General features: G+C 47.3%; 13 protein-coding genes across 13 annotated transcripts; 6 read left to right on the forward strand and 7 right to left on the reverse strand.

Annotated features, from left to right (window-relative positions):
- Positions 1 to 4,196: 4,196 nt before the first annotated feature.
- PtA15_5A102 (uncharacterized protein) lies at positions 4,197 to 5,148 on the forward strand (the record flags this gene model as incomplete). The annotated part of the gene is made up of 3 exons (XM_053168830.1): positions 4,197 to 4,598; positions 4,675 to 4,920; positions 5,008 to 5,148. 3 exons carry the CDS (start codon positions 4,197 to 4,199, stop codon positions 5,146 to 5,148), a joined length of 789 nt encoding a protein of 262 aa, XP_053020087.1.
- Positions 5,149 to 13,502: 8,354 nt separating this feature from the next.
- PtA15_5A103 (uncharacterized protein) lies at positions 13,503 to 14,709 on the reverse strand (the record flags this gene model as incomplete). The annotated part of the gene is made up of 3 exons (XM_053168831.1): positions 13,503 to 13,886; positions 13,956 to 14,224; positions 14,334 to 14,709. 3 exons carry the CDS (start codon positions 14,707 to 14,709, stop codon positions 13,503 to 13,505), a joined length of 1,029 nt encoding a protein of 342 aa, XP_053020088.1.
- A 406-nt stretch (positions 14,710 to 15,115) lies between these two features.
- Positions 15,116 to 15,570, reverse strand: PtA15_5A104 (uncharacterized protein; the record flags this gene model as incomplete). The annotated part of the gene is made up of 3 exons (XM_053168832.1): positions 15,116 to 15,247; positions 15,317 to 15,444; positions 15,516 to 15,570. The coding sequence occupies 3 exons, from the start codon at positions 15,568 to 15,570 to the stop codon at positions 15,116 to 15,118; spliced, it is 315 nt and encodes a 104-aa protein (XP_053020089.1).
- Positions 15,571 to 16,083: 513 nt separating this feature from the next.
- On the forward strand, positions 16,084 to 16,639 carry PtA15_5A105 (uncharacterized protein; the record flags this gene model as incomplete). Its single annotated transcript, XM_053168833.1, has 3 exons — positions 16,084 to 16,211; positions 16,287 to 16,358; positions 16,429 to 16,639. 3 exons carry the CDS (start codon positions 16,084 to 16,086, stop codon positions 16,637 to 16,639), a joined length of 411 nt encoding a protein of 136 aa, XP_053020090.1.
- A 1,481-nt stretch (positions 16,640 to 18,120) lies between these two features.
- On the reverse strand, positions 18,121 to 18,666 carry PtA15_5A106 (uncharacterized protein; the record flags this gene model as incomplete). Its single annotated transcript, XM_053168834.1, has 3 exons — positions 18,121 to 18,331; positions 18,397 to 18,468; positions 18,539 to 18,666. The coding sequence occupies 3 exons, from the start codon at positions 18,664 to 18,666 to the stop codon at positions 18,121 to 18,123; spliced, it is 411 nt and encodes a 136-aa protein (XP_053020091.1).
- A 531-nt stretch (positions 18,667 to 19,197) lies between these two features.
- Positions 19,198 to 19,662, forward strand: PtA15_5A107 (uncharacterized protein; the record flags this gene model as incomplete). The annotated part of the gene is made up of 3 exons (XM_053168835.1): positions 19,198 to 19,252; positions 19,335 to 19,462; positions 19,531 to 19,662. 3 exons carry the CDS (start codon positions 19,198 to 19,200, stop codon positions 19,660 to 19,662), a joined length of 315 nt encoding a protein of 104 aa, XP_053020092.1.
- Positions 19,663 to 20,202: 540 nt separating this feature from the next.
- PtA15_5A108 (uncharacterized protein) lies at positions 20,203 to 21,499 on the reverse strand (the record flags this gene model as incomplete). The annotated part of the gene is made up of 8 exons (XM_053168836.1): positions 20,203 to 20,368; positions 20,483 to 20,595; positions 20,661 to 20,807; positions 20,884 to 20,985; positions 21,064 to 21,187; positions 21,270 to 21,304; positions 21,359 to 21,380; positions 21,453 to 21,499. The coding sequence occupies 8 exons, from the start codon at positions 21,497 to 21,499 to the stop codon at positions 20,203 to 20,205; spliced, it is 756 nt and encodes a 251-aa protein (XP_053020093.1).
- Positions 21,500 to 21,665: 166 nt separating this feature from the next.
- Positions 21,666 to 24,746, forward strand: PtA15_5A109 (uncharacterized protein; the record flags this gene model as incomplete). Its single annotated transcript, XM_053168837.1, has 9 exons — positions 21,666 to 21,683; positions 21,777 to 21,919; positions 21,994 to 22,146; positions 22,210 to 23,174; positions 23,245 to 23,499; positions 23,570 to 23,738; positions 23,806 to 23,951; positions 24,034 to 24,374; positions 24,546 to 24,746. 9 exons carry the CDS (start codon positions 21,666 to 21,668, stop codon positions 24,744 to 24,746), a joined length of 2,391 nt encoding a protein of 796 aa, XP_053020094.1.
- A 101-nt stretch (positions 24,747 to 24,847) lies between these two features.
- Positions 24,848 to 25,484, reverse strand: PtA15_5A110 (uncharacterized protein; the record flags this gene model as incomplete). Its single annotated transcript, XM_053168839.1, has 2 exons — positions 24,848 to 25,097; positions 25,207 to 25,484. The coding sequence occupies 2 exons, from the start codon at positions 25,482 to 25,484 to the stop codon at positions 24,848 to 24,850; spliced, it is 528 nt and encodes a 175-aa protein (XP_053020095.1).
- A 4,827-nt stretch (positions 25,485 to 30,311) lies between these two features.
- PtA15_5A111 (uncharacterized protein) lies at positions 30,312 to 32,266 on the reverse strand (the record flags this gene model as incomplete). Its single annotated transcript, XM_053168840.1, has 5 exons — positions 30,312 to 31,083; positions 31,196 to 31,404; positions 31,470 to 31,732; positions 31,849 to 31,978; positions 32,066 to 32,266. The coding sequence occupies 5 exons, from the start codon at positions 32,264 to 32,266 to the stop codon at positions 30,312 to 30,314; spliced, it is 1,575 nt and encodes a 524-aa protein (XP_053020096.1).
- Positions 32,267 to 33,027: 761 nt separating this feature from the next.
- Positions 33,028 to 34,299, reverse strand: PtA15_5A112 (uncharacterized protein; the record flags this gene model as incomplete). The annotated part of the gene is made up of 9 exons (XM_053168841.1): positions 33,028 to 33,070; positions 33,153 to 33,226; positions 33,301 to 33,362; positions 33,440 to 33,495; positions 33,580 to 33,609; positions 33,673 to 33,767; positions 33,835 to 33,861; positions 33,951 to 34,058; positions 34,123 to 34,299. The coding sequence occupies 9 exons, from the start codon at positions 34,297 to 34,299 to the stop codon at positions 33,028 to 33,030; spliced, it is 672 nt and encodes a 223-aa protein (XP_053020097.1).
- A 2,792-nt stretch (positions 34,300 to 37,091) lies between these two features.
- Positions 37,092 to 37,956, forward strand: PtA15_5A113 (uncharacterized protein; the record flags this gene model as incomplete). Its single annotated transcript, XM_053168842.1, has 4 exons — positions 37,092 to 37,115; positions 37,184 to 37,199; positions 37,285 to 37,316; positions 37,858 to 37,956. 4 exons carry the CDS (start codon positions 37,092 to 37,094, stop codon positions 37,954 to 37,956), a joined length of 171 nt encoding a protein of 56 aa, XP_053020098.1.
- A 24,108-nt stretch (positions 37,957 to 62,064) lies between these two features.
- Positions 62,065 to 63,297, forward strand: PtA15_5A114 (uncharacterized protein; the record flags this gene model as incomplete). The annotated part of the gene is made up of 8 exons (XM_053168843.1): positions 62,065 to 62,291; positions 62,354 to 62,387; positions 62,556 to 62,656; positions 62,721 to 62,750; positions 62,827 to 62,882; positions 62,968 to 63,029; positions 63,100 to 63,173; positions 63,255 to 63,297. 8 exons carry the CDS (start codon positions 62,065 to 62,067, stop codon positions 63,295 to 63,297), a joined length of 627 nt encoding a protein of 208 aa, XP_053020099.1.
- Positions 63,298 to 69,456: the final 6,159 nt, after the last annotated feature.

The raw sequence follows: 69,456 nt of genomic DNA on the forward strand, positions 1-69,456 counted from the left end.
TGATGTGGACGGACGGCTGCTGTAACAAGCCAACATATTGACGGCATACGCAATGTCTGGTCGTGTTCCACACGCGAGGTACATGAGTGACCCAAGTGTTGAGCGGAACGCGGTGGCATCAATGGGATTGTTAGTGGATGTGACAAGGGGTTGTTCCAACAAAGTGGTGTTCTGATGGATAGTCCGGCGGTGGTATGTCGAGACAATTTGTCGAGCGAGCAGGTGTTGTTTGAGCAGGATGGATCCGGACTGGTGGCGAACATTCAGTCCGACAATTTGGTCGACGTTGGTCTTCCATTTCACTTCAAGATGTTCAGTGAGGCGTCGCTGGAGATCCGCAAATGCTTCGGGAGAATTGCTTGCTACCAGCCTGTCGTCTACATGCATCCAAATAAAGATCAAGACCTCATCCTTGCGGTACACGTACAAGGATGACTCTACTTGAGAAGCTTCAAAGCCAATCTTCCCAAGAATCATCTTGAAATGGACCCACCAACATCGACCTGCCTGTTTGGTACCGTACAATGCCTTTTTGAGACGGAGTACCTTCCCTTTCAGTTCTGGTCGGAGCTTGGTGGGTGGCTTAACGTATACCTCTTCATCAATGGGGCTGTAGAGGTACACCGAGCTGACGTCAAAAGAGTGAAGGGTGAATCCGTGTTGTACCGTGATTGAAACCAATAGTCGCAGGGTCGCCAGAGAAGCTGTTGGTGCGAATTTATCGCCGCAGTCGATCCCAGGTCGTTGGTTGAATCCTCTGGCCACGTATCGCGCCTTGAAAGTTACAATGATGCCTGCCGTGTCTCGCTTTAGGGCAAAGACCCAACGAGCACCAATAACCTTGATGCCCTTCCTGGGCTCGACAACTTCCCAGACCTCCAAGTTTTCCAGTTGGTTGAGTTCCTTCTCAGCCGCCGCGCGCCATTTCGAGGATTGGGGGCCAGTGAGTGCGATGTGGATTGAAGTGAGGATATCAACATCCGAACGTAAGGTGATTGAATCAACAGCCTCCTGTTGGATAGAGGCTTTGTGGTCTGTTGCTTCTTCCCCCAATACAAGGTTGTTGAGGAGGAATGCTATGTCATTCTTTGACGTCTGGATCAGGGCAACCGGGAGTTGTTGATAATCCGGGAATACCGCATTTGCCGAGTGGATGAACGCATTCAAGTGTTCATTGTAGAATATCCATCCTTTTTCAGAAGGAGGATACCCGACAAGAAAACATTCATCTGCACAAGTGTCAAATTTTCCCAATCTCTTTTCCGTGGGTTTGAAGACGAGTGCCCGAGCTCCAAACGGGTAGATATACTCAGGTACCGGGATCTTGCCATAGAGTATCTCAATAGGGGTTTTGGGATGAATTCGAGAGTGGGGGAGCCTGTTGTGGATATAGACTGCCACCTGTTGAGCGTAGCTCCAGAACTTCATAGGAAGGGGGCTTTGTTGGAGCATAACCCGGGACATATTGTTAATGGTGCGGTTTACCCTCTCAGCCTCGCCATTTTCCTTGGGATGGTACAGGGATGAGTGGGTGAGTACGACGCCACAGTCTTCCAAGATCTTCGCCAGTTTCTTTGACAGGAATTCGCCCCCATTATTGCAGCGCAGAAATTGTGGGTATCAACCGAGCCTGTTTTTGATAGCGTCGAGCCACACCTTCAGTCGATCTGTCACATCAGATTTATTCTTGAGCGGCGCGAGTAATGTGTACATTGAGGCATGGTCGCGGAGGGTTAGGGCGAATTGATTTCCGTGTAGATCCTCTTCAAAAGGGCCCATCACGTCAGACACCAGTAAGTTGAGAATGTTGTCTTTTGGAACAGATGATGGCGGCAGAAATCGTTTGCCTGTAGATTTTGACATCACACATCCTTTGCAGAAGAAGGATTGCCAGTTTTTAATTGCATCTGGTCCCAGGAACCGGTCCATGAAGGTCTTGACTTGTTTATTGCTCGCGTGTCCCAGGCGCTCGTGCCAGCAGATGTTTTCCATGCTAGGCTGGTTGGACATGGACGCAACAACAATCTCATTGTCAGGTTTTGGGGGAGACGGTGAAGACGTAATGAGATTCCAGCAAAGATTAGAGAAGGTGGTTTGGAAGACACATTTGTGGTGGATGAGCGACATGGAACAATCTTTATCAAATATGGGGCGGAAGCCGAGTGACAGGATTACATAGGGGATAGTAGGGTTGTGGTATTCTTGATCCGGATGGTTCCGCTAGGCGTTGGGATCTTCAGACTGCCGATTCCCGTTAGTGTCATGGCCGATTTGCGTGACGCCAGTAGAACAGGTACGGGGTTGGTTAGCCGCCGTTCAAAGGTAAAAAATGGGGAATTCCCGCTTACGCATGCAGAAGCTCCTGAGTCCACTAGTACCGTATTGTCATGAGTTGCCGTGGTGTCAATGGCTTGTACTCTGACCGGTGCTGGCTTGGATGGAGCTTGTGCATTGACGGGAGGATTTGGTGGGGTGGCGAGTTTTCCGATGTTTAGTTTGCCGTCTTGCAAATCCCGTGCCAAGGTGCAACAGTTGGATGCCCAGTGGCCCGATTGTCCGCAGTAATTGCACTCCGCTCCCTTGTCCGCCATTTGACTCGTTGTTGGTGCGGTGTCTTTGTAAGCAAGTGCGTTTGCCAGCGCCTTTGTTCCAAAAGTTTGGTTGCGAGTGGTAGTTGTCGGTCGATTTTGCCGAGTGGACGTCCGACTGGTCGTTCGGCCTTGTTGCATGTGATTAATGAGGATTGGATTGTCAGAGGATCCAGTGTGTAATTCCCCTTCGACCTGGGTGATTTGTGCGCAGACCGTGTCGAGGGTGGGGATAACTGTCGAGGTGTTGAGTCGATGATTTAGGTTGTTTCGGAAAGAGTTTTTGTCAACATCGATCGGTGGACAAATAATGAATTGTAGTATCAAACCAAACAGTTCTTCGGTTGCAACCTTCTTTTGTTGGAATTCCTGGAATTGGGCTAGTAATTTGTCATTCAATGGTTGGCGTTCCAATTGGTAGAAATCGCGGAGTTTGCCGATGAGGGTCAGTTTGTTCTGGTGATTGTTCCTCTTGCACTGTGTCTCGAGTTTTTCAAAGATGTTCTTGGGCTGACGCAGAGAGTTTACTACTCCTTGGAGCTTCTTTTCAACTGAACCTTGGAGTAATATGACAACCGCTGGTTCCTGTTCATCGTCGACTAACATCCAGTTGGTAGATTTTGATAGGAAGTTTTCTTGCCGGAAGACAAAATCAAGTGTTGTATTGACCTGTCGCTCCCAGGCCAAGTAGTTCTCCCTGCTGAATTGGAGGTACTCTACGTCGGAGTGAATGGAGCGATGTAGAGCCATGGGATCCTTCATGAATTGCTTCTGATGTGGTGAGTATGCCGGCGTCATGTTGGCTATCAACTGTTCCTGTTTGACGTGTGGGGGTTTGTCGCGATTTTCCTTGATGTGATCGGTGATTTTGTTGACAGCTTCAATGATGTCGTCAATCTTCCCCTCGAGTTTGATGTGTTTGAAGTTGAGTGCACCAATCAGGTCACAAGTCTCGCAATTGCTGAGTTGAAGTGCCCAAAAATTCGAGTCGGCATTGTTGAATTGCTGAATAATTTGTTCATTTGTCAGATCCCCAACGTTGGTTTGACTGATGGGTGTTATGTTGACCAACGGGGAGCTGGATCTCTCTTGTGGTGCAGCTGATTTTCCTTTTGAGGTTGAGCCCTGGCGTTTCGACATGGTTAGCAGTTGGTAAGGCTGGCTTTTAACCTATAAGGAAGCGGAACAATGATAAGGATCCGCGACTGGTTGAAGAGCAGATGAGAGATGAGGTCTTCAACCAGCCGCGAGTACAGGCCCTATATATATACAAAGTATATGGACTACTAGGTTATGGAACTTGGTGATGAGAAAAAATAAACGATAAAAATAGAAATAGACATGACTGGAAAATAGAAGATAAATAAAGTTCGACATGTTGACACTCCCTAAACTCTACACCCCCGACGTCTTGAGGGACTTTGTTAAGTTCGGGGTCGCTTTCGCGAGTTCACCCCCGAAGTCTCGAGGGACTTGGTTAAGTTCGGGCGCGAGCACGGGAGGGACAGTTCGATCCGCTGGACTCCAGGAGAAAACAAACCACAACCAAACACCAAACACCAAACACTGCCCCCACTGAGCAACAACAACCAAAACAATACACGCAAGATGATGCCTACTCCAGTGCCACCCTCACCCTCAGAACTGGCGATCCCAAAGGTACTTTTCAAGGGCAAGATGGTCTCCGGCAAAAAATCTAACTCGCCCTTCTTCGTCCATCAACGCCACAAACAGAGTCGATCGATCGAACAATTAAAAAACACGTCCTCAACAACAACAGAAACTATCACATCCTCAGAACGAAGGGACAGCAATCTCATGAAACAGAAAAATAATCCCCAAGGTTCAGCCCCTCATCCGCTGCTCAACAAATCCCTCGCTCTCCTGCTCTCCGGGTTCCGTTACTCCCTCTTCATCCTCCTCCTCAGTATCTTACTCAGCCGCATGATCACCGAACATTGGCTATGGGGATACAACGGAAAATGGGCGAAACTAAGCTACTACTTTCCGGTCAGTATCTCTCCTCTCCATCTTATGAATCCCAAGAACTGTTACAAACCTGCCTGTTTTATTTTCGGTATTACAGGGGCCACAGGAGTCGTTCACGATCGAGAGATTGGCGTTGCACGACGGCGTCAAGGACCCCTCCAAGCCCATCCTCCTCTCAATCAACGGGAACGTCTATAATGTCAACTCCAATCCTGGCATGTATGGTCCCGGTGGCTCGTATCATCATTTCGCCGGACGAGATGCCAGTCGTGCTTTCGTTACTGGCTGCTTCAAAACCGGCCTCACTTTCGACCTCAGAGGACTAGACCAACGGCAGCAGAAAGTCTGCCTCCTTCTCGCCCTTCTTCCCCTACATATACCACTTTGATCTGTGTCGGCTTTTTGCTGATTCACTGCTTCTTACTGACAGTCCTTGGATTATTGGACCAATTTCTTCGAAAACTCGCCCAAATATTTTAAAGTTGGCAACCTCATCCTGCCCGATTTAGAGCAATCCAACACTCCGATTCCGAAGGATTGCGACCCGAAAACCGAAGGCGGTGCGATCTGAGCTTTCATCACATATTTATCCATGTATGCATATGGCAAAAAGACAGAGTTTTTTTTGATAGATAGACAGGTGGATATCCTTCAAAAACAAACTCATAGACTTGCTTCTTTTGTGCGTGTTTCTTGCTGTACCCCATCATCTTTTTCATCACTTTTCTGTTATATATATCTGGTCTGGTCGTTCATGATCATTTGATCGCAAAAGTATCCCTGTGTTGTATTCATTATATTATGTATGAATTAATTCCTCCTTTGTTCCTCTCCTTATTTGATTTTCTATCTAATTCCTTCTCAGTTTTTTTTTTTTTTTTTGATTCGCCTTTCTTATCTCTGTTACATTATAAATTCATATTTGCCTTTACTTTGCTGTGCGGGAACAAATTCTTTCCACACAATTATTGGTGTTATCCCGACGTCGCAGCTCTCTCGTGCCGAGCTTGACTAGCCTCCCCGAGGAGGCGCGCAAAGCACCTCCGAAGCAGAAGTTTACCTCCAATGTCACGCCATTGCCCCTACAGACTTGCAATTTTCTTGTAAAAAAACACATATTTTCTTTTCAAAAATTTTCTACAAATGTAGTGGAGCACTGGAGGACTTCCCTTTGGTTTAAAGTACCAGCTAAATGCTATTTTCTATTTCTATTTTCTATTTTCAAAGGGGAGAAAAAGCAGTTTCTATGCTAAGAAATAGAAAATAGAAAATAGCCTGCTTTCTAAATTGGCAGGTAGTCCTCCAGTATGTTGTTAAAAAGAAAACTGAGTAGAGAAACTTGTAGACTTTTATGTCAGCTTTTTTTACCAACCTTACCCTCATTCATACTGGTTCAATCCATTTTTCATGAAGTGATGCTCAAATTTTTTTGAAGTTGCAAAATTTGAAAATTTCCAGGCTCTTGGATTCCTGAAGGTTGGATAATACAGCATCTCACAGGCCTTCTGTCTAAATGTACATTATTTATTTTAGAATATGAAGCTTTTGAATTGGATTTTATTGACACCCACAGTAAATAGCTTCAGAGGTCACTACACTCCACTGAGGAGGGATTTGTGTTTAGTTTTCCTTATGCCTGCTTCTGCTACCCATATTCAACACTGTTTTCCACATGGGAATCTCCAGTTCAATTTTTTCTGGCACTGCTTCCTGGGAATGGGAAAAGGCACCCTTGATTCTCCCCCAGAAGAATTTGATGATGTAGAATTGCAAATGGGGTGGAGAAATTTTCTTTTCTGGGTAGATAGGGTCTGTGGCACCAGGCTAAATTTATGTACAGGGGGTAGAAAATTGTATCTGCCACACCATTTTTGGGCCATAGAAACTCAACCAAACCAGTATTGGTGAGATGGTTCAAAACCTAACTTTGCTAATTTCCCTCCTCAGGGGAGCAAAACAACCTCCAAAGGAGGGGCTTACACACTATTTCTACCCTGCAGCCTGAGAGAATTTCAACTTTTGGCGGGCACTTTTTTTATAATCAACATAGCACATGGGTCTCTGGACCAAATTCATTCTAGTTTTCATTTCTGGGACCACCCAAGCTGTCCCCATCTATGTACTATTTCCATCTCCCCATCCCTTTTCTTTGATCTGCAATACCCTTTGTAATATCATTAGTGTTGGATCCTGTACAGTGCAAGATGTGTAATGAAGGATGAAGTAGACATGATGGTGGTCATAAAAAAGTAATTTGAGTGCCACTCAAGGCTTCAAAAAATTTGAAAAATATGTAGGATAGAGATTGCCACGGGTACCCATCGGCAGGTACCCAACACCCGTGGGCGGGTACCCACTTGGCGGTTGCGGGTGCGGGTGCGGGTGTTGTGTTTTGCCAGGAAAACAATTAGTGGGTACCTGCCTGTCTCAGAGATTGTGAGCTTGTGACTTGGGCCGCAAACTCCGAGACCTTGTGCCGCAGTGGTCAGACTTGTCCGCAGCTGCAGACAACCATCCAGGGTACCGGGTGTTTTTTTGGGCCAAAATGGGCACCCGGCACCGCCCAGCTGGTGCCGGCGGGACTTACCACTGGTACCAGCGGTACCAGAAGGATCTGAGGTGGTGAGTGCGATCGGATATGTATGCAAACAACAGACCTGTGACAAGTCTGAAACAGTTTCACACGACCTCTGTCCGTTTGAACGCAAACGGACAGGACAAAACATCAGCGTCCTGTCCGTTTGTACGCAAATGGACAGGACAAAACACAAAACATTGGCTCCGTCCTGTCCGTTTGCACGCAAACAGAGAGGACAAAACATCAGTGTCATGTCCGTTTGCACGCAAACGGACAGGTTGCCCCTCCCTTGTTATAAGGTAATGTATGTATGTGGTCAGTGACCACATATATACATATTCTCCTGAGCAAAAATGGGCTACACCCGCGAGTACCCGCCTTCTGCACCCGGGTACCCGCCTGGCAGGTGCGGGGCTGGGTGCGCGTGGCCATCTCTAATGTAGGAAGATTCTCCATGGTCTTCTGCATCTTTTGTTCCCCTAACACCTAATCACCCAATGAGAATTGGTGCTGCTACAAGACATCAAAAAACTGCATTTTTGAAATTCTATCAGGCCACGAGGTCAACATAGCCCATAAGTCTCTCCTTTGGAGGGTCCCTGCGGGACAGCATCCCCCCTCCACATAGAGAAGGACGTAGTTAAGTTAGGTTCCAAACAGTCTTCAAAGCACAAATATGAAAAAATAAAAGCAAAAACAAAAATTATGTATTTTACAAGAATTAAACAACAGACTTAGGCCCCATTTGGAGCCAATATAAATGTGCAATATAATCTGGAAACTTGTGACATCTGATCAAGTTTTGGCGGACCTGATCAGATGTCACATAGGATGTCATGCAAAAAAGCTCATATATTGCCTGGATTATATCAGCTCCAAACGGGGCCTTACTTTGCCTAACAAAAAAAATGCTTTTCAACCCATGACATTTCATCAACCCAATGTCGCAACCCACTGTGCACGGTTCACAAAAAATACTTTGTGCACTGTGAATTATTTTTATTTAGGAAGGCAACTTTTCACAGTTTTTTTAGGATCCCTCATGACCCCTCCATAAATTTTTCAGCACCCTCTGAAATTATCTTCCAATGCAAAAAAAAGATCAATTTAAAACAAATAAAATGCCCTGGCAGGGGCAAAAGAAACTGTGTAAGCTATCTGCTTGGACAAAGTGTATTTAATTGATCTGCTTCAAGCAGAATGTCCAAGCTGTTTTTGAAAGACTCTTTTGCAAGATTTCTGAGACACCACCCTTGTCAGACAGAGCTGACCTCTTCAACCAATGTTGAAAAGTGAAGCCCGTCCAAGCAGATCATTCATCTCTGAAGGACGTTCCAGTTTCTCTGAGGCTCTGTTAAACTTGGGGTTACAGCTCACAATTTGACAATGAGCTTTTTGAATCTTATGTTATGAAAAAACAGCCAGGCTTTAGGCACGCTAAAAAAGGCATGAACCTCCAACCACTTCAATATTTTTGGAGTGGAATGTGTTTAACTCCAAAACCAGGTCTTTTTTGGAGGACACATCCCTGCACTCCATGCTGGTTTGGGGTGAACACCCGGACACTCCTGTATGTACCCTTTTCTAGGGCCGGCGGAGGCCGGTGTGGTAGACGTAAAAGTGAAAAATCAAAAGTTTTTTTCTTGTCTACAGATTTACTCATACTAGGACTCAAGATACCACCAAATAGACATCAGGAATGGATTATACGGCCAATTTTACCAGTAGTTACCACTGGAAGCGTCACTGGAACCACTTGATTGGAAGTTACACCCTCTTGGACCCTCATGGACAGGGCCAGCCACAGTCATCAACCTGTCACACCCTCTCAAGTCACCTTTCCCAGGTATACACATACTCAGCCCAAGCCAAACACATACTCTTTTCTATCCCTCTTATCTCCACTGCATATGCAGGGGACCAACCCCATTTCTTCTGCATTTGACATTTCCCTGCTTTGTTTATGCACTCCTTGCATTAGTATGACATCATCTTTCATTTCTCACCCTACTTCTTGCCTGTATTTATTATCTTCTGACAACACTTGTACACAGCCCACCAGCTAAAATCCCTCCTCCAGGGTCCCCCTTGTAGCTAAAATCCCTCACATTTGTCTATATAAGGAGCTCTCTCCCCCCAGTTGTTTTTCCCTCAGTTCAATACCCACCAGTTATACAGATATCACCCATTAGCCTTTAAAATCACCCTTACATTTTATAACATACCATATCATCCCTCTTATCTGCAAATAACCGCTGAGCTCACTCTCATATTCTCATACTCTCATATCTCCTGGCTGCATATCACGCCCCTGTCATGAGCTACCTGGTTCCTGGTTTAACTCCCGACTGAGAAATATACCCTTCTCAGTCCAGACACTCTTCTCAACTTTTTATATTACCCTCTCAAGGATCTGTGTTCAACCCCCACCGGAAACATCAAGTCAACTTTCACCCTTTCCATCATCATAAACCCTCTCAACTCTCACATACCTGTCATCAAACAACTTTATCTGGAACTAGACCAGACCTATCACTTGATTAAAACTTTCCAAGCTTAGCTTGGTGGGTCTTGTTATCTGATAGTATAGAAGGGCAGAGTTTGCACCTCCATCATCCCCTTCTCCATTCAGCAAAAGGGTTTTACAACCACTTTTGAGTCTTACACCGGCCATCAAGCAATAGCACTCCCCTCAATGGCTGGTCTGCGCCTGCCATTGAGGAGAGTACATACACATACAAGTACCTCAATGACAGGTCAGACTGGTCAGCGAGAGGACTGAACCCTCTCAATGACCGGAACCAACTGGTCATCAAGAGGACACTGCCCTCTTGATCACTGGGTTCAACCAATCATTGAGAAGACTCAAACCTAGGCCTCCAACCTCTGGATGACCAGGACCAACCGGTCATCAAGAGGACAAAGCCCTCTTGATGACTGGGGACCTTACAACAGGAAGCTACCTGCTGGACAAAACGGTGTGGGGTGCCAAATCTGTTTCAAGTATCAAATTGCATAAAGTCTTGGTTCAATTTATGCAAAGGATGCATATTCTTGGATGAATTATTGGATAATTAGATTCTACAGGTCATTTAACCCCTAGTCACTCACTTTAACCACCAGGCTAGCTCCACTCAGTCAAAAGTTATTTGGGATTAAACTGTTTTTGATAGAACATAATCAACTACTATAGAATTATATTTTGTAGTACATAGTATAGAATCAGGTACAAGTACATATTTAGGTTGTAGTTTATACAGGCTTACATATGTACCCCTGTATGGTCACATGACATCTTCAGTCACATGTTTATCACATGGCTCACTAGCTAAAATCCCTCAGTAGAAGCAGTGGTGGGCAGATACGTTATCAATTTGGATACCTAAATATTCATTCATACCTTGTCCCTTCCTGTCTTTTTTTTTCCTTTCTTGGTCCTAACACAATCTAATTGTGGGTTTTGTTTTGTTTTTTCTTGTTCTGATTTGCTGTTTCTGTTTTTATTGGGCTCTTCCTTTCTTATTTGGTTTGCTTCCTGTTTGAGTGGTGTGGTGTTTTCTGTTTTTTCCTCCGTTTATGTTTGATGTGTGTAGTTAGGGATGTGATGACATTTCCTGTGACATGTCACTCCCCAGAGTCCAAGTTCAAGTTTGAACTTGGAGGATGGGAAGGCATCACTGCAAAAAAAACTTGGTCAACTGCTTGCAGTTGACACGCAGGATACTCAAGTCAAGCTGCCATTGTAACTCCACCTGGATGCACAAGTGCCTTTGTTGGCAAAGTCACTGTGCAAGGTGCCCAATGACTGTGCATTGAAGCTTGGGTTGAGTCAAACCTTGAGTAAGGCTGGTGTAACACCACAAGCTTCCTCAGAGTTACCAAATGTCAACTGCTCACAGTTGTCACAGTTTTTTTTGCAGTGCATGGGACTGTCTCTGATCCAAGAGAAATTCCATCACCTTTCTGATCCGCTGGCAGTATCCCCAGCATTATCCTGATCCTTTATCCCTGATCCTGATCCCTTATCATCATCTGATCCTCAACAAACCAACCACTGCCAACAGTATTCCATCCCCATTGTCTCTCAAAAATCCCCCCCCCCCCCCCCAACGCTGTCACTTTCCAATCCTCATCTCATTTGCCGTAGAGATGGCCATTTTGCACCTGCTGGCGGGTACCCGCCACCTTTCAGAAGGCAACTGTGTGCACTTGCAGGTACCCATGGCGGTGTGGGATGTTCAATCCTAGTAAAAATTCAAGGAATTCACTCCACAGCAGCCCTGGGTACCTGCCAGGGCACACAGTTGCATCCTGAAAGGTGGCGGGTACCCGCCACCGGGTGCAAGATGGCCATCTCCAATTTGCCGGACCACCACGAGGGCAGCCTCAACAGCACACATCCCCTTGACGCTCTTCCTACCGCCTGGCACGGTAGAAGTTCTACAACAACATGTACATTGATAACAGGGGTGCCATTGACTTGGCAAAAAGCTAAACCTCTCAGAATAGCTTCTGCACCTAGCGGATGTCCATTGGGCTAAATTTTGTGCGCAAGCTAATTGGTGCGGGACTAATCAAAGTACTCTGTGTCAAGAAAACCAACAACTCAGCTGGTTTTCTCACCAAACCCACGGGAAGAACCAGTATTCAGAAATCTCTAGCGAAGCTATCAGTCATCCCAATTTCAAAGTCTGCTTTGTATCTGGCAACTCAAAGCATGGGAGGCTGTGAGATTACATGTCCGGTGAACAGAACCGATCTCATAAAATGAGAAAGGTTCTGGGATCCAAATCAGCTGCGGAAACAGGTAAGCAAAGCAAACCTTTTCCGCAGTCCTAGCTGTGCAAGCGGGAATGAAAAACTGGTCACATCACTTGATGCATGCAGGAACATTTCCAGCAACCCACAAGCACAGAACAGAAACCAACCCAGGTCCCCAGTCACTCAGAGAAAGGATCACCGCAAGTGCCAAAGGTGAGCAGCTGTGGTCTCTTATTGTGTGGACCAGATGTTTGCTAACCACATGAATTAATTTCTTAGACACATTTGTGCAGGAAAAAAACTTATCCCAATTCTGCAAGAAGTGCAGGCCGAGAGACAATTGGTAGGGGGATTCAAAGTTGGCCATGCACGGCTTGCATGCACTTTTGCAAGTTGGTGTTCAAGGCTTTTATTGAACACCAAATTTCATAAATACATTCAAGCAGGCTTAGGCGGTGTAGTACAGTGTGGCTTGCATGCACTTTTGCAACTCGGTGTTCAAGAATGAACTTGAACACCGACTTGCAAAAGTGCATGCAAGTCGCATCTGGCCAACTTTGAAACCCCCTGGTAAGTGGAAATTTCCACAGCTTGGCAGCAATGAAACAAAGAGCTAATGGAGAGCGGAACATTAAAAACATTGTGCTACTACTCAGCCGTTTCACCAACACAAAGAAAGACGGATCAAACTAGCTGTACGCTAACAACCATGTAAGAAACATTATGTTTTCTAGAGCAAGCTAGAGAGCTGCTGCTAATGAAGTTTGCTAATACAGAGACCATCAAGCACTATCAATCTAAAAAATAAGGAGCAAGCTAGCTCCTTGGTTTTTCTGTTTCTCTACATTAGTAGTTATCCCAGTAGAGAGTTGGCCAATCACCTGCTCTTAGGTGAATATCTAAGATATTTTTTTCATTCAACTGCTCAATTGTCTCTTTAGGAGAGTTATCTAACTAGGAATAAACATCTCTCAGTCATTGTAATTCTTTCAAGATGGTGGATAGATGGTGGGTAGCCTGCTGGAGCTGGCAAGATGTCACTTGTCATCAAGTGACTATTTTTTTTCCTGGTGATTAGAACTGTGAAACTTTTGGGAAAAACTTTTCAACCCCAAAAACCTTTCCTAGAACCAAACTCAAACCAGAAAACTTTTTAAACACCACTTGAAACCTTGAAACTTTTGACATTGGTAACAAGAAACTTTTCTTGCAGCTGTGGTGCAGTCATAACCAGGTTCATCCAATGTCCCAAATACAAACTACAATGATCAATAATAAAACTTGATGAATGTGAATGCTTTGAGTGGAAAAGAATGTATCTACATCAATTTTCGACAGTGCTTCACAGGTTGTGCAGATCCGATCCCCCAGCTATGTCGGTATGGCAAGGATTGATTATGAAGGGTGAGTAGAGGGAGCATGATTATATGGGGCAGGGGGAAAAACAAACAAGGTAAAGGTTACAGAGGCACAGAGTGGAAAGGAAAGGGGATACCAGAGTTGACGAAGCATGACTAAAACACCGCCCCTCCACCAAGAAACGGCCACGTCAGGGAGAAAGGGAGGGAAACATACAAGAGAGATGACTAGAGGATATGCATGATCTGGAGGAATTTCGAGGAGATAAAGAAGCCATGATGGTCGAGAGGCTTGGGGAATCTAGCGGCAGAATCTTTGGCGTAGCGGAACGAGTTGCGGTCGACGATAGCCCAATCGGATCCGTTTTTAGTGCGAGCATTGAGGGAGTCGATGAGGATCTCGAGGGTGAATTCGGGGTGCCCCTGGAGGGTGAGAAGGCGGACATGCTCCTCCAGCTTCGCAGGCTCTTTCCCCGGCGAGTCGAGCTGTGTGGGGTCGAAGGTCGGGCCGAGTTTGACGAAGCCATGGACGGCACAGTTTGGCGTCGTGCCGAGGTTGTGGGTGCCTTCAGGGAGACTGGCCACAATGTCTCGATGGACCTGGTGCAGCCGCTGATCGATTACACCTCTCCGGTCAGCATGGGACTTACAGAGAGAGAGAGAGGGGGGGGATGAACTGACGAGAAGCGATGGGGATGGCAGGTCGGGTTGAGGATGGTGGGCGTGGGTGTAGTCGAAGAGGGACTGGCCGAGCAGGCTGAGCGCGACCTCGAAGATCCCGAACTCCCATCCCAGCGGGTTGCGGACGACGTGAGAGCCGAGCGCTCGGGCGAAGATTTGGTGGCCGAAGCAGATCCCGAAGAGCTTCAGATGGCCGTATTCGGCGACCAACTTCCCCGAAAAATCGACCAGGTCGTCGATCCATTTGAGGTCATCATAGGCGTTCGATGCTGTGTTTCGGGCGACATTGATCGAAGGGGTTTGGTGTTTTTTTTTTTTTTTTTTAGATTATGTAGACCCCGGAAATGGTTCTCGTAAACTCCGCTGAGAGAGACTGACCACTTCCTGAAATGAGTAGTCCGACCGACTCGTTCAACAGTTCGTGGGAGGGATACTCGACGGGCTCCAAGCCTGGGAGCTCAATGACGTTGAAGCTAACGAGCTGCAGCTTGGGAGGAAGCTGAGACGAGGCCGGGTTGAGGACGAGATGTTCGTGGGGTTCGAGCACGAGATCCTGGCCGTCCTTGTCTGCGAGCTTCTTGTAGTTCAGCCCGTTCTGGAAGAAAGAGGCGAACACCTCGTGGTAGCTTCCTAGCTTCGCCGCCGCTACCGGTACTAGCACGCCCGCTCGTAGGAGGATGACTATCGGAATCGCCGGCTCGATCTTGGCACCGTTGTCGATGATCTCGTGCGGAGTGATCAGTGAGCAGCGCATGTCCGGGTATTCTGCGTTTCAATGATTACGGTAGTCCGGATGGATGACTTGAGGGTATGTGTGTACAAACCTCAATATCTTTGTGGAAGATTGTGGTGGACCCATTGTGGTCGACCTGGAGACCTATCTTTTGCGGAGAGCCGCGGGAAATTCTGCCAGTTTCCATAGCGACATCCGCCGTAAATATGGCCGGGTCACAATGCGAGGCACCCGCTCGAGTAATTGTGGCGGGGAGGGTCCCGAAAGACTCAAAAAGCACTCATGAATAGGTTGTTTGAAGTAGTACTGGCACAGATTACTTGTTTTCTAGGCATGCAAAACGATCACTGGGAATACAAGATGACGGAAGGACAAGAAAGCGGATTGAGAGAGAGTTGGAGACAGAGACAGAGCGAAGTGGTTTTGGTTATGCTCCGAAGCCGTAGAGTGTCCGGCCCTGTCGCTTGAGGGCATAGACGACATCGAGCGAGGTGACCGTTTTCCGCTTGGCGTGCTCGGTGTAGGTGACGGAGTCCCGGATGACATTCTCGAGAAAGATCTGGGGTCGGTGAGAAGCAATCGTCAGACGCTGCAGCGGAGGGGATGTGCGTAGACGGCGAGGGCTTACTTTCAGCACCCCGCGGGTCTCTTCGTAGATCAGCCCGGAGATTCGCTTGACTCCTCCTCGACGGGCAAGTCTTCGGATGGCCGGCTTGGTGATACCTTGGATGTTGTCCCGCAAGATCTTGCGGTGACCTGTGGATGGGGGAGGAGCAGACGTTAGAAGAGGGATGCCGAGTGGGGAAGTGCGATGGTGGCGGACTGACGTTTGGCACCGCCCTTGCCGAGGCCCTTTCCGCCGCTCTTTCCGCGTCCAGACATGTTGGGTTGATGTGTTGGTGAGAGGTGGTAGTGGGGGGTAGGGGTTCTGGGTGTGTGCTGGATGGGTGGAGGTGTGGATGAGGAGGGTGAAGGTGGCGAGAGAGCGGTGTTTTATAGGGCTGATGTTGCCCCCAGCGATCCCACCAAGCCCCTGTCGCCCCTGTCGCCCCAGCCGCGGGCCGATTGGCAACCCCGCCGGGTCTGTGCCCTGCCCCAGCCGGCGCGAGCTAGCTCGGGAGCCCCCAATGCTGGCTTCCTATTGGTCAGGACTTCGCGCCCGACCCCGCGCCGGACAGCTGGCCTCTGCCTCCCAACTCCGCCCGATCTCGTGCACCCGTCTTGCAGATCGCCCCTGGAGTTGGCTTCTCCCGGAGACACACTCCCCGGCTATAAAACGAGCAGCCTGTCGCCCCTTCGACGGCTCACCCCACCAAGCAAGCCTCACCCCCACCAGCACCACCCCCACTTACCACCACTCCTCACCCCCACCACACCCACAACCCACGCATCTCAATGGCCCGCACTAAACAAACCGCCCGCAAGTCCACCGGTGGAAAAGCCCCCCGCAAACAGCTCGCAGCCAAGTCGGCCCGCAAGTCCGCCCCGACAGCCGGCGGCGTCAAGAAGCCCCACCGATACCGGTACGCATCCTTCCTTCCTCCGCCTTTCCAGAGTCCCTCATCCTGACATGCTTGCTGTCTGGTGTCGTCTTTCAGCCCCGGAACAGTCGCCCTCCGCGAAATCCGTCGGTACCAAAAATCCACCGAGCTGCTTATCCGCAAACTCCCGTCAGTGCTACACCCCCCTCCACTATACAGCTTCATGAATGGCCTCCTGACCATGATTTGGCGCGCACAGATTCCAGCGCCTTGTCCGTGAGATTGCGCAAGACTTCAAGACCGACCTGCGCTTCCAGTCCTCGGCCGTCATGGCCCTCCAGGAATCTGCCGAGGCGTACCTTGTCGGCCTCTTCGAGGACACCAACTTGGCCGCCATCCATGCGAAGCGTGTCACCATTCAGCCCAAGGACATCCAGCTCGCCCGGCGACTAAGAGGGGAACGATCGTAGACCCTCTCTGAAAACTCCATCATTCTGTCTCTTCGTCTCTTCTTTGTCCATCCAGCCTGTATTACTTATCCTTGCGTCATCTCACTTGAAACTTGAAATGTCCCCCCGCTACATATTTACACACCACACCCTTGCTTGTTCAGCATTTGTTGTGGCTGCTGTCTGGTCATCCAGCATGTCCCCGTGCGTCTTCTGTTCCTGTTGGAGCATCCAAGGAGCCGCTACTCCATAATCTATATTCAACACTAAATGCTAGGGTGCATGTTTGGCCTCGGGAAGCGCCGTGAAATCCGCAGTCACAGGCACCGCCCGACGCGGGTAATCATACCCGCACTTCTTGGTCCCGGGTGCAAACCATTCATCCATACAGTCCCACTGTTTATCCCGCTTGATAGCGCGTGCCGCGGCAGTTGAGCCCGGGGAGCCCCGAAATGAGCACTCGGCGCCTCCTTGGATGTGTTTCCACTACTTGCAGCGCCCGGTCCCCAGGACATCCGACGTGCGGGCTTCAAGCAGCTTTGGACCCTCCCTCTCTCTCGGAGAGCTTTTTCTGCGGACCCTTTTGGTGTACAGGCGATCGAAAATCCCGACACTTTAACGACCCACTTATTGCACGTCTTCAGACTCTGCAGAGCCAGAATCGTCGGCTCAGCCATTTTGCCAATATTATTCGGTTTTTTTTGAGGTGCGTAATCATGGCGTTGTTAGGCTAGCGGTAAACTGGGGCCTTGCCATGGCCTCGTCAGGGGTTCGACTCCCCTACAACGCAAGACAAACACACGGTGGATCGTGGGCGCGGTCAGCGCAACCACTGTAATCTACATATTTTTTCTTGGGCTTGCAGCGCTTGTCTGATTACTTTTCGGCCGCAAGTTATGGCCAGGGTTTGGCTTTTGTTCCAGTCGTACGACTCTGGCCTCGGATGAGCCCCAGCTCTCAAGTGGCAAAAAAGAAAGAGAGCCTCCTGAGAGGGCAGCGCAATGAAGGCAAGGTGAGATGGGGCAGGGATAAATCCTGCTTTCTCGGTTTGCCTTCGCGGCATTTTTAGCAAGTATGCCCGCTTTCACAGGAGCTACATGCCGTGCTTCCGGCAGTTGACTCGGCCTCTCTGACTGGGAGTGCGATCCTGCGACGTCATACGCCATGTTCGTTGCGGGACACTGCTAGCTTGGCTGACTACATAGTCTTTAGGACAATTGAACACCGGGGGGCCTCCGAGCTACACTCTCTGGCCAGCTTTGTTCCATTAAGTGTATTCCACAAGAAGGGGGGCGATTGAAGTTATTGACTATGCTCAAAGTAAAGGGGACATTCAAGAATCATGTGATTGGGGTCTATTACAAAACTCGGCTCCATAACAAAAGGCGGTGACAGAGAGAAGAAAACAAGCAGGAAGAGAGCAAATACATGGACTTCGAAAGGGCAGAGGACAAGTGAACAAAATCAACAGAAAAGAGAGGGAACCGTGAGACCAAGATTGTTCATGATCGTTCGCCTCTCAGTCTTCGGGCGAGTTGGATGTCTTTGGGCTGGATAGTGACACGTTTGGCGTGGATGGCAGCCAAGTTGGTGTCCTCGAAGAGGCCGACGAGGTAGGCCTCGGCGGATTCCTGGAGGGCCATGACGGCTGAGGATTGGAAGCGCAGATCGGTCTTGAAGTCCTGGGCGATTTCTCGGACCAGACGTTGGAAACTAACAGCACATAAGGTCAGTCACCAGGCTGGCACAGGTTGGCATGGCTGGGGTGGAGGGCTTACGGGAGTTTGCGGATGAGCAGTTCGGTGGATTTCTGGTACCGACGGATCTCACGAAGCGCGACTGTTCCGGGACTGCCGGGGCAAGGCGAGAAGGATGATGAGGACCGGAGGGTGTGCGTGCGAAGGGAGGAGGGGAGCTTACCGGTATCGGTGGGGCTTCTTGACGCCGCCGGCTGTCGGGGCGGACTTGCGGGCCGACTTGGCCGCGAGCTGTTTCCGGGGGGCCTTTCCACCGGTGGACTTGCGGGCAGTTTGCTTAGTGCGGGCCATTGGGATGAGTGGATGTGGATGTGGTGGAGGTGGTGTTGTAGGGTGGAGTGGGTGGGTGTGCTGTGGTGTGGTGGAGCTATGGAAGGGCACGGAGAGCCAGGCTCTTTATATAAGCCAGCAGCAGCCGAGCGCCACCTGCCGCCCGAGTGTGGTGGATGTGCATTTCGGAAGGTCGGCCTCGAGGCCGGCGTGCCCGTGTGCAGCCGTCTACTCAGAGAGGACGAGTGGGCGGGTGGCGCTGACCAATAGGAAGCTGGCCTGGGCCCGTGCAGCTCTCTCATTGGCCCGCGCCCCTGCAGACGCGTCTGGGATCCCCGGAGCTCGCGTCGGACGCGCTGGTGGGCGCTCAAAGGACACGCTTCTCCCTTGTCCGCTGGCACAAAGGAGTCCGCTCTCCCCCTGGGACTCGTCGGCTATATAAACCGGGCCTTCCCTCTCCCTGTCCCCCCCCTCATCCCACCTTCAACCAACACAACCCATCCACAACCCCACACAACCAAACCCTCACCCCCACTTCAAAACTATCTCAACATGTCTGGACGCGGAAAGAGCGGCGGAAAGGGTCTCGGCAAGGGCGGTGCCAAGCGTCAGTTGACCCCCTCCACGTCTACACTCTCCATCCATCCCTCATGCACACTGACTGATCCTTCTTTCCCCTCTCACCTCAGGTCACCGCAAGATCTTGCGTGATAACATCCAAGGTATCACTAAGCCTGCCATCCGAAGACTTGCTCGTCGAGGGGGAGTCAAGCGTATCTCCGGCCTGATCTATGAAGAGACCCGAGGAGTACTCAAAGTCAGTCTGCTCTCTCATTCCACCCTCATCCTCTCCTCATCCAACTTACCATTCCATCTCGAGCGCAGATCTTCCTCGAGAACGTCATCAGAGACTCGGTCACCTACACCGAACACGCTAAGCGGAAAACAGTCACCTCGCTCGATGTCGTCTACGCCCTCAAGCGACAAGGCCGAACCCTTTACGGCTTTGGCGCATAACCTATCTCGCCCTCCCCTTCATTTCTCATTAGTCCCTGTCGTAGATACTTTATATGTCTTCTTGTCTTTCCGCTCTCAATGATCCAGTTGTATTCCTTCAGATTCTCCCATTTTCATTAAAAGAAAAATAATCATCTGTATTATCAGATCATTCCCTAAGTATCCCAAACACCTTTCCGATGCCCCGACACCGCCCGTTGCCACCTTGCCTCACAGATTCATGCAGGCGGACTGGGACAAACTCGCCCTCCTGAGCCACGCCGCATGGCTCAGGAGGCCCACGCCGCTCCGAGCCTCGTCCCATGAACAGCACATATGCAGTCCTCCTTCATTACCACCCGAAATGACGCACTCCATTGTGCTATGATCGTATGCATAACCTGTCAACCGGATGAAATCCCCGTATGCAGCCCAATCTCCAATGACTTCCATACACCCGACTTTTTTTATAGATTTAATAGTTTTTAGAGAATAACAGGGACAAGGAAATCATATTACAGGAGACATTTGTCTTTAGTTCTTGTAAATTTTTCATCGGAATCAATCTTCCATTTCAGAGGAGAGGGCTTCTTTAGCCTTGACCTCGGCGGCCTCGATGATCGGTTGAGGGACGGGGGCGTGCTTGGAGTTAGTCTCAGAGACCGAGATCCACGACATCTCCAGCTCGAAGTCTTTGTCCTTCACTTCGTCGTGGACCATGTGTATTCTATCGTCAACGCATACGGAGAGAAAGAAAGCACAGGATGCGATGAGTGGTGAGTGGATGGAGGGGAGGGTCTCCTCGTCAACGGGTGCTGGGGGTGATCAGACAGGGACTGACATTCTGGCGGCATGTTCGACCGCTTCACGCGCGGACATCTCTTCCAACTTCAACTTCTCGATCTCCGTTCGCGCGAGAGTTCGTCCCTTACCGATCGCACAGCCGCGGTAACCCTGACACAAGAGGAGGAGATGAACAGGTGTTTTTTTCTTCTAGATGGAATGTGGGTTGTGCGTACCCAGAAGACCCCGCTAGGCTCGAGGCAGAACAGGTCGGGCGAGCCGTCCTTGTCGATCCCCGCGATGAGCGCCGAGATGCCGAAGGGACGGACACTCCCGTAGAGGGTGTATGCCTGGCAGAATTGGCCCATCCGGTCGGCGAGTTTCTAGACAGATCACACACGCGCAGACATATCGTCAGGTCGAGGGGAGGGGAGATGGTCGAGTGATGGGTTTTCCTACTTTGATCGGGATCGGGTCGTTGTAGTTTTGCTTGTAGGATGCGGCCTCTGCTGTAGCCCGATGTCCTAGCTGTCTTCCATCAGCCAATAAACCGGCCGTTGCCTTGTTATTTGGATCATCGAGTTAGTTCAGCGTTCTGGTTTTTGTTTTCCCCTCCCTGTTCAGCTCGATCCGACTTACGAGGCCGATGTGGAGGTCTACCGTCCGTAGTCTTCGGTTGCTCCCTGGGACCAATAGCTTCGATTGGACTAATTTCTCGACCGCAAGTACGACTCCGTCCTTGCATTTCAGCCCGATCACCGTCCTAATCATGCCACACCCCGTGCATGTCTTTTTTTTCAGTCCAGAATCCGGTGAGTTTGGTTTTTCATTTGGATGTGACTGACCCTGAGTTTTCTACGGCCTTGTTGGCATACTCGACCTAGTAGTTTTTGGTCAGTGTATATAGCTGAGTGTGAGGTGGATGAGGACTGACTTGGAATATTCGGCCGTCTGGACTGTATACGGCAGGAAGGGCAAGTCAGTGGGCTGCTTGCTGATAGGAGAAGGACAAGGAGGGGCTTGCTTGCCTGTAGGTTGAGGCTGATAGGTCGTATCCAGTTCCGATCGAGGTCATCTTGGCTGGTGCGTGCTGAGCCTGGGGGTGGTCTTCTCCTGGCTGGCGGGTGACGCAGTATAGTTCGAGGGGGTCTCCCTCCGGGTGGCTTACGTATGAGTCAGACCCCAGGCCGGGGTGTCGGCGCACATGAGCCGGCCGGCCGGCCCGGGTGGGCAGGCCAAGGATGGACGAACCACTCCGGGCAAGGAAAACCTACCAGCCATGGCCAGCACCTCCACCACCACCAGACCCGCAACACCAGCAGCATCCGGCTCAGCATCACAAGCTCCGGCAGGGGCACTCGCTGCTCGGCTCACTCGGCGGCGGACTCGAGCTGATTGCACGACACCACCCACTCGAACCCCTCCTCATCATCGCACTCACCCTCTTGGCGGGAGTCGTCAGGTGCTGGAAGATCTCACGACCAGCAAGCATAGTGTCCGTCTCCCTTGATCAAAAAGGTATCTTGGAAGCAAGGAAGGATACTGATTCTTGTTTTTTGTTTTTTATAGATTCGATGAAGTCCATTTCGGCGGATTCGCTTCAAAATACATCCGCTCGGAGTTCTTCATGGACGTCCATCCGCCCCTGATCAAGCTATTATTCGCACTCGTTGGCTGGCTGAGTGGGTATGACGGGACGTACGAGTTCAAAGAGATCGGAAGGTAGACTCTCTTCGTTTTTTTCTTTTGGGGCAGCACTCACTGTCCCTGACCAACAATACACAGTGATTATTCAGATCGGGTGCCGTACCTCCAGATGCGCCTCGTGCCCGCACTGCTCGGCGTCGCCGTCGTTCCGATCGCCTATCTCACTCTGAGGATGCTCCACCAACGCCCATTATCAGCTTCCCTAGGCGCCCTCCTCCTCACCTTCGAGAACGCACTGATCGTCCAGTCCAGGTTCATCCTGCTCGACTCACCTCTGCTCTTCTTCACCGCCCTCGCCATCTTCTTCCACACGGGCTTCTGCAACGAGGACTCCAAACGGACCTTTACGCGGACATGGTGGGTCTGGCTCTCCCTCACCGGCCTCAGTCTCGGCCTGGTGCTCTCCTCGAAATGGATCGGCCTCTTCACCATCACCGCCGTCGGACTCCTGACCATCAAGCAGCTCTGGGAGCTGCTCGGCGACCTGCGCATCCCCCTCCCCATCCTCATCCGCTCCTTCCTCGCCCGCTTCCTCTGTCTCGCCATCCTCCCCCTGCTCGTCTACATCTCCATCTTCGCCATCCATCTCGCCGTCCTCTCCGGCTCGGGCGACGGCGACGCCTTCATGAGCTCCGAATTCCAGCAAACCCTCCGCGGTCACACCCTGCCCGACACCTTCGCCGACGTCCTCATCGGCTCCAACATCACCATCAAACATACCAACACCCTCGGCGGATACCTCCACTCCCATGCCCAGTTCTATCCCACCGGGTCCCACCAACAACAGATCACACTCTATCCACATCACGACGAAAATAACCTGTGGACCGTCCTCGGCAGACTCGCCGACGACCTCGACATCATCCACCGGAAACCTCCCGACTTTTATTACAAGAATCGCGTGCCCGTCAATGGCTCCACCTTCATTCGTCTCAATCATCCCTTGACCGACAAACGCTTGCACACCCATGATATCAGACCTTCGGTATCCGAGGTGGATTATCAGAACGAAGTCTCGGGGTACGGTTTCCCCAACTATCCAGGTAAGACGCAAACACTCTCAAGATATTCATTGTTTTTATTAGTATTATTATTCAACGAGACCTTTTGCAGGTGATGCAAATGACGAATGGATAATCGAGATCGTCAGTAAGGAGTCGGACGTCAAAGCGGACCCAATCTCTGCCCGCCAAGTCCGGGCACTCCGGACCAAGTTCCGTCTGCGCCACTCGCTCCAGAACTGCTACCTGTTCTCTCACAAGGTCCGGCTGCCCGATTGGGGTTTCGGGCAGCAGGAGGTGACCTGTAACCGGAACCCGACCCTCGCCAGTTCGCTGTGGTACATCGAGTCGAACTACCATCCCCTATGTACGTCCTTTCCCCCCCCCCCCCCCGTCGACACGGCCTTTCGCATCCGGCTTACATCAGCAATCGGTAGTGGATCAGGATAAAGACGCGGTCAAGGTTAATTACCATCGGCCAAGCTTCTGGGCTAAGTTCTGGGAACTCCAGACGGTCATGTGGCAGACCAATAAAGCCTTGGTCCAGCACCACTCTTACAGCTCGAGGCCGAGCTCGTGGCCGGTCTTGAAGCGTGGGATGAACTTGTTAGTCTTTTAAGCGCTCTCTCTTCTCGCTCTCACTTCAGTTATTGATTATTTCTTCGGTCCTCAGTTGGGCTAAGGATCATCGACAGATCTATCTCATCGGAAACCCTTTCATCTGGTGGCTCTCCACCGCCGCTATCCTCTTCTATCTGCTCTCGAAAACTTTGTTGATCTTGAGGATCAAGAGAGGTTATCATGGCGAAGCTCGAAATCGTATGTTGAACTATCACCATCGGACAAAAAAAAACCTCAAATCTTGATTCTGATATCTACTTTGACGAATGTATTTTTCAAGTGAATGTGATCAAATATGATGGGATATCGGCATATCTAGTTGTAGGTTGGGCGACCCATTACCTGCCGTTTTACCTGATGAGTCGACAAGTATTTCTGCACCACTACTTCCCATCGTTATACTACGCGATCTTCCAAGTCTGTACGGTGTTCGACTTTGCGACGAGTCGGCTGAGCTCAAAGGCGCGGCTCAAAACCTTCGTCTCCATCCTCATCATCACCATCTGGACCTGGTCGATCTTCAAGCCGCTCTCGTATGCTTCTTCGTGGACGAGATCCCAGTGCGAGCGGGCTCGATGGAGACGGACTTGGGACTTCAGTTGCCACGATTTCCCCGAACATGTTTGTCCTTCTATTTTCCTGAGATGTCAGTTTTAATGAGAGCTTATTCGGTTTGGACTATGATTTTTGTAGGTGGATGATTATGACGATGCTGATGATCAGGAGGATGAGTTGATGATGAACACCACCGGAGGCCAATCAGGAAAGCTGGCCGCCCACAACCGATTCAAGCTGCTGGAGCCAATCATGAACGTCTTCCAACTGCCCGCGGATGACGAGCTGCTCGAGCCCTCGCCCAAGGGTGCCCATCCTTACGAGCCTGTTGCTAGCATCGACCTTGCCTCCAAAGCATCACACCCCGTCGCACGTCCTGTTGCAGCCTCTGTCTCTAAAGATCGAGAGCGGCGCGCTTGGCTTGAAGAACTCGATTAGGCTGCAGTGCCTTCTCTGCCGCTCGATCATTTATTGTACCTCAGCATTAATTCATTGAACTCAATAATAGAATGTATGTATAATACACCAACGCAAACTATCTAATTCGAGGAGAGGGTATGATGACCAGGAGAATCAGGAGAGGAAGAAGAAGACGTAGCGAGGACGGAAGCAATGGTGTACGGCCCGTCATGGGAGAGGCTGACATGGAGAATGATATGTGAATGGGGGTGGAAGATGAGGACGGGTTTCTTGGGCTGGCCGGGCTGGCCCTTGAGCAGACTGAGCTCTTTCCAGCGGACCTCGTGGTACGGATAGAGTGCCTTATATGCAGCCTCTTTTGCCGTCCATCTATTACTTCCCGGCCACAAAGCACACACAACGAACACACAGAGACAAGGTCAACACGATTCTTGATTAGTCATGAGAGAAAGAATCAAACTTGTGTATTTTTGCGCACCTGTTGGCCAAGAACTCAACCATACCCGCGCTCCATAGATCAGAAGAAGAAGCGGCGAGCTTGAACTCGGGGCAATCGAGCTCGGCGCCACTCAAGATCCTGCGGCTGAGCCGGGCAAGCCGCTGGGCATCGGGGGCGGCCGCGGAGGAGGCGTCGCCGGCCACCATCCGTGCCATCCTTCGCCGGTCAAGGATGTCAATGCCGGTCCCGATTATCCGCTCGGTTATTTGCCGAAGGTGGTGGTGGTCGTGCAGCAGCACTCGGGTTCCGCGGACCATGGTGCGGCCGCGTCAGGGTATCTCTGCTCGTCTCAGGCTCTTGTTCGGATGTGTTGTGACATATACTTATTCCTTGAGCAGGACAACTGTCACAGGTCTTTAGTAGGTAATTAGTGTGATATGATTTTCATGTAAAAAATCATTGATCAGGATTATCTCCAGCTTGCTCTCCAGCAGGATGTTCTCCTCTTTCATGGAAACTCCCTCGCTGCTGCGGGCTTGTGTCTTGCAAAGCAAACCTCCGACAGCCCTTCGCAGGAGGGACTTGCGCGCTATTAATGCCCCTTCTTGTGGAGCCAAGAATCTGAGTTTGGCTGGAAGGGGTTTTTTGTAGCTTTATAATTCCTTGTCCCCTTGACATTCTTTGTAATAAAATAGCTTTGGTTGTAGGCCTGATTTTTCCCATCCAACCTACATAATTTCAAGTGTTTGATGAAAATCCTGCAACACACACTGCAACAATTTGTGTTACGGATAACAGTGACATAACATTTTTTAGCTGTTACCATTACAGTTACTTGTAACAGCAGTGTGTTACGTTGCCCCTGCAATGTAAGAGACAAATACTAATGTTTGTTATGTTATTGGTGCCTGCAGAGCGCCAGATACCTGATAATATTTGAGCTGGAAAGAGCCTATTTTGCCCCGTTAGCGTGTTATCCAGTGGATAACGCGCCGTAACAACCTCAAAAAGAGAGCTGCTACGTTACACACAGGGCCAGCAAAGATCCCGTTACAGATAATGTAATGGGGTGCTGCGGGTAACAAGGGTTGTTATGTTACCCAAATTGTGCGGATAATGCAACATAAAGTAACTACCCATTCTTGCCCACAGAAATTCCACAAAAATCACCAAACATCTGCATTTACAAGCAGTGGTCAACTTGACCACTGTACCTTGCAGCTTGTGTGCACATTTGGTGGTTGTTTTTTTTGTGTAGCTTTCTCTCAGAGGATGCTATCAGCCCTACAAAACCACACTTGTTCACCAGCTTTGAAGATAACTCTATGAAAAAGGAATCAAAGTGGTGTTCTTGCTGTGCCAATGTGGGGAGGTACAGTGTAAGTCCCTCCTGACAGAGGCTTGCTTTGCAAGTTCAGCCTACCCCCCGGGGGCCCAAAGTCTTGAGGGATGTTGTTGAGTTTGGGGAAAGTTGCACTCTTGTGCGCAAAACCTGGACACATTTTGGATATGGTTTCTTGCTAGGCCACCCAAATGTAGAGTGCGCCATGGCTAGCTTACCACAAGCCCCTAGTTTCAGAGTGAACACTGTTGGATGCCTCTTGTAGGGTTCTCAGTGAGCCACACTGTGTTAGTAGACAGCTAGCACATTGAAGGAATATGTAGAAGTTTGTATGTATCAATCTAACTGAGGCAACATAAAGGGCTAAACTATGCAAATGAGAAAGAACTTTGAAAAGAATAAATTCTGGAATTGAAAAGAAGTAGAAGTATAGCAATGAGTTATAAGCAAACCTGAGAAGAAAATTTGAACAGGTGTCAAGTCCCTGAAGATAGAGTTCAGTTTTGGGCAAGCAGATTTCAGCAAGGCACATAATTAATATACAATATTTATGCAATTGTGGGCTTATAATCAGGAACATAAGCAGACATTTAATAAAAAAAATCATTCTGGGAACTTGTGGAATGATATCTGAAAATCAAAAATGCAAAAAAAGAAAGCTGTATTACTTCAAATTATTATGCAACTATAATTTTCAGTGATCCTATCAATTGAAAAGTAAAAAAGATGGTCGAAGAAATCCTTAAAATCAGGTCTGAATGATGCTTCATAATTTGTTTTGGCATAGCTCCATAACTCATGATTGTTACGTCTGATCCAATTTTCTAGAAAAAACCACAGAAGGGTCATTAATTGTGAGTTTTCATTTTGGTTTGAGAATGAATTCAATACTTCATACATCTTCTTTCTTGGTATATGATCTGCCTGATAAGCTGATTTGTTATTCTTGGTGATCAAGTGTGATGTTTTTAAAAAAGAAATAATGGCTGCATCTGATTGCTTGATATACTCTACTGAATTGGATTCTTCAGTTTTCCTGCAGCACCAAGGTATGACTGTTCTAATCATTTCAGCATAAAATAAATAGGGTGTTACAAGTTTCTCAAGAATTGATTTGAAAGGGCTTGAATCAAGGTTGTCTGGAATTAATGTTTCCACACAGATGTTGGCTTTGTCTTTCCAATATTCATACCACACATTTTGATTCTCTTTGAACACTTCAAGTTTCATTTGATATAAAATATCAAATTCTCTTCTTCTATATTTTCTAGCTGGATTTGATTCCAAGCTCAAACTGAATTGAGAAAGAGTCTCATAAAATTCATGCTTTTTTATGATACTTTTATCTTGATCTCTTGCAGCTTTATAAATCAATATTTTGATTTTATTCAGTTTATCTTCTTCAAAATTTGTTCTGATATCATCAGGAGGGAAGCAATTTCTATCAAATTTCAATCTTGGGAGATAATATTTTGGTGTATGATCTCCATGATAAACAGCAGACTGATTCAAGGTGGACTGATCTGTTTGACTTGTAGTTTGAACTCTGGAGTTCATCTGTGGAAGTTTTTCCTTTGATGCCAGAAAATGTACAACTGGGGTTTGACTCACTGAATTTTCTGCATTAATTTTGAGGCCCAAATTACCTTCCAAATAAGCAGATGGAACTATTTTGGCTTTGCTGTTTTGGAGTTGAAAGGTTACTGGTAGTGGCAACACAGCATCTGGTAAACAATCAATCTTTCTTTCCAAACCACTCTCATTATTAAATTTGTTTTCTAGCTCAAAAGATTGAAGAGCTTGATCAGTGTTTCTTGAAGATTCCTTGATACTTGGGGAGTAAGTGTTGAACTTCATTGAAGATTCTCCAGCATTTTTGAATGTAGCTGTTAATCCAGCTTTCTCTTGCTTACTTTTCTTGATTGGTGGGGAGAAGGAGACCGATGAATCCCCAATCCTTCTTTTTGACCCATTTTCAAAATTGAATTTTGTTAATGGTACAAAATTTTGAAGCATATGGTTAGGTTTCACAGCTTCTTTGTTGGCTGTGGAGCCAATATTGTGGTGTTCTGAAAAATGTGCAGTTTTCAGACGTTCTTGTTGGGCCAGGATTGGAAAACTGGTTAGACTGGTTTTGTGAGATGATACAGAGAATTCCGCATAATTTTGTGATTCTTTAGGTGTTCCTACTTCTCTGCCTAAGCGCACTAATTGTAAGGATGGTGTGTCATGGCCATGAAGATTGGTAGTCGATTCGAGTCCTTGAAAGTAATCAGAAAACGGAATTGAACCCTCTCCAGATGGACCCAGGGTCCATTCAACATTGGGTGACATGCCATTGGTAGCAGCATTCAGTAGTCGATCTGTTTGCTCCCTCAAATGGAAACCATCACCCACTGGCCGACCTTCCCGAGGCGCGATTGTATGAGTCGCATAAGATTCAGTGGGTTGTGTAAGCCGTGATATAGATGGGAAGCCTTTTTCAGTGTTGTGGACGGCTGCGCAGTGGCCTTCGTTGTCTGTTCGAGATAAAGATGGACTGGCATTGGGTTGACCAGCGAGGAATCGACTAAGGTCCTGGTAGTTAATGTCGTCCTTCTTCAATGGCTTTGGCATGGGTTCCGAAGGTGGCTCACATGGAAACAACATCAATTCCTCATGGCCACTGACGACAATTAGTATCCCTAAAATCTTGTAAAGAAAGACTGCCCCCCATCTCATTTTTGTTCAGTCTCTACTGGTTCGCAACTGCCAACCAAGAGACTATTCTTCCCGGTTACGATTATGATGGTAAGAGTTGATGAGAGAGTGAACAAACTTGATTTAGAAAATATACCAAATGCCGAGTATTTTGGAGGATAAGAATTACGGTCAGTGGATGATCTAACCTAATGCCCAACCAACTGGAATTTGTAAGGTTGACCTGAGCGGTACACGACTTTGTTAACTTGATAGATGTATTTCGGTCAAGTGTATACATTGAGTCTGACAAGTGGCAAGATCAATGAGTCCTTGATACGGAGCTTTTGACTGGTTCCCCTTTGCTGCAGCCTTGTCAGCTGCATGCCCGAATGAAGTCCCTCCGGTTAGACTCGTCTCACCGGCAAAAGCAAGAGGTGACATGTTCTGAAAGTACTGAGGTTAAAACATCACCTTTAACAGGTGCTCTGATCTTCGGTTTTTTTTGTGGAATGTTTCAGGAGGACAGTCTCTTGGGCTAAGTCTGCTAAGCTTACTTTAGTATCAGCCTCCGTTGGCCCCCTTGGTCAATGATGAGAGACATCAGCAAGCCAAGAGGGGTTTCTCCAAAGTCAATCGTGTTCTATGTGCCTCCTAGGGACGAAACACCAGCCCCAACAGAAGGTACTTGTGCAACTCTAGTACTTTGATGCATGAGGGGTAGGGGCAATGTGACCATTTTAACCTAGGATATATCGTCCTAAATCCATCCGGATTTCTTCACGGAGGGGGGTATGAATAGGCAAGAACCTCACAGGTTTTCTTCGGTAATTTTAACTCAGAGTGATTATTTCAGAGAATCCTCCCAGAAGTGCACTTGCCCCTGTGGTGTATAGCAAACAGCGTGCAGGGCTCCTAGTTTTCTTACAAAAAACGCGATATTTGAAAGTGATGGATTGAAGACACAGGTAAGAAAGAAACTTGCGGGAATAAGAATGGATTGTCCGCATCACACAGCTTTGTCTATGCATGCTATTCTAGTAGCAACAGCCTCCGGTTCTTCTTTGGAGGTTTCTAATCAACAGATCCATCATGTGTGAATATCAACATCCAGGGGGTGGGATCAATTGATGGGCAATACCGGCCGTACAATTGCCAAGAAGGAGCAGGCGCGATGGGAGAGACGGTGTTGGAAGTCAGCTACATTCTCATCCTGATCTTTCGCAAGAGGATGAGTACGGACCTTATGAAGAGTTGAATGCGCTTGGATATGTTTAATCACTTGATTCGATTGACGATAACTCTGATGGCAATCTTGAGGAATAGCAGTGCCACCAGGGGAATCGAGCGCGGTCGGTTGGGAAGAGATTTTGCGTAGCTGAGTATATGAGATTGACTTGGATCGAACGATGTGCTCTTGATCAAGGCCTGTAGGAGTGCGCGACCTGGTCCGTTTTCTTGATTGTGCTTTCGGAAAGGCAAGGTCGGTTGTGTTGCTTTCTTGTTGGGTCGAATTCGGGCGTATTTGGCTCCTCCTTCTACTCATCGACTTCCGCGCGACAGAGCTGGGGAGTCTTTGCAAGTTTTCTGTCAGCCGCTCATCTACTTCGTCGCGCCGTCCATGTACCTCGCCCTTCGTGTATAACTGGTTCTCACTGGCTTGTGTGGTCGTTGGTTCTTGCTCCGCCTCAACTTTATTGGAAACATCACCCGGCTCCTGGTTGCGAGTTATCTGGGTATCATCCGACTCATTCTGGACAGGCCGCTGAACTACATTTACCTCACTGTCTTCCAAGGGCTTGTTTACCCGAACCTTGCCCAGGCTAACAGAAGAATCCGGCCTCACGACCTGAGGTTTCGGTATATGAGCCTGAGTTTCTGGCCGCTTCAAACTTCTTGAAAACCATTCCCCAAACAGGCACGCAGCATCCAAGGTAGGTCAATGGTTCTAACCAGATGAAATATCATCAGATGTGGCAGGGGGCCATACTACTGCAGCTTGCTAACCTAGTTTCTGCACAAGATCTCATGTTGATCGCTGAGGAGTGTCGGGTTACCGTCTTCTCCAAGACCTCTGTTTGGCCGTAAGAAGTATTGCACCATCCAGATGGTTCTTTAGAGTTCGAAGACGAACGGAGTTGGGATTCCAGGAAAGCTTGTAAGAGAGGAGCCATGAGAGCGATGGGAGCTAGGGATGAATTCAAGGTATCGAATTCCTGTTCACGCAAGTACACATCAAGACCTCGGTTTGGCAGTTCCGACGCCAGTTTGTTACGCTTACATTTTGGAGAGTGCACATCATCTGCATGTGCTCATTCTTGTCGGCAGCCAGGCGCGACTCTTGTTCGTTAGCTTGAATGGTTAGATAACGGACGTCTTTTTCCAGCTTGGCTAGGAGCAGACCCTGGTTATCCTGGATGTTACTCTGCCGGACGGCTTGTGAGCCCACGGTTTCAAGCTGCCGATTGACTGTGGTAAGAGAATCCGTGAACAAGTTCAGGGTAGGTTGAAGGGTGAGATTGATTCGGTCGGCGGTTTGCAAAGCTTTGTCGGGTAAGCACATTATGCGCATTCAGCTCTATATTTTTATCCAGAGATAGCCCGTCGGAAGCTTTTTCTCACGAGCCATCGCAGAGAAGCTTCTCTAAGCTTAGACTCACCTATTTTCTCGGTGTCCGATCTGAATTCGCCTACAGATTGTTGGATCTGCTCTTGACCATCACTAAATATACTTTCAACGGATTCGACTCTTCTGACCAGAGAGTTGACGTGTTTGACCATTTGATCGAGCTGGGATGAAGTCAATGTTTGCCTTTTTAGCTTTGAAATACGCCTGGTGAGCTAGCGAGGAAAGATAAGGAAACCGAGATGACGGACCTGGGTGGAATGGGCTTGGATGGTTGTGAGAAGAGAGATCAGATGCTTATTGAGCGTACGATCAGCCCCCGCTTTGTCTGAGTCGGTCCCCTCAGTAGCGATGCGCTCGCCCCGAGCAGTGCTCTCTGGGCCACGAGGCCTGCTCGAATCGGACTGGAGGAAGGCATAGAGGGGATGGTTTGAGTGCGGATGAGAAGACATCGTTAGGAGATGTTGGATGGTCAAGAGAAAGCTGGTCAATGACTCAGTTATATGGTTTTCGGTTTGAGTCGACTCGAGTTTCAACTTGGGAAGCAGGACTCAGCTTTCTCCTCGCTGTGCTGTGCTTGCTGACTTGACTCTCCAAGCTGGCCCGCTGTTTAAAGTCTTCCCTGGAGAAACAACCAAGCCATTCGTAAAACAATACGCGATTTTAATACAAGGAAGCCATAGCTCGGAACACTGAAATCATAACCTTCCTATCAGGATGAATGAACATTGACACTCTTCCGGTGAGGCACAGGTAAAATAGGAAAAACACCCATGAAATTGGTGAAATAAATCTTAAAACTGGCAGTTTTCAAGAGCAAAATGTGAGAGGGCAAAGCTGTGGAATCGTTCCCCTTTCTCCTTTCAGGAAAAAGGGTGCTGGTATCTTGGCAGCAGCAGGAAGATATCGCGTTTCTATTGAATCTCAAGTTGCAGACAATGGAGCTCTGTTTTCAAACAAGACGTATAAAACATTGCCATCAAAAAGAAATACTGATTAACTTCAGTCGAAACATGGTCGCTCAAATTTAAAACAGCAGACGGGAAACGAGGGTGGAGCATGCGGCGGGACGTAAACGAACACCGAGCACAGGAAAATGATTGAACTAAAAGAAAGACACGATGCTCTGAGAGCAGCGATGATGTTGATACCATTACTTTGCTAGGAGGATTAACCCGCCGGATACGCTGAAAAAGCCCAGTTTAAGCCTTCCTCAGACCGGGGCCTGTTGAGTATGGGTGTTGTCCAGGTTGTCCCTGTGTAAGAAAAACAGCGACAAAAATTATTCAAAAACTGAGTGAGATTGTAACAAATTGAACAACGGAAGGCTTTACGCACCAGTCCCAAGTAATGCCTCCAATAAGTTCACCAGCTCTCTGTTCATCATAGGTGGGGTTAAATAGGTTGAAGAGCTGAGATAGTTCATGGATTAGTAAATTTTCACAACGTTCGATAATTATGGGGTGGTGAGCCAAGAGCAATTCACCGCAATAGTAACAGCAATATCAAAGCATCCCGGATCAGGTCTCGTGGTGCCGAAATCGCAGCCTATATGACGCAGCAACAGTAAGGAACGGCTCGGCTGTCGATCATCACTTTAGAAGAAACATGTCATGTTTACTTACCATCAAGCACCCTCACGAACTTGACAGTGCTGGGCTGCCCTTTCCTCTGGATATATCTAGAAGCCCGAATGGATGTGTGAATGATCTGCCTCAGTTGGAAAGATGAATATGAAGCTTGACAGCGTGTCACTGAGTCTCACACTCTCTTCCCGCAGTTGGACGTCTTCGCACTAAAGCATTCGAGATAGGTTAGTTTCTCTTTTTGTTGCGATGTTTAGAACACCTGTGCGCACCCGTTGAGCCATCCAGCTGTTTGCACGGTTACAGGAGGGACTCCACTCCAAAGACATACACCAGGTTCTTTTTTCGAATCGTAGTAACCGCAAACCTGAAAACACATGTTTTTTTATCAAGTCTCGGATGCGCGAGGCAAGAAACAGACTGAATGAACGTACGCCGTTACCACCAGCGACCGCAAAGCTCTGAATCAACCGGGGGCAAAAAATCAACATCCCGCTCTGAGGGAACACTGGCAAAGCGATAGCGAGTGCTGGAAAAACACGAGGCAAACCGGTCTGGTGGTGTTATACCGGCGCTCCAATTCGTGGGATTCGGAGGCGGATTTGTAAACGGCGACATCGCTGCGCTTAGCCATTCGAGAGTTAGAAGCCATAGCAAACTGTGTACAGGAAATAAGAATTCAGATGTCATTTTTTAAGCATGAATCGAAGCCGTGAACTCACAGCTTTGACTGGAGTACTGTGTTGCTTGGCCGGAGCTGGACATCTTTGGTCAAGTGCTGCGGCAGAAAAAACACATCCATCTTTCTGCAGGAAGTAGTTGTAGCACATTGTATGAGTAGTGGCCATTACGGCAGGGACCGATAACGCAGCGAAGGTAGCGACCGTGGCGAATTTCATCTTGTGTTGAGTGGAAAATATCGTGGCAAGCAACTTGGGGACACGGATTTCTTGCTCGAGCTACATATATTTATGTAGCCCTTCCCTTACAGACCGAAGGAGTCAATGGTGAAGTGACTGGTTCAATGACCCTGCAGCTGATGTGTGAATTGGCCAATTTGCGAGACAAATTCATGAAGACAGATGTCAAACCGGTTATCATCATTTGGATGTTTGACAGCCAAGTCCCTGACCGAAGGACCTATGGACCTCTTGTGTATGTAAAAACGGGAAGGAAGAAAAGGTACACCACGGGTGCACTAAAAGTTTCCGAGGTGGTCTTGAGAATGAAATTGGTTGGATAGTGGTTTTTGGGACCGAATTGGTCTGAATTTGGTTTGGGAACCCATTTGGTTACTAATTTTGTTCCCAAAACCATTTTGTGAGAGAATGGCCACCGTCCTCCAAGAGATTTGGTTTTCAGAACCAATCTCCCAACTTTTTCCCAAATGTTGTGGGATTGGTTCTGGAAACCAAAATGGTTGGTTTAAAGGTCATCAAAACCAAAAAGGTATTCCGAAGCCGGATGGAATCCGGCTTGGAAATATTTTCCAGTTCATTCAGAACAGACGTCGCCAGGAACGAGTCACAGCATCCGCGTTTGTGATATTTTGAGAATATCTCAGAAACCACTCTGAGTGGTTTCTGGAATATTTTGCATAAATTTAGGAAATATTTTCCGGGATATTTCCCCCCAAATATTTTGAAAATATCTCAGAAACCACTCCGAGTGGTTTTTACAATTTTTTTGAAGATATTCTTGATGAGAAAACCAAAATTTTTGGGAAAATATCTCGAATCCCACCACATATCCAGGAAAATATTTTGTTAACCAAGTTTTATCTCACAAAATATTCTATTAAACCATTTTTATAATGCAAAATATTCCAATATCCACATTTTGTTGGACAAAATATTCATGAGAACCAAATTTATTGCTCACAATATTTTGCTGCCTCAATTTTATCGAGTGAAACATTTTCAAAACTGCCCTGGATTTCATAATATTTTCAACAATATTACACATATCAATCCGGCATCATCCCAACGGGAAGCCCGGATTATTTTCATTGCAAGCAAGAAAATAGAAAGAACAACAGAAAAGATATATACTAGAATAAAAGGGGAGATCGGAATATCATTCTAGACCGCTATTGATACTAGTATCAGCGTTGGCGTTAGCATCAGCGTTGGTGTTAGTATCATTGTTGGTGTTGCTGTCATTTCGTTTGGCATTGATCTCGGCAATCCTTGCTGTAACCTCGGCATCGGTTGGCAGAGCTGCTCGCTCTTCATCGACATCCTGGCACAACGTCCGATCGCTCCCCAAGAGAGCCCGGTCCTTGCGAAAAATTAGGGATGCAAAAGCAAGGGGGCTGAGCTCTACACCTTGATATAGTCCTGAGAGTCTGACTTCTCTGCATTAAACGCGGGCGGGAAAATCTCCGCAAAAAATGAGTGAGTGCTTTGGGGGGAAACCACAATAGAAGACAGATGGTCGAAGCTGAGGCAGAAACACACCTGTAGATGTATGCAAAGACGGTAAGCTTGGCGGGTTGAGTACCCCCACTTGTTTAGCCATTGACGGCATCTTAACTCGGATGACTTCGATAGGTTGGTTCCAACGTGCCAGCGCCCCGCCGACTGAGCTAAGATCTTATCGGCAGCGCGCAATTTTTTGCCGTCAGCCTTACCGTGTAACACTCAAACATGCTTCTTGGCTAGTCGGGCAAAGCCCATCATGGAACCCCAGTTGGTACATCAGCAAACAGCGACTGCATTCACAGAAGAAAGAAGAAAAGTAACAGACCCGAGTGATGGATGAGTTGTGGGGAGTGTTTCGCAGGGGAGCAACTTGAGATGGGGAGGATAAAGCAGAGGACTTGGAGGGATGTGCGATGAAGCAGCCTGCCTGACAGAAGTTGAGTGAAGTCTTCTCCGGTCGGTCGCAACTTCGCAAGGGCTGCACCAGCACCCTGCACGAACCACCTGCAGTGTGTCAACTGTCAGGTTCTGTGGGATCTTGCCACACCACCATGAACAGTAAAAATTTCTCAAAATATTTCTCTCGACTTTTGAGAGTCAAGGAAAATATTTCTGAGGACTTATGAGGTAAGAGGAAATATTTCCTCCAACTTTTACCAGAAACAAAATATTTTCTCCAACTTTTTAGAGAAGTTTGCGGAAATATCTTGTTTCCAGTAAAAGTTGGAGGAAATATTCTATTTCCAATGAATTTGTGAAGAAATATTTTCAAAGAGGCTTGTGAAATATTTTTCCAAATTTCCAAAAACCAGTAGATTATTTTCGGACCACATCCGAAAACTTTTAGTGCATCCGTGGTGTAGCAGAGCAGTTCCCAGAACCAATGGAAGTTCCCAGAAATATTTTTTGGAACCATCCTTCAGTACATGGGCAGGCATTCTGACAACTGCAAACGTGGCAAGCTGGGGACTGCGGGCCGCGCAGCGACTATCCGACCGGCCACTTGGAAGGATCCCCCAGTTGCTTCCTCCGACCGGAGACTTAGCCTCCATCTTGATCACTTCATGACCTTTGTCCCTCTTCTCCACCATTCCATACCAGGCATTGGCCATCGCACATCTTTCTTCTCTTCCTCCTCTTTGCTTGCCCAGATTGTTCGTCCCTAGCTGTCTATTCTTTCATCAAGATTGCTGAGCTCACACCGTTTCTTGACTTGATCTGCTACCTCGCAGTGGGATGTTTACTCCGCTTTCAGCAAGATCAGCCCGATGTTCTCCATTGCTGCTGCATTTGTAAGTTTAGAACTGAATACACTCAAAGCCTGTCTTAAAGACTGACCAATTCCTTTAAATTCCATCAGATGAACGTCAACACTGGTTAGTTCTGTCAACCGCAGTTATTGCTGTTACTGAAGTGCAAGTTCTGACAGCTTTTTTTTCATGGACGTCTGGCCGATCATAGATACTCAATGGGCCTACATGGAAGGCTTCCGAGTGAGTTCCCTCGACTGCCACTCTTTCACGAGCCAAGGCTAGGCCACTGACCAGAGACAGAATTGTCTCCTCGCAGAACTACTTTGAGGCAAAGAAGGATTACCTGAAAACCCAAGTTGGGAATCGGCGCACAGGCTCAGCCTTGCCATTGACCAGCTCGTTGGATTCCTGGACCGCACCCTGCTGGACCTCCAGCACCCCCGCGACTTCCTGTCCAGCTCCTCCTCCGAAGACGAGGATCCCGGGCGGACGGCCAAGCGCGGCCCCAGCCCGACCCGCGCCTGTCTTGCCGTTGTTGCCCATCTCAACGCGCTCTTGAGCGCGCTCGTCGGGCGCTCAAACCGGCAGATCCTGGACGTCTTCTACGGCGAGATCGGCCTGCGCATCCACACATACGTCTCTCCCCCCCCCTCTGGTCCAAAGACGAGCCGGAGGAAGCTGACAAGTACCGGCCAGGCTGCTGTGCAAGCACCTCAAGCGAGTCACCGTCTCTGTCCCCGGCTCCGTCCAGCTGCAAGCCGACCTGCGCCAGTACATCCAGACCCTCGACGCCCTGGGCCTCAACAACGCCGCGCTCGCCCAAGCCCTCGCCGCCCTTGTCCGAGTCGCAGAACGTCAACATACTTTAAGTTCTTGTTAGTTGACCCTGTGGCTGCCTCATGCAACCGCGCCATTCTACACCCAGGTGGCCAAGATCATTGCACAGTTTGCTGGCCAGCCTGCCGCCGCCGGGCTGACCATTTCGGGGCCGTTGGCCCGCTGCCCTTCTGCTTGGAGGGTGGCCAGTTGGCGTGGTGCCAGCAGTAGTTTTGTATGTACATAGTTTATGTATTTAAGTGCTTAGGTTAATTGCAATGCAAGGATTCTCGAAACTGTTCAAACCAAATTGGTTTGCACAAATGTTTCCTGGAACCAAAGATAGTATGAGAATGTTTTAATGGCCAAAATACGGTTATTGAAACCATTCGGCTCACCAATGTTGGTTATCCAAATGGATTGGCCAACAAAAATGGTTTTAGGAACCATTTGGGTGACCAATCTTGATTTTTCAAACCAAATTGCCAACCAAAATAGTTTCTGCAACCTTTTGATCAACCAATTTGGGTTTTCAAAACGTTTTGGCCAACCCAATTGGTTTTCCAAACTTTTTGGCCGACCAAATTGGTTTTCAACGCTTGTCAGCCAAACAAATTGGTTTTGATAACCATTTGAAGTGGTTTCAAGAATATTTCTTTGACCAAATCAGTTTTTGAGATATTTTCAGAACCACCTGAGGTGGTTCTGGTAATATTTTAAAAATATCTGAAAATGGTTAGTCCGACTCGTTCCTCAGGACGTCCAGGACTGAGTGTATTGGAAATATTTTGAAAACCATTCAAATTGGTTTTCAAAATATTTTTTTGCACCGGTGGTGTACACGGCGGACGCAAAACTCCAAAGTATTTCGGAGAGCCTCCAAAGTAGGGCTGGCCCCCCTTCCTGGCTGTTGGGACTAAAAACAAGTCTCCTCCCCAACCTCCTCTTGTCTCCAGATACTCCAAATGTGGAGTTTGTCCACCCCACACTACAACACCGGCCTCTCCGGGTATACCCGCGGTCTGCCCCACGGGTATAGGGCTCCGGGACGCCTCTTTGCCTGGACCGTACCCGGCCTACCCGGCGGGTACGGTCCACGGGCAGCCTCAGAAATACCCGCAGGTATATCGGGTATTAGGAAGGTCATGTTCAGGTGCGCTGCGGCTACCAATCTCTAGCCCAACTAAGCCTCTCAAATGGAGGGGGGGGGGGGGACCCCCACGTCCCAAAGGGACTCTCTGTAGGAGAGGCTTATGACTTATGTCATACTTTTTGCCTGAGAGTTTGGGGCTTTTGTGGCTTTTTATGCCATTTTTTCCTTTTGTCCTCCACACAGCAAAAACAAACAAGCCTCTGCTGAAGCCCTGAAGGGTCAATATAGCTGACCATCTTGGCTTCATATCCATGTCCTCATAATGAGGATTGGATGCATGAGCTGGATTGGCCGAGGCATATTGACCAGAGCTCAGAGAGCTTGGATTCTGTGGAATTGAATTGAATGAGCATACTGTTTTCCAAGGTCAGTTCAATCCACACATGTCATACAGCCCAGAATACCCCAAAGACCATAAGTTTGGAGGGTCATGGGAGGAGAACGCTTGGACTTCCAGAGACTTGTGTAGCGGCAAAAGATAGGGAAGAGTGGGACAAGTTTCATGATCCAAAGGGCATGCCTGGGGCTAGAGATCACCCGTGGGTACCCGTTTGGCGGTACCCGCCACCCGTGGGCGGGTACCTGCCCACGGGTGCCGTGTGCGGGTACCTGCCCACGGGTGCCGTGTGCGGGTCCGTGTATTACAATTTTGGGGAAAATGCCGCGGGTACCCGTCCAGGTACCCGCCACAAAAGTTCGTCCCCCCAATTGCTCCCGGAGGGCCCCGCCACCGGCTCAAGTCCTCCAACTGGGCCCGATTGGTCGCCGTGGGCCCGCTGTGTACTGGCGGCGGTTCCAATTCACGCAGGGTAGTCCCGCTGTGTATACAAACACCTGCCCGCCGAGCCTGCTCGTCAAGAGCCCCTTGGCGGGTAGGTGCAAGTATACCTGCTCGCCGAGAGCCCCTCGGCGGGTAGGTGCAAGTATACCTGCTCGCCGAGAGCCCCTCGGCGGGTAGGTGCAAGTATACCTGCTCGCCGAGAGGCTCTCGGCGAGGTGGGATCTGTATGCCTGCTCGCCGAGAGGCTCTCGGCGAGGTGGGATCTGTATGCCTGCTCGCCGAGGATTTCTCTTGGCGAGCAGGTATACATGCACCTGCCCGCCAAGGGGCTCTCGGTGAGCAGGCTCAGCAAGCAGGTGTTTGTATATTTACTCGAAAAACAACCTGATCCAACCCTGTTTGCTCAGGAAATGGAAGGATGGTATCCAGGAGGAAAAAAAAACAAGGCTCAAAGACAAAAGGTAAAAAAAGTGTTGTAACTAGAGCTTGGTTTGTTTTCAAAAAATTTATATAACGGCGAGGAATTTCATAAAAGTGCCTGAAAAATCATAAAAATAGTGGCGGATACCCGTGATACCCGCCGCGGGTACCGCCGGTACCCGCACAACGGGTGCCGGGTCCGTGTCCGGGTGTCTGATTTTGCCCAAAATTACCGCGGGTACCCGCACCCGCCGCGGGTACCCGGGTCTAATGGGCGATCTCTACCTGGGGCCCTTTGGGAACAGGGTCAAAATTTGAATGGCACAAAACACCCACCAAAAGGCCTCAAACCCTCAGGCCAAAAAGTGGACATTAGTCCCAAGTCCCTCCTTTGGAGGTCGCGCTTTGCGCCAGCCCAGGCTGTACCAGGGCCCTCCAAAGTGGGGGACTTGTGTTAAGTTAGTACCAATCTGCACACGCGTGGGAGAAGTGAGCAAAAATAAATGCACATATCAAAATTCCAAAGGTCCCTCAGCCCAGACTGGGGCCCTCATCAACGCTGCAACCAATCCAATACATGTATTGGATTGGTTTTGGTCCCAATACATTGTATCAGTATTGTATTGCTCGGCTGATCCGATCCAATACGGTGTATCAGGTTGCCAATACAATCCAATACAGTCTGATACATACGTATTGGGTTGCCAATACAGTCCTGTATTCTGTGTATTGGTGGGATCTACACTGTATTGTTTGTTTCAATACAATTGTATCTTCTTTTAAATATGATACATGGTATCAAATTTGTATGTATCAAAAAAACAATACGATACACCGTATTGGCCAATACCCGGATCGTATTGGATTGTTTCACGGTTGCCCTCATGGCTCATGGGCGCAAAGTGGGTGCAGTAGCTCTGGGCCTTTACAGGCCTTACACACGGTGTGAGACTCCAAAAGCGGTTTGCACCTCTTATGGCTGAATTTAGAGAAGTATGTGTGGGGAAACCCCTGATTCTCTGAAAGACAAAGACTGACAACACCCCCAGCTAGGCTGGAAGCAAGAAGATAGTGGTCTAGTTTAGTTGGATACTTTTCTCACAAGTGGCTCACAATGGACTGTGTATTGCAAAATATAAAGCTAGTATTTTATTATGTGGCGGAGAGTGTGAGGGTGACAATTTATTTGAATCTCGTGAGGGGAATGATCTCCTTCCTTGGATGGGGGGAAAAGGAGGAGAGAGCCCCTCCTTATATAGGAAAATGTGAGGCATTTGTGCTGGTGGTCTATGTACATGAGGGGTTTTGGCTGGTGTGCCTTTACAAATGCTGTGCAAATACAGCTATGTACAGTGTGGCAGTGTATACCTGAGCAAATTTAGCTGGTGATCTATTTACAAGTGTGGCTTACACAGCCCTCTGCTTGCTATGGAGTCTTCTCAAGTGACCTGCACAGCTTTCTGTATTGCTGTGTAGTCTGCTTGAGTGACTTGCACAGCCCCATGGTTACTATGCCGCTTTATTAATGTGGCTTGTGGTTGCTGGGTTACTGTAATAAGTGGCTTGTGGTTGCTACACAGCCACATTTGAGGCTGGCTGGTTGCTACATAGCTGCGTATATACACACATATATATGTAAAAGGGTAGTATGTAAGCTATATACATGCAGTTTTGTAAAAACTGTGTATGTAAACTGAAGGGAGTGTGTGTATCACTAGCTGGTGTAATGTAACACTACATATGTAAACTAGATATTTTTGAATTTTTCCATCCGGAACTAAATTGTCTACCACAACGGGAATTGGGAACAGGTCGCAGGAGGGCCCTGGCAAGCCCCTACTAGACACCCTTACGTAAATTGTTTCAAAATGATTTTTTTGGCAAAAATGATACTTACGTAAACCTGTGAAACTTGTTTCAAATGGACAGTTCTGGGAATTTTTTCTTCTGGGACATACTGACGTACCCTGTTTCAATCTGGTCTTCCCTTCCAAGGGAAAAAATTTCATACTTACGTGTTTTGTTTCAATTTGTTTTTGTGCTTAAAGGTGCAAACATAGTGTGCATACATATTAGTTCCTCCCTGTCCTCTCCTGCTCCCATGTTACATTATAAGGGTTGAGGAAGGTCTGAAAGGCTTCTAAAAGTGATTTTTTGTTGATTTTAATCAATACATCAGCAATGATAACCAGAATATCAATTTTGGAATTTTCTTATCCAAAACCCCCACAAATGGCTGCAGATGTTACTTACGTAACTTGTTTCAATCCACTATGCCAAAATTTGCATAATTGAACATACTGATGTAGTTGGTTTCAAACAGTTGGTTCTCTCCAAAAAATCAAAACTACAGCCGTTTCAAAATGGCAAATTTCCGGGGTATCACGTAAGGGTGTCTAGTAGGGGCTTGCCGGGGTCCTGTCGCGGGTATACCCGCAGGCTGGCAGGTATACCTGTAGCCCGGCTGCCCCGCGGGTACCCTGTTCTCGTTCCCAATACCCGTGGGTAAGGCTCAGGCTGCTTAATTTTGGTACCCAAGTGACAGGTATACCCGCGGGACGGGCGCCGGGTACCCCACAAGATCCAGCCCTACTCCAAAGTTCCTGCCAGCAGCAGCGGACGGTTGGCACTTGGTCAAAATATCTGACAAATGTCCTCCGAAGTGAGATTTCAATGGATCTTTGAGGTCAATTTGGAGAAGGGAAGGTGATGCTGATGAGAGGAGGGGAGTCGCAACTTATCAAAGAGGAAGGGGGAATGGGCAACGGGGAGGTCAATTGCAAAAGGAAAAGAGCTGCTGATAAGGATATGGGAGAATAGAAGGGGGGAAGAAAGTGCAAGATCTTGTGAACTTCCAATTGGGTTGTGATGAGCTAGACTGAGGCTGATGACAGCGGACACGAGGCAGGGGCGAGTGGAAGTGGTGTGGAAGGATAAGTATCATTGCACATCATGAAGAGAGAAAAACAAGAGAGAAAGAGGAAAGGAGAAAAAGAAACAAAGACTATACCTGATGACAGCGGACACGAGGCAGGGGCGAGTGGAAGTGGTGTGGAAGGATGAGGAAAGAGTCCTTCCACGCCCGCTGTCTCAGGTAGACTAACTACAGGATGTGACATGTGAGTGACAGACAGGAAACATGTATGTAGCAGACAAAACAGAAAAGAAAAGATGAAACACAAGTGACAATCTTAACAGGTTGGAGGAAAATAAACAAGATGGATCATGCTGCGGACTGAGAAGTGCGCCCAGGCCATTCTCAAACCCAGGAGAGCTTCATTTGTTCTGTGCCGCTCAGGTTCCAAGTGATTTCCGGATGTTTTTTGAAAAGCCTTTGAATGTCCTTGGGCAGGAAGTCCTCCCAAAAAACCTACAAATGTCCTTTGAAAGAAATTTGGCGGGGCTGTTTTCTCCACCAAATGCCTTTCAAAGGGCATTGGGCAGGAAGTCCTCCTGAAAAGCCTCCGAATGCCCTTTGGAAGACATTTGGTGGAGCTGGTTTCTCCACCAAATGCTTTTCTTGGAGTTGAACTCCAAAGATATGATCCGGCCAAACCCGCTGGTCCGGAAGATTTTTTCCAGATAAAGTCATACTTTCAAAAGTTAGCCAAAGTTTTTCCCAATTTTCACTTGAGCGAGGGCACTTTGGTGATTTTTTGAATGCAACCGCTTACTTCAAAGGTCACCCAAAGGAAAACCTTAAAAGTGAGTCTGGGGTGTATTGTACCTTTTACTTCAATGTACAATTATTATGGATTAAACCATAATATTTCACACTCTTTTGAGTATGTAATTAACTGTATTTCACATTTATTACATATTATCCATACAGAGAGAGATAATCTTATCCCTCTATGTATTTATCCTTATTAAGAACAAACTATGTACAAATAGAGAGATTATATCATTAATTATGTAAATCCCTCTTCTGAATTCTGTGGACCTCTTCTCTTCCTTGGAGTTAAGCATCCCTCTGAGTCCTTGACTCAAAGGAAGATCAGGTCCCTGTAATATAAAAGGGGGGGTCTTTCCCCCCAAGATTATTACACATACAAACCTGACTACCTTACTTGGAATCACAAGTGAGTGGGGTTTATATTATAATCTAATAACCCTTTTTCCTTTACAGCTTCAATCCCTCTTCATGTATTTTTCCCTAGGTACAGGTGGGAGTTATAACACCTGTAACCTAGAAAACAGGAATCTCAATCCCTATTAAGCTACAGCGCTTGGCTCGAGTATTTGCCGTGTCCCCTTACTTTGTAAGGGAGCTAGCCCCTCCGCTATTCACCTTCAAGGTGTGGTTTATTCCCACTGGCCTTTAAAGTTATAGTGCAGCCACATTTCTGCTGGCCGCTACCAACGGTGAAAAAAATACAATACATGTATCTGTATCTGCCTGTATTTGTATCTTTTTTGCACCCAATAATATTTATTTGTATTGTATTCAAAGACCAATACTATACAAATGTATTCAAACTTTGGTATCTTGTTGCGAATACAGCCCAATACAAGATACTGTATTTTTATGTTTTTTGATAGTTTTTCTGTATACAGTCCACAGTGGCCAAAAACAATAAAATCAAGTTTCAATACTTTATTGATACAATACTATGGTATTGTATCTTGAGTCAGATACAATACATTTGTATTTACAATTTTGTATTTTTCAACAGATACAATACACAAGTATCCAAAGATACTGTATTGTACAGTATCTGTTTCACCGTTGCTGCTAACCAAGCCACTACAGCGCGTACTTAAAAAACCTATCAGCCCCTTGTTGTAACGGCTATTCCATTAATTAACCGACTTATCAATTTGGATAACTAAAAAAAGGTTACGGTATCCAATTAGCCCTCCGTAATGTACCGTAACGTAACTGCCCACCCTTGCTCTTGGTCGCCGGCACAGACAGGCCATCGGAAGGGCTACCTGATTCCCTTGAAGACTTCTGGCATAGGGGATAGCCAAAACCAGCCATTTTGAGCAGAGAAAAAACTCCTCTCAATGGCTGGTGATTATGAGCCATTGAGGAGGAATGCTGCACTCTTGGTGATGAATCAACAATGGGCTTATACTATACTCTACAATAACCGGGCCTTTCTGTTATAGTATAGGTCTGGTTGTACCAACCTATACTAATAAATGTACTAGTATTGGCTCTTGGTCCAAGTGGCCCGTATAGTATTCTGTGGTTTTTTTCTGAAACAAAAAATACAGGTATAGTAACTTTCTTTGCCCCTGGTTACCGCAATGATGCACTTAACCAGGTGTAAACATACGGCAATGAAATGTGGGCTCCTAATGATTGTACAGGCAAACCATTCCACTTACCTGGTCCTTGCGGTAATAGTATGGGCTTATTTAGGAACACCAGGTAGCTCTTGTTCTCTGCGGCTGCAGATGTATGTGGCTCCAGATGTGGTAGTTTGTTTTCTTCAACTATTTTACAATCCGTCAGCAGCCTTATGGGGCTTTGTGAGGATTTTCCACTCTCAGGGGACTTCGCTGAGGCAGGAAAGGCTTTGGGTGCTCTGATCCCCAAGCCCAAGAAATAGATAGATTTTCATCCCTACAAAGTAGTGGTACTTGCCGCATCTGGCCAGCATAGTATTAAGATTTTTATTGTTTGTTCCTGCATTTGGATATAGTATTCTCCAAAAAAAAATTCCTCATGTAATTGTATATAGTAAAATCCAATACTTAAAATGGAAGTAACAGTACTGTTATTGGACCAAAATAAAATAAAATAACAATACTATACCAATATCTGTATAGTAAAGGCCCATTGTTGGATGAATGGTTGCACCAATCATCAAGAGCGTAGCCCTTTGCCCTTGATGGACAACATGGACCGCCCATTGAGGGCAGTGTACACCCTCTCAAATGCGTCAGCGCCGGCCACTTTGTCAGTTAGGGGTGTGTACATATTCAAGTGTTATTCAGTGTTATGTACATGTGAAGTGCAAGCAATGTGGGGAGTGGAAGTGGAGGCTGAGCTGGGGGATTTGGAAGGGTGGGATGCGGAATGGTCAGGTGGGCGGTGTGGTGATCTTTTTTGTGGCGCCCACGGCGCAGAGGATTCCGCAAGTTTTCAGCCATCAAGACATCAACTCACGGGACGTCAAAATCAATCAGCACGCGTCGCGCGCGGTGGAATCATCAAGATGTTTCAGGATCAGGCCCCGGTTTCTTTTGTGCTTGTTTTTTTTGCTTTTTCTTTTCTTTCTCTGTCTTATGTTCTTCTGTTTCTAAAATGCGCGCGTTGGAGAGGTTTTGTCATGTGGAGGGTTGGTTTTCTTTTGTTGGTGTTGTTTCTTTCTTCCCTTTCTTCTCTTGTTGTTGTGGCGCGCTTGTGCACGCGGGTGTATGATGACCTGTCCAAAGATGTCACCAACTCCAAGGTTTGAGTTCAGCCTGAACTCAGGCTTTGGAGCGGCATGGACTTTGTCTGAACCATAATTTTCATCTCAGATCATCCATCACAACCCCGAATCCCAGCAAATTAGATATCAAAGCTTATTGATCACTTCCCCGTGTGCCTTCTGAGTTTCAAGCTCTCAGCCGCCGAGTTCCAAGTCCCAAAACCCTTTCCCTGATCACAACTTCCGGCCCAGTTTGCCGGCTCTTTCTCCTGATCTCTCAAAACAAACCACCACCAACGAGGATCTAAACCCCGTTGCCTCTCAACTTAAACCCCCCCCTCTCAAAGCTATAATTCAAATCCCCACGACTCTTTTCTGGATCACCGCGAAGGCAGCGCACAGCGCACTTTTCCCTTCAAGTAACTGCCGACGGCCCAGCACCGGTCGGAGTTCCACAGCAGGACAGATGCTAAAGAATAGGCGTACAATGCAGTTTATAAGACCCCCGTTCCCAGACATCTGTCTTAACTGTATACATTCATGTATCATAGGTCCAGGAGCGGCGAAGGTTTGGATCAAGGTAAAAACACTCCAGGAATCCAATGGTGAAGCCCTTGAGGCCCCAAAGTGGAAAAAAAGAAACTCGTTTTTTTCTTCTGATTGCATTCCTGAAATACAGGAGCCATACAGGCTTTGAGGCTGAAATCAGCAGCCCAAAAGTTGGGCCTACCTGTGATAGAGATGGCAAATGGTACCCGGGTACCTGTTGCGGGTACGGGTACCCCCTCGATTTTCATTGATTTTGAGACACCTGTACTTGCACCCGGCACCCGCAAGGGGGGGTACCCGGGTGCAGAGGGGGAGGTACCCGGGTGTGGAAGGCAGGTACCCGGGGTACCCCTCAATGTAAGGGGTGTTGATAAATGCACGCCCGTCCCCCGGTGTAAGACTCAAAAGTGGTTGTGAAACCCTTTTGCTGAATGGAGAAGGGGATGAAGGAGGTGCAAGATCTGCCCTTCTATACTACCAGCTACAAGACCCACCAAGGTAAGCTTGGAAAGTTTTAATAAGTGATAGGAGTGGTTAGCTCAAGATAAGTTTTCTTGTGACACAGTATAAAAATGTTGTTATTCAGTATGTATGAGTTGTTATATGTAAGTAAGAGGGTTGAGTGGGTACGTAAGTGTTTTGGGTGATGGGTGTGTATAAAACTTGATCAGTAATAAACTGAGGAAATACAAATGGGGGGGAGAGAGCTCCTTATAAAGACAAATGTGAGGGATTTTGGCTCCAGGGAAGCCCCTGAGTGAGGTATTTTAGCTGGCCTGGGCTGTACAACATGAGGGAGTTAAGAAGGAGTGGCTGTGTACAATTTATGCAAGGGGTGCATACATGAGGAGGGGCTGTGCCAGATGATGTCATAATTTATGCAAGGGGTGCATAAGCTGTACAGGGAATGATCAGGTGATGTAATAAGACCAAACAAAGTGGAGTTAGAAGGAACTAGAATGAGGGGAACCATTCAGTTGAAGGGGCACAGCCTGTAGGGGCAGTGCTGCATGATGTCATGTACATAACAAACAAACCCAAACCAATATATGTAGTGGGGATAGAATGGTGCAGGGAATGTGACTTGAGGCGCCTGACAGGTGGTTGACTGGGTGCTACAGGTTGTCCAAGGGGTCTAACTTCCAGTGTAGTGGGGCTCCAGTGATGCTTCCAGTGGGGACTAGGGGTTACCTTAGCCGTGGATTCCATTTATGGTGTCCAATGGATTGTATCTTGAGGCCTTCTACATGCACATGAGAAAAACTTTTGATTTTTCACATTTTGAGTACCACACCGGGGGCACGGGCACGCCCACGCCCTTCGAAAAGGGCGTGTGGGGCCGCACGCCCGCCAATGGTTGCACGCCCTGTATTTGCCAAGGGCGTGCACGTTCCTGTATGGACGTGCGTGGGCATGCACGCGCGTGCAGATAACCTCTTGGCGAGGATGCATACACATCCCCGCTCGCCGAGAGCCCCTCGGCGGGCAGGTACAGATCCCACCTCGCCGAGAGCCTCTTGGTGGGCAGGTATACATGCACCTGCCCACCGAGGGGCTCTTGGTGAGCAGGCTTGGCCGGCAGGTGTATGCCTGCTCGCTGAGAAGGATAACTCTTGGCGAGGTGGGATCTGTATGCCTGCTCACCGAGGATTTCTCTTGGCGAGCAGGTATACATGCAACTGCCTGCCGAGGGGCTCTTGGTGAGCAGGCTCGGCGGGCAGGTGTTTGTATACCTGCTCGCCAAGAGTTATCCTTCTCGGCGATGTGGTGCTCCATTCCAAACCATAAGTAGTATTTTATTGCTTTCTTTTACATATATTCATCATTACATTGAACATTTCCCCATAACCCTTCACAAATACCTCATTATTATTGCATATTCAGATTCTAAATCAAATTTCACATATAGTCCCTCATACATAGTATACCCTTATCTTCAATGGTTCAATAGTTATAGAGGATATAAGACTTACAGATAATCTACAGTCTTCATTAGTTACAATACTCAATTCATTAGCAACTTACTGGAATCATTACAGTACATCCCTTTTACATAATTACTTTCACATACTAAATTCTTTACATACATTCCTCATTATGTACTATGGCTATTGTACACATTACATCATTAGATCTGTGCTTACCTCTTTCAGTAGTGCTCATCATTACAAGTAGTTACTATGTTCTCATCACTTTTCCCCATTAGTACATTCTTTTATTCCCATAACCAGCATTCCCTTTTCAGCATTGCTCATCATTACATACTGTTACTATGTTCACATCACTCTTCCTCATTTGTACAACCTTCATTCTCATAGCCAGAACTCTTCATTGTCTGTGCTCATCCCTCCTTACTATAAGAATTGTCTTCCCGCCCCTCACTTGTACCTCATGCAGAGAAATATATACAGAATTTATAGATAATTTTGGATACAGAAATTATAAGTTCCCCACTCTCATCAATCCTCCATCTCTCTCACCCTCAGTAGTCAGTAGTTAAAGCTCATAGTACTAGCTCCTAAGATCAAGCAGAAATCAGCCACACCTTTTCTTCTTTTTTCTTAGTGTTACTCTCATCCCCTCAGCATTAGTCAGGAAGGCAGCCTCATCAGCACCCTTGCATAGCTTACATTAGTACTAGGGGTGCTATCCATTTACCTTCCAAGCTCTATTCTCCCCTTTGAGTAGTTCCACAAGTGGTGTCCCAACAGTGGCCTTTCTATACTTCAGATATCTTCAGCTCTAGTAACACTTTTACCATCAGCTACATACCACTTCACCTACACTCCTCATACTCCTCTCTTTACAAATCAACTCCCTGCTTTTAGAATCAACTTCAACCAACAGTAACACTATCAGCACCTTCATTATCAATCTTCAGATTCAGATTCAACTTACCTGTTTCAATCATGTCTGCCCAAGGATCTCCCAACGCCAATGTTGCCCCCAGTCTTTACCCTCCAGTGGATCCTTCCAGTAATGCTACAGTTCAGGACTCCACCACTTCCAACACTGGTCAGACTCAGGTTCCTCTCAATGGTCCAGGTCACCAATCTTCTTCTACTGGTCCAGGTCCTCAGGCTCCTTCCAATGCTCCAGATCCACAGGGTTCTTCTATTCCACAGGCCAACTCCAGTTCTTGCAGACCTCCTCCTAGACCTCAGACTTCCAGTGCTCCTAGATTCACAGGATACAGGGATACCAATCAGCCATCAGATGATTCAGAGGATTTAAATGTTCCACCACCCCGCCTTTCCAGATTCCAGTGCCAAAGGGATCATTCAACTCACTCTACCAGGTCCAACACCCACTTCTTGAACAGAGAACCAGCCATGCCAAGGTACCAGGATCCAGTCAGCAGAGGAGTTAAGATCAAACCCATGGACAAAGAGCTCTTCTTTGATGGAACCAACATGCCTGTGGAGAAATTCATTAGAAGGTATGAAAGTGCTGGAAGAGGTGATGGTGCTAACTCTAAGGAACTGGCTGGACAAATCATTGCTTTTATCAAAGGATTGGACCTAAAGGATGAAGTGGAAGACATGTCAGGCCATGAAAACTTGGATTGGGAAACCCTGAAGAAACAGCTACTCACCAGGTTTGGAACTTCTCAGCCATTGGTCAGATATACCAGGGAGGATCTCAGGAAACTAGTCTACAAATCTGCCCAGGATGGAGGAATCAGCACCTTGGAAACCTTCAACACATTCAGAAACAAGTTTGAAACCATCACTCACTACTTGGTAAGGATGGGGTACAGTACTAGCCTGGAGGAATTCAGACACCTACTTTTGGAAACTCTTCACAAGGATCTGGATCAAAGAGTTACTAGGAGCTTGATGAGGGACAATCAAATGCTAGCCTCAAAGGATGGAGGTGATATCTTGCCAGACACTGAAACTCTTCTTACCTACATTCACCAGGAAGTTTACTCAAGATCAGTGGTCAACAGAAGGACTGAATGGAGGGCAGAAGAGAAATTCACTTTGGACAACTCACCTAGGACCTCCAAACCTACACCTGCTACTCAGGGAACTGCTCCTACTGCTTCTACTTCTCTGGACAAACAAGTGGAACTCCTTACCAAACAACTTGCATCTCTCACTGCTGGCAAAGGACTACCTCCCCACATGGACAAACCTGCTAGGACCTGGCCATTCAAATGCTATTATTGTCATCAGGAAACCCATGGAACCAACAGCTGCTCTCAACTTGCCCAGGACATGTCTAGTGGTGCTGTTATCAAGGATGGAAGAGATTACAGACTTCCAGACAAATCAGTTATTCCCTGGATTCCAAGCAGACCAATCAGAACCCCAGTGGAAGAGTACTCTAAAACTAAGCTCACATCTTCTTTTGGCCAACTAGAGGAGGACCCAGTCTATTATCAAGCCCATAGTTATGAAGCAGACCTTGGAAAGAGGACTAGAAACAACTCTAAGGATCAGGATGAAGAGGAATCAGCCAAGGCAGACAAAAGGATCAGGAAGGAGAAACAGGACCTAATGGACATGGATACAGAGGACTTACTTCACATGACACAGCCCCCTACTCCTAGTGCTTCCAAATCCCCTACTTCAAAAGGCTCCCCTCAAGTCAGATTCCAGGATAAGGACAAGGATTCAACTACTGCACCTAAGGAAAAACCAATTAAGAAAACCTATTTGGAGAAGACTTTGGCCAAGGAGTACCCAGGAATTGAAGAGGAAGTGGCTAGTAGGATGTTGACTGCAGGAAAGATGGAGTTGGCTTTTGGAGAAATCTTTGCTATATCACCAGGAGTTACTGACTGTATTAGGAAGAAGATAACCAACAGAAGGGTCCCATTGGATGGTGTCAAATCAGCAAACTTCACAGACATGGAGGATGGAGAAGAACCAGCACAGGAGCAACCCACTACTCACTACTCTTGCCCCCTTGGATACATCACCATCACTATTGGAGGAGAGAAACATCAAGCACTCTTGGATACTGGCTCTATGGTCAACATTATTCCTGAAACTCTTGCACATAAACTTGGATTGGTACTCACTGCTAAATCTATGAAGCTCAAAGGAATTGGAGGCCACCTTACTGATATGCCTGGAATTGCTGAAGATGTGGAGGTAACCATTGGGAAAGTAGTCAGGACAGTTCATTTCTGGGTAGCCAAAGGACCAGTTCAGATGATTATTGGAAAGCCTTTCTTGATGGATGTCTCAGCTAACATCAACTACAATGGAGCCAGAGGAGAAGCACTTTCAATCATGGATTCAGCTGGTCAGACTTTTTTGGTTCCAATCATACTCCCCAGTAATCAGAAGTGGGAAACCAGCATACCTTCCAATTCTGGACTGTTAAATTTTTTAGATTGAGACCAGGTTTCCAGTTCCCCTCTCTTACAACTGCAACCCTGGAAAACAACCAAAAGCAACAAACTGTAGTCACTCATTCAGCAAAATATAAATTAACTCTAAAAAAAATAAAACCAGTAAACCAACCAATGCCATTATCTCTCAATCCCCCATTGTCAAGGCCACCACTCTCAAGAGATCCTTACCTCACTCCTTTAAGCTCTTATCCTCTCCATTTCTGCTTCTACCCTCCAACCATCTTCCTCCTCTTTCACTTGGTCCCTCACCCTTAACAACTCCAGGGCATTCTTTTCCTCAGTTTCCTCTATCATGGCATCTATTATGGAATGAGTATCCATCTAAAAATCAAAATAGAAACAGGGAAAAATATCAGTATTATAATCAATCTTCTTTCTTTTCAAATTCTTATTCATCTACATACAGAATCCACTCGACATACATGTGCAAAGGCGTCGTGAAATCGGCTATACAACCTCAGACGTGTGTTTCGTGCGGCAACCGGGTCGTCGAGGTCCTCACAAGCAAAGGCGAGGAGTCCTTGCTGGATAAAGTGGCGCAAGGCGTAGATTTCTTCGGGTTTGAAACTGTCCCGCATGCCGGAGTTATATGCGTGGACGTTGTCTACGGCCAAGTGCGCTCGACGAATGGAAAACGGGATATCGTAAGAGGGGCTAATAACGGCTGCTTCGTCGAGTTGAGATGAAGTTATGGACGTGTTTGAAGAATAATCTAAGGAGTTATCGAGGTTTTCTTTCGGCGATGAGGGCGTGGAAGTGGCGCTGGAGGCAAACATTACGGATATTGAATGCGATAACGGAACTTTTCCGTTGGCCGACGACCTGGACCTTATAGATACTCATTTTTCTTCATTTTATGACGTCACTATGGACGCCTTACCTTTCAGAATCGTGTGGCGCGGATTCTCTTTCATTCTTTTAATGTTGACTCTGGTGTTCGACCCAGTTTAATTAAATTCTTGGAACGCTTTCACGTCATTCTTTTCGCCTATAACTTTTTTCAATCGATTGGCCAGCTTCAGGAGTCTAATTGGAAAGCTCCTTGGCGTTACCTTAAGAGTATTTCATCATGTATTCATCTCCCTTCAACTCCTATACAATGGAAACCGCGGAAAATCATAATAAAGCTTTAATCGCTCGAATAATCGGTCGGCCGGCTTCAAATTTAATATTGATCATTACAGTCTTCATAAATGCGATCTTGCCTTTCATTTGAACTCGGTTCTGGACGATTCTATCGAGCCGTTTAGAAGTTATAACCCCTCAAAGTTTCCCTAGGATTTACGCGGCCCCGCGGGTGCCATTCATTAAACGTTTACGGCGACCTATCGGCCGAAAGGAATCTCAATATCAATCTATTCTAGTTTCATCTCCTCCTTCTTGCCTTTCAAATGAGCTCGTAATTAGAAAATTTCATCGACGGGTTTTTGAGTTATATCTGGAGGAAGTGGTCTCTTAATCTGCACGGCTTTACTACTACGCGCGCCCGCGGGTCTTGCTTGGATCTTTAACCGGCCCTACACAATCGATACTCAACCCTTAAAAATAACCAGTATATACCATTTTAATCTGCAGAATCGCCTCTTTCGAATGAACTTGGTTTCAAGAATATTCATCGAGCCGTTCCGGAGATACAGGTCGATCAATTTCTATTTTTCTTTTCGTCGTTCCGCACGCGCGCCTCCCGCTTGGAGCCCCCGCTCAGACAACTGGACCCCTCTTTCGACAGCACGCGCGCATGGACACATGTTCCATTCCTCATCTGTACAAAAATTAACGCTTTTTTTCGTAGTGGACATGGGGAAATTAAAGGGAGTCAAGTACTCAAGAATAATGGAGAAAAAGAAAAGGAAGGGAGAAGAAAAACGATCATCATGGAAAAGGAATTCATTCTGGAATCATCACTCATTTTTATCCATCAATCCATCCATCCATCATTATTCCTTACCATCTAATATCAATTATGGATCATCAATCAATTCAATCATCCATCAATCAATCCATCCATCCATCATTATTCCTTACCATCCCATAGCAATTACTGGACATCCAACCACCACAATATTGGAACTTCATCATCTTCACCCTGTATTCTAGGAATTATTCAATCAGCAATCCAATCACTCATTCATTCATCATTATAATCAATTTCTTCCAACACATTGCAGCTCAGAAACCACCCAACTTGAGCAAGAATATTCTTTGGACAGCTTATCAACCTCTCTGGACTTCAAATTCTCTTCACTGAACTTTACATTATATACTCAGAAACTCAGAAATCCAGTCATTCAATTCCAAATCATTCACACCCTTCAGAAATTACAATTATCAACCCCATCAATCAATCAATCATCATCAATCATTGCATTCTTCCTTAGCCTCAGTTAGGCGGGAAAATTATTCTTCAGAGTGAAATTTAGTCTAATATGTGTCTGTCTCAAGGATATTGCCTTCAGCAGAGTTGGATCTTCTTATACATTCAACCCTCATTGATAATTGGACCTTCTTTTGGATACTGGACTCTTTGGATTGGATACTGGACTATGGATACTCTGGATACATAGGACTATTGGACTTTGAATTGGACTTGGATACCTTGGACTCAGATATACTGGACTTGGATTATACTTGGATTCTAATTGGCTTTGGACACTGGACTCTGGATTTGGACTGCTACTCAGGACTTTGGATTTCACCTTTTGGAGGAAGAACACTGGACTTTGGACTTTGGACTCTTGGACTCAACATTCTTCAACTCTTTCTGGATCACTCTTCTCTTTGGTGCATTGCCTGGGGACAGACAATAAGTTGGGGGAGGATGTGGTGCTCCATTCCAAACCATAAGTAGTATTTCATTGCTTTCTTTTACATATATTCATCATTACATTGAACATTTCCCCATAACCCTTCACAAATACCTCATTATTATTGCATATTCAGATTCTAAATCAAATTTCACATATAGTCCCTCATACATAGTATACCCTTATCTTCAATGGTTCAATAGTTATAGAGGATATAAGACTTACAGATAATCTACAGTCTTCATTAGTTACAATACTCAATTCATTAGTAACTTACTGGAATCATTACAGTACATCCCTTTTACATAATTACTTTCACATACTAAATTCTTTACATACATTCCTCATTATGTACTATGGCTATTGTACACATTACATCATTAGATCTGTGCTTACCTCTTTCAGTAGTGCTCATCATTACAAGTAGTTACTATGTTCTCATCACTTTTCCCCATTAGTACATTCTTTTATTCCCATAACCAGCATTCCCTTTTCAGCATTGCTCATCATTACATACTGTTACTATGTTCACATCACTCTTCCTCATTTGTACAACCTTCATTCTCATAGCCAGAACTCTTCATTGTCTGTGCTCATCCCTCCTTACTATAAGAATTGTCTTCCCGCCCCTCACTTGTACCTCATGCAGAGAAATATATACAGAATTTATAGATAATTTTGGATACAGAAATTATAAGTTCCCCACTCTCATCAATCCTCCATCTCTCTTACCCTCAGTAGTCAGTAGTTAAAGCTCATAGTACTAGCTCCTAAGATCAAGCAGAAATCAGCCACACCTTTTCTTCTTTTTTCTTAGTGTTACTCTCATCCCCTCAGCATTAGTCAGGAAGGCAGCCTCATCAGCACCCTTGCATAGCTTACATTAGTACTAGTGTTGCTATCCATTTACCTTCCAAGCTCTATTCTCCCCTTTGAGTAGTTCCACAGCGAGCAGGCTAGAGCTGGTCAAAACAAACCTGTTGCGGGTACCCGCTTGTGGGCAGCGGGTGCGGGTGCGGATGCGGATGCCTGGGATTCCGGGAAAAAGCCTGCGGGTACCCGGGTAGTTCAATCCACACCCGCCCACCTCTTCGGCTGGAAGGCCTGATCCCTTCCGGTTGCCAAGGTTTTACAGCCTTGGCAGCCAGAAAGACCCACCTAGTCGCCGATGACAGACAACCTCAGCGACCAGGAGGGATTCCTTCCGGGTGCCGGGGCTGTATCTTGGCGACCAGAGGGAAAAAATCATCCCGGTTGGAAAGGTTAAAAAACCTCGGCGACCAGAATGTATCCTGGTCACAAAGGTTATAAAAAACTTGGAAACCAAGAGGAAATCATCCTGGTCGCAGAGGTTGAATAACCTCGCTGCGCGACCAGAAGGTAAGCTCCTGGTCGCCAAAGTAACCTCAGCAAGGACAAGACAACCTCCTGGTCGCCGAAGCTACCTCGGCGACAAGAAGACAACCTCCTGGTCGCCGAAGTAACCTCGGCGACGAGAAGACAACCTCCTGGTCGCCGATGTAACCTCGGCGACAGAAGATGAAGTGGCAGGTACCCGCAAATACCCGCGCGGGTACCGCCTGTACCCGCTCTGTGGGTGCAGATGCGGATGCGGGTGTCTCATTTTGCCCAAAAAAGGCTGCGGGTACCCGGGTTCAAAGCGACCAGCTCTAGGGCAGGCAAGGCTCTTGGCGAGTAGGGATACATACACCTACCCACCGAGCCTGCTCACCGAGAGCCACTTGGCGGGCAGGTGCATGTATACCTTGTAGAGACTGTAAAATGAAGATGTGTCTGGTGAGAGTCGAACTCACAACCTCAGCTATGCTGAGACACATACTAGAGTGCTGCCTTTACCAACTAGGCTACAGACGCTTGTGGCTGCCAGCTGGGTGGTTGGTTGGTAGTGCTTGTGGGTCGATCCAACAGCCCTCCATACTGTGGTGATACATCATGGTAGCAGACTAACAGAAAACTCAACATACCTGCTCTCCGAGAGGCTCTCGGCGAGGTGGGATCTGTACCTGCCTGCCAAGGGGCTCTTCCGCCAAACAAGGCGGGTACCCGCCATTTTTTTCCCTCAAAAGCTGAACACCCGCACCCGCACCTGCTACCTGTCTGCGGGTACCTGTCAGTGCAGGCGGGTCCCCCCCCCACGGGTGCCGGGTACCCGCAAAAGGGTACCCTTTTGCCATCTCTAACCTGTGAGGACTTGGATATTACCCAGTTTGCTATACCAGGCTATTAAACTATCCGAGAGGATAGTTTGCCAATGCTTGAGTAATAACTAAGATTATAGTTCTATGCTGTTGCAATAGAAGTTGAATTCACAATGATAATGATGATTTTACCGAGTTTTTGAGGTTTCTCGGATACACAACAATGATAGTAATGGATGAGATGAAAAAGAATATATTGATGGGGAAAAGAGGAAAACACAAAATCAATGGAAAGACAACAATGAGAATCCAAACAGAGCCAACAAAGATTGTGAAAAGAGACATGTCATAACAACTTAAATCTTCTTAATTAATCCACCGCCGGGATTAGTACACCGCGGGGCAAGTCTGGAGTCACAGTGGCGGCGTCTGTGGCGCCACTGTGACCCCACAAACCAAAAGCTGCCTCGGAGGTGCGCTTCCACCATACCACATACAGGTGCCCTAGGTACGCCAATGTGGCAACAAGGGCTGACGCCCCATGGGCGCCAGCGGTCCTCAGGACGTGCATGCAGCAGTCTTGGAGGCATCTTTGTGACTCATTGCAACTGGGCCTGGGCTCCTAATCAGGGGAGCGGGGAGTACCACCGGCAGCAAAAAAAAGTATCTCACGCGAGGCTTGAACATTGAACTTGCTCGCCAGATCTTATCTGAATTTGATGGCATGATCCCCTATCCAACTGCGTCAAACAAGCAGTTCTTGAATTTGTCAGCGACTTTGAGATATGGGGCATGCTAAATGCACCCCAAGTTTTTACTTCATGTACACCAATAAAAAGGGGTACACTAACAAAATTGGGGTATTCTTGATTACACCCCAATCTTCAAGGGGTACCCACCTGGCCACCCCAAAAACATTGGGGTACTTGCATCAAAACTCCAAAAGAGCTTAGATATTGGGGTGCAATCTAATTTACCCCAACAGAGATGGTGTACATGAGGGGCGCACCCCAAACACACTTCTGGAGGCGGTCATTGAGGGCAGGTGGACTCGGATCAATGCCCGGCGCAGACCAATTGTTGGGGAGTTGCTACTCCCACCTCCCCTTGGTGACCTCTCCTTGGTCGCCGGTCCCTACCGGTCATCAAGGGGAGTAGCAACTCCTCTTGATGACCAACCCAGACCGGTCATCAAGGGGAGTAGCAACTCCTCTCAATGGCCAACCCAGACCAGTCAGCGAGGGGAGTTGCTACCCCCTTCAAAACAATCATCAGGGGTAGTAGCAACTCCCCTCGATGACCAACGCCAACCAATCATCGAGGGGAGTTGATACTCCCCTCAATGACTGGTCTCATTGAGGGGAGTAGAAACTCCTCTTGGTAACCAACCCAGACGGATCATGAAGGGGAGTCGCTACTCCCTTTGATGACTGACAGAGACCAGAAATCAAGGGGAGTTTCAACTCCTCTCAATGATTGATTGGTGTTGGTCATTGAGGGTAGTAGCAGTCATCGAGGCGAGTTGCTACTCCCCTCAATGATCGGTCAGTGCTGGTCATCAAGGGGAGCTGCTACTCCCACTCCCCTCAATGGTCTGTCCTCTCGGTGGCAAGCCGCGACCGGTGTGACATGTTGGGCTGGGTGCCGGATATGTACATCTGGGGTGTGAAGGGGCTCACCCCTATCACAGAGTATCAGATTGGAGTGCAGGGGGTTTGCACCCCATTATGATGGGGTGTCATGGCCATGTACACCATATATTTCACTTGTTTTGGGGTACCCTGTGGCTCACCCCAACTTCCATGGGGTATGAGGTGCTGTACCCCATCTTCACAGGGGTGTGTAAGTTTACACCCCAAGTGGTTTGGGGTACACATCAGCTGTACCCCTTTTTGGTGTCCATGAAGTAAAAAATTGGGGTGCATTTAGCATGCCCATTGAGATATATAGCCCGCCAACCCCTGCATCTCCCAGTCATATGGCACAACAATTTTCGACAAGTCCGAAAAAAAAAAAGTTGAACCGACTCGTTTTCTCGGACTCTCAGTTGGGAAGGTGTGTCTTGAGGTCATTGTGGGAAGTCGGGTTTTTGGCCGTCACTGGACTTTGACACCATTGAGGCGTGCCAGTCACAGAGGCGGCCCTGGCTGAAGTGCATTGTGGCCATCTCCAGGGGCGCCCCTTGGGCGTTGGGTCACTCAAGGGTCTCAGCAGCGCGGCGGGGGCCTACTGGTGACCTGTGGCGCCCCATGTTGCATCGTGGGGGTGTTGCATAGCCACTGGTCACATGTACGGCATAGTGGCGCAAGTGGTGGTCCATGAGGCGTCTTAGGGGCTGAAAATGGCTGGGACCCAAGTGTGGCGCCACACCTTGACCAGATTTGCCCCACGGTGTAATCTAAAAGCGCATGACACAAGGATTGGCAACCCTCAATAAGCCGGATGAATAAGCTCCCGCCACCCAGTAACAAAGAACAGGTTGTTACACTACCCAACTGCAAGCTTTTCTAACATGGCTGTATTATATCAGCTCACTGATTCCTCCCAACAAGCTGTCCAGCTTGTTTGGAGGAATCCTTCTACCAGCTCACTGAGAGCATCTCTAACGGAGCCGCGAGTGGGCGTTTGGGGGAGAACTTTGGCCGCCCGGGTTCCTTTCTTGCGCGCTAACAGACCCGCAGAACAACCCTGGGAATACTGCCGGGGGCAGTCAAACCTGCAATCACCTAACTTAAAACAAGTCCCTTCCTTCCGAGGAGCAACGCTGGGCGGCTAAGCTACACTACGCTACAGGGCCACTTAGCGTTAGCGTAGCGGTGCTAACAGGAGGCCAGTTTTCCTGTAGTGTTAGCGGGATTTTATGCCGCTAACACCAAGCTTTAGCGCAGCTTTTTTTTCTGCGCTAACACCTTTTTTAGCGTTAGCGCAAAAACAAATCTGCTACGCTATTGGTTAGCGTAACGGGATAGGTGCTAACAGATTTTTGCTCCCCCAGTAGCATAGCGCAATGAATTCCCGCTACGCTAGGGCGGCAGAAACTGGGCAGAAATGACATGCTAGTTTTTTCCTGTATTTGCGTGACTGCAGGAAAAAAATGGAGTGTTATTTCTGCCCAGTTTCATCTCTGTAGTTGCGCGGGGACAAAACTGGGCTGTTTCTGCCCAGTTTTTTCCTCAGGCGGCGCTAGCGTACACAAAATCTACGTTAAAAGTTGGTGTAGCTTTCTTCTAAGCTAACACCGCTACGCTAACGCTATCCAGACAAAATTGTAGCGTTAGCGGCTGTAAAAAAACAACCGCTAACGCTACGCTAGCGCTACACAAGCGCTTTCTTCTATCTTGTTAGTGTTAGCGGGAAAATCCGGCTGCTAACACTAGCGCCACCGTAGCGTAGCTTAAAAAAGCTAACACTACGCTACGCTAGCGCTAATGTTAGCGTAGCTGGCCCACCGTTGCGAGGAGGCGCAATCCTCCGATCGAGAGGCTTAGTTAAGCTCGCGCAATCACCTGCTGACTTCTGCGGGTCGCCTCCCAGCCGCAATTGCCCTCTCGATGACTGGTCCGCTCGGGTCATCGAGAGGAGTTTTTCCTTCGTTTGCTCCGGTCATCGAGATACATGCGTCCCGATGACCAGAACATTCCGGTCATCGAGTGGAGTATGCTATACTCCTATTGATGACCGGAACGAGGGTGGTGGGTGGTGCTGGAGGAGTGAGATCCGTCTGTCGGATTGCGGCTTGAACTGCCAGTCCATAATTGGAGCTGAGCCGCGACTGCTGTGACATGTGCTCGCGGGCCGGGGAACGCAGGCCAACTGCCCCCCGGACCGTTGGAGATGCTCTTAGAGCTGTTGGGGCCCGGGAGTGTGGACACGGCAACTGACAGCCTTGGTGGAACTGCAGTCTTTCGGAACTGGCCTGCGGTTCATAACTGCCACATTGTTTGGAGGCTTTTTCAAAACCGGTTTGGGCTCGTTTCAGTAAAAAAAAATACCAGATTTTGAATTCAGAAAAGTTTGGAATATGTAAATATCAAAAATAAAATCCACATACATATGTATCAATTAAAATTGGGCCCTTAAGGGTTCTCGATGCTCCTGAGGACAGGTCGATGACTCAACCCACCCGATTAAGCTGTGCCAGTGCCACAATGGTTGCTGCATGGATGGTCACACATGTGGCTCTCTCGTTCAGTTATTAGGATACGGGTGGGCTTTGCTTGGTCCCTACGAAATCGGATCCATATTTGAGCCCCGTCCATATTTATGTATGGCAGGCTTTTCTTCTTACGATTTCTCATCTCCATTCACTCCTTGCAGCCAGTGTGCCGATTTTGTTTGTCATGTATTCCATCTTGTGCCGTTTTCCCTAGTCGTTCTCGGCTTTAATAGAAGGTCTCTCTCTGCGGGACTCCACCATCCTTCCCACCAAGGAACCCAGAACACTCTCTTTTCCCCATTACCATTTACGAGTCATACCCTCAACCATCCCGTAGCCCACACCTGTGGTCCCTAGCAGCCCGCTATTCACACCATCCAGTAGCAGCCTGCCACTCGACATCATCCCAATATGAGATCCACTACAGTCACACTCTTCCTTGCGTTGTCACTCCATGCCGTAATGGCCACCCAACACACCCAGTGCTATGAGTTCTTCATGTGGAAAGACAAATGTGTTTGGTCTGCCGCCGCGACTAACCAAAGATGTCCTGTGCCACCGAAAGATCACGAAGCTCCAGTCAAAACGGTGAGCTCATTGCTCTGCTTGTTTGCTTTGCTCGATTTTCGAAAGAATTGGTTCTAACATCTTTTGGTCCGTGTCTCGCATAGTTTGCTATACCTCCAACGGCCGCGCCCAGCCGTTTAGAGCGCCGATATGACACCACCAGAGGGGTTTGTCTCTCGTTCTGCTTTAGTTCTCGTCAAGCAAATCGCTAACCCTTTCTTTTTGGATGACTTAGAGCTTTGCAGTCGCGGGTGGGGACGGTGTACGTTCCTTCAGTACCTGCTCACATAGCACACCACTTGAATCCTGAGCGTGTTATTTGTCTCGATTATCAGATCTGTGGCTTTTACAACTCCACCACTGAAGCTGGTGTGTGCCTCTGGAGCGGACCTGAGCAAAAAGACCCAACTTTGAAAACAGCTGGATGGCTTAACTCGTAAGCACGGTTGTTATAGCATCACAATCTACCGCCGAGAAACTAACATTCCCCCCATCTGTAGGCAGAAGACGTCTAACTGCGGGAAGAGAGTGTGAGGCGTCTCGATTCAAATTGGTCATGTTATATCTAACTGACGCGCCTGAACAACGACCGTATTTGTCTTACAGATATATCCAAAGAAAAGGGAAGCCCGAAACTGTCCAGTATGTCAAGGTTCTTGATGGTAAGTTTCGCATCGAATACTTCTAAAATGTCTTTGCACCCACACTTGTGTGATGTCTAACGCCAATGAAGACTTTACCCTCTAGGCTGCAGCTTCAAAACTAAACATCGGATTCCGGGATGCTTCGACATTGCTGTTACTATTGACGTAAATTTTTCTATGCCTGCTATCCCCATATATTTAGGTTCATGATTTACTGATTCATCGATTTGCATAGCTCTTCAACCGATTTAATCCCACCGCCGAAGAAAAGGCGTCTGGGCTCCTGTTAAATGGATTGAGCTGGGACTTGTGCGTCACGGTTTCAATTTGCTGAATTGTTTTGAAATCACTTAAATTCTAATTATGCTACATGTCATTCTTTCTGGACAGTGATAACATCAACAACGACAACACCCAACAGGCCCCAGTCTAGAAAGTCAGGCGAATCCTGCACACCTTGAGAGCATCAAACTTGCTGTCTTTTCCTGTCCTCTGTGCACTCTGAGCATTATGTCTCTGTCTAGCTCTATCACTTCTTATTTATATCCTGAGTCCTCATAGACGCTATTTAAAAGTACGCGCATGCTTCACGCGTTTTTTCTCTACCTGCTGATGTACCCGCAATATGCACGTCATGAAAAACACGCGACATGGTATGATCATGTGCATGTCTACAAATCCACGGTTGGTCAAATCTGATCACAGTTATAGTTGAGCCTGAGAGGGTCATCAACCCTCATTCACATAGACCCGCGTTGAGCTAACTTAGCTAAGTCCCTCCTTGGGAGAGCGAAGCGACCTCCAAAGGAGGGGCTTGCGTGCTGTGAGGTGCTATGTCAACCCCGCAGGAGCAGAGAATAAGCCTTTTTGGTAGGGACTTGAAAATCAACCTCACTCAAACATCTGGGCCATTTTGGATCTAGTTTGGATTTCTGGGATGGCCCAAGCTGTCATCATCTCTCTACTATTTTTCAAAATCTTCACCTCTTGTTGACCTGGAATCAAAGATGTAACTGTAGGAATACAGACCCAGACCCGCAGCAACCATTAAGGAAGCTTGCACGGAGAGCTCGAGGCGCAAGCCCAAGCCCAGCTGCAAAGAAAGGTAAACCCTTTCGCAGTCCAGACCCCAGACCCTAGCCCTAACCACGGTAGCTAACGCAAAGTATCGCTTGATGATTACAGAATTAAGCGATCCAGGCCAGAACCTTATTGATCAGTATTAGACGTAGCACTTTATGCATTCATAATGCATATTTAGTGATAGTGTCATAGTTGGTCCGCGTACTTTCTAAGTTGTAACCTAGTTGATCAGTTCTTAAACCGCTACCGTGGTCTTTGTAACGGTTCTCTAACCAATCAACATTGTTTCAACTCATCATCTCGCTGACCACCTTTGACACCGTCTAGGTCTGTTTTTCCGTTTCCATCTTTTCTCGTGTCTCATGTCTCTTAGTCTCATCTCTACTGCTCATCTTCTCTAGGTTTGTCATCCGTGCCGTTCTCACTGCGTCTGTCCGCTTGTGTCTAACGCACACCCAAACCTCATCAAAGGTGTGCTAGTAATTAAACCAATCAACATTGTTTCAACTCATCATCTCGCTGACCACCTTTGACACCGTCTAGGTTTGTCATCCGTGCCGTTCTCACCGCGTCTGTCCGCTTGTGTCTAACGCACACCCAAACCTCATCAAAGGTTTGTCATCTGTGCCGTTCTCACCGCGTCTGTCCGCTTGTGTCTAACGCACACCCAAACCTCATCAAAGACATTTGTCTTAAAGGTTATGAGCCCAGGTAGCGCTTAAGCTCCGGGATTTCAATACACACACTAAGGACAACTCAAATTTGACCCGCTCATCATGTCGACATCCAAAATCACCTCTGATCTTCCCATCCTGTCCGATACCAACTTCAAGGACTGGAAGGCGCTCGTCAAATCGTATTGCGCTCAAAAGTCTTGTTCCGGTTATCTGGACACCAACAAAGCAGCAACGGCGACTCCTGAACAATTGGAGTCTTGGACAGAGAAGAAGAAGATGGCGGCAGGAGTCTTGGTCAGATACATGGGTTCCGACAATCAGGCGCGGTTCGTCACCGACGAAAATGAGGAGCAGGCGCATACACTCTGGAAGCTTCTTTGCGACTTTTACCAGGCAAAGACTGCTCAAAATCAGGCCAAAGTTTATCAAAAAAATTTGAAGATTCCCTTTGGCACCAGTCTGGACCGATATCTTGTTGCGGTTGACGACGGCATAGCCAACATGCGAGCTGTCGGGATGACCATTCGAGTCCCTCTTCCAACTGAACCCACCGTCAACAAGAACCATCTCGCGGAAATCATCATGAGTAAAGTCCCTGCAACCTTCGCAACCACAAAAGACATTATCTTCACCAAACGACCTCTTACTCTTGAGATCGTCAAAACTCAGCTTGAATCCAAAATCCTCGATACGGATCCTGAAGTTCAATCCACCCCTACCATCAAGACCAAAACTGCCATGAAAGCCAGCACGGAGTTCTGTCATGACGGTAAACACAATCCCAAGACTCGGCACTTGGAGGCGCAGTGTTATCAACTGCACGGTTATCCAAAGAACAAGTCAAAAAAGAAGGCCAACGTAGCAGTCACAACGGACTCAGAGGAACCAAAAGCTTACCATTGTTTCTCGATGCACTTGGCCTTTGCCTCTACCAGGACTGCTTGCTCAATCTTCCTCGACAGCGGCTGCTCAGATCATCTTTTTCCAAACAAGGAAGCCTTCTTCAACTACAAACCGTACAAATCTTTGGTTTCCATTGCTGACGGAAAAACCTTGCCAATTGTCGGTTCTGGTCTCATCAAGCTTTGGAACTCAGACGGGGACGTAAGCCACTTCAACACCTTACACGTACCAGGACTCTCCCACGCTCTAGTCAGCTTCGGTTGGTTGTTCCTTGCTGAGTGTGATCTGGTCAGGAAGAGTGAAGGTTCTTTCTTGGTCATCAATCAATCAAACGGCTTGAAACTCTTCGATGGCTCTGTTGAAAGTCAGATCTTTTCTATCAAAGCCGACGTGGTCTCGCCTCAGGGTCAGTCTCCCAGGGTCACCTCCTTGCAAGTTTCATCCACTGACGCTGAGCTTGTTCACAGGAGAGCCGGTCATCCCAGCCGAGAAGGTTTGAAAATCATGTTTGGAGTCAACTTCTCTACATTATCCTGTGAATCGTGTTGCCTATCTAAATCACAACAACTTCCCTTTTCTGGCACTTTACCCAAGCCCTCTGGCATTCTGGACTTCATATACATGGATCTTAGCAGAAAAATTTCTCCGCCCACCATAGGAGGAGGTCTCTACTACTTCAAAATCACCAATGCTTTCCAGACAACAGGGAGAAAAGAAAACAAAACAAAAACAAAAACACAAGACAAAAAGGAGAACCCAAAGAGATGAGGCAGACACATACACAAAACAATCAACCACCAATGGAAAGAGAAGAAAGGGAGAAGAAGAATCAAAACCACAGACAAAACAAAATACAAACCAACAGCACATGCTGTGTTGGGACCAAGAATTTGAAGGGAGTGGACCAGAGGGGGAAATGAAACTGGGGAAGAGGATGAGAAGGATTGGGAGGAATAAAATGAGAGCTTGAGAGGCTGAGGATCTTGAGGTCTTGATGATTGAAAGCTTGAGGTGTGGATTCTTGAATCTTGAAGCTTGAGGTTCTTGATCACGTCTTGAGGGTCTTGAAGATGAAACTTTGAGGATCTTGAGGAATGAGTGAGGATCTTGGGTCTTGAGGCGTGAAGTCTTGAATCTTGAAAATCTTGAAGGGTGAGAATGAATCTGATACTTGCTGATCTTGCTGGCAGCAGCGGCAAGAATGCTTCTGACTAGCGGTCAACCAAATGGGCCACCACACCGTGCAGCGGGATTTTTTCTTTGCTGACGCTGAAAACAGCATCTACCTGCTGACGCTTTCATTTTTTGGCACCAGGAAAAGCGGATGGCCGCTGTGCTTCGCTATTTTGGCGCTTTTATCAGCGAAGCGCAGCGGTCGCACTCCAAGGGTGTAACAGCTGCGCTACGCGCTTTTTTCTGTATCTCCAAAAATAGATGGCAAGATTTCATAAGTACAGAAATATTTTTGGATATTCTGAATTCTCCCACATCCATGAATCAAAAACGCTTTTTTCAATTTTCTTTATTGAAGTGGTACTCCTTTGAAACTATGAAGCAGTGTCATTTGGGCGCTTTTTCAGCGCAGCTGTTTTGAGCTTTCAAATTCACCTGCTTCATGGACTTAAAGCCACATAATCCCAGTTCCAAGAGTACAAAGATGCGCTTTGGATTCCTGGGAGCAGGAGAATTCTGAATATCCAAAATAATCTGTGTACTTCTGACATCTTGCCATCTATTTTCAGAGATACAGAAAAAAGCGCTTAGCGCAGCTGTTACACCCTTGCGTAAGGATGCCACCCGGACCCGGGAAATCCGGCACTACCCGGTCGGGTATCGGGTCGGGTCGGGTGTCGGGAGGGCTCTGCGCACATCCGGCATCCGGCCGGGTATTGAGTAGATCCAGCTGGCCTGGAAGCAAGGTCAACTTAGGGGTGCCATTTTTGCATTTTTCACCGAGATTGATTGCAAGCTATGTATTGATTGTTATGAAAGGTATGTATGAGCTGTGTTACATAAGAAAGAAACAAGTGGAAAATAGGCAATGTGGTCGTAACTTGTAAGAGAAAAAATTAAAACAGAAAGATACAACAACTAAGATGATGTGATGGCATCAACATATGCTGTGTTTCACCCAATCTTTTAAGCATATGAGGGACTCTAAGGTGTTGAGTGACATGCGGTTACGAATGTATGATTGGATGTGTCGGCCTGCGGAGAATGCTCGTTCGCACGGAGCACTTGAAGCAGGCACGGTGTGGAACTACTCAAAGGGGAGAATACAGCTTGGAAGGGAAATGTATAGCAACACTAGTACTAATGTAAGCTATGCAAGGGTGCTGATGAGGCTGCCTTCCTGACTAATGCTGAGGGGATGAGAGTAACACTAAGAAAAAGAAGAAAAGGTGTGGCTGATTTCTACTTGATCTTAGGAGCTAGTACTATGAGCTGACTACTGACTACTGAGGATGAGAGGGTTGGGGCAATGGTTGAAGGGGGAAAGCAATGGCAATGATTCACTGGCAATGGGTTGATGAGATTTGGGCACTATAATTTCTGTATCTAATAATCTGCATATAGTTCTCTGCATAGGGTACAAGTGAGGGGGGAAGGACATTTCTTATATGAAGAAAGGATGAGCACAGACAGTGGAGGCATTCTGACTATGGGAATAAAGGAATTTACAAATGGGGAAGAGTGATGAGAACATAGTAACAGTATGTAATGATGAGCAATGCTGAAAGGGGAATGTTGGTTATGGGAATAAAAGAATGTACTAATGGGGAAGAGTGATGAGAACATAGTAACAACTTGTAATGATGAGCACTACTGAAAAGGGTAAGCACAGATCCAATGATGTAATGTGTACAATAGGCATAGTACATGATGAGCAATGTATGTAAAGGATTTAGTATGTGAGAATAACTATGTAAAAGGAATGTACTGTAATGATTCAAGTAGGTTACTAATGAAATGATTATTGTAACTAATGAAGACTGTAGGGTTTCTGTAAGTCTTATATCCTCTATAACTATTGAACCATTGAATATAAGGGGGTACTATGTATAAGTGACTATAGGTGAAATTTGGCGTAGAATCTGAATATGCAATAATAATGAGGTTTTTGTGAAGGGGTGATGGGGTAATAGGCAATGTAATGATGAATATATGTAAAGGAAAGCAATAAAATACTACTTATGGTTTGGAATGGAGCACCACAACGGCCAGGAATGTTCAGACCATGTTTGAGAGAGTCGGAAAAGTTTCGGAGTTGGCCTTCCAAAACTGTAACGGTTGACAAGATTTGTCTTCGCACTCGGAACTGAGGTACACATTTATTTCCTCCTGCAATGAAGTCACCTTTTGCTTCTTTTTTTTGAAGAGACTAGCACTGATGTTTTTTCGGGATGAAGTTGCTGCAGGTTTGGGTTCAGAAGTCGTGTACTTGCTCACTAGGAATTTCTCGGCTTCATTCTTGAAGATTTCCAAGATTTCAAACTTTGTAAGGTTCATCAAGTCGAGTACCTCAGGGGTGAGTTGACTAGCTTTCACTCGAGGATCGAGTAGAGTCGCACAGAGATATGCAGGCTTTTGAATGGCCTCATCAAAGTACTCCTTCAGTTTGGAAATCATCACCTTGGCGGCTGGAATCAGTTCCTGCGCTCCGTGTTGCTTTTGAACCTGGAATGGAAATACAACCACACGGATCAGCTTGATAATTGAGAGTCACAGGTATTATTCGGTATTTTTTTACTTACTGCAACAAGATTTTCAATCAACCAGATGTAAACTGGTGCAGCAAACGCTAATGAAACCTGTTTGTGCGGCGAGATCGTATCGGTCGCTTCATTAAGTGGTTCCAAAACAGCACAAATCTGTTGAACTTTAAGCCATTCGTCAGGTTTGAGATCGTACCGTTGAGTCAAATTGTG

This window comes from Puccinia triticina, chromosome 5A (assembly GCF_026914185.1).
Source record: "Puccinia triticina chromosome 5A, complete sequence".
Classification (NCBI taxonomy): domain Eukaryota; kingdom Fungi; phylum Basidiomycota; class Pucciniomycetes; order Pucciniales; family Pucciniaceae; genus Puccinia; species Puccinia triticina.